Raw genomic sequence first — 72,089 nt, forward strand, 5'->3', positions numbered from 1 at the left:
TTTCAGAGAATCCAGACTGCTCAAGAGAAAATTCCTTCTATGAAACCAAAGAGTAGAACATCTACCATACATCTTTGCTGTTTAATGTATAACTGACTCCACTGATAATAGACATTTCTATCAGAAAATGCCACATTAATGAGACAAGGAGAAAATAATTTTCTTGTCCGGTGCTCTGAATCCATAAAGAATTCCCTATGAATATTACAGAACATACTGAAAAGAATTACTAATATTTTTTAGCATATTTTTTTTTAATGTCAAGGAGCTATACCAAACATTCACAGAAACAAAATCTTTAGGGCAACTTTCTACTTCATTTATTTCTTCAAATTTCTAAATATATATAGACAGATAAAAAGCTAAACTGTACTCTCTCAATCCCTGCATTAGATCTAATAGGAGGATCTAGGAGCTTTGATTCACAAGCAAGAATGACTTAGATGCCTCCAGTTTCTGAAATCTCTTACAATTACTGAAACAGTCCTCCAGAAGCTGAAATCTGATTTGCCTTGAGATATTAATGGGCTCTACAATGCGTATGTTCAGGAACTGCTTCACAACATCTACATAGCAGATGCACAGCAGACTGAACAAATATAAACTGATTTGAGCATACAATTTTTACGTATTTAAAGCCAAGTATTTTTAAAACCAAGTATTAAAGCATTATTTTAAAGCAAGTATTAAAGCCTTCTTCCATTATCTGTGTTGTGACTGTCTCTATCTGCTGCCCATTTTGAGAGAGAATTTTTTTGTAGCATTGGTAATGCCCTTGTCAGAAACCATATAAAGGGAGTAAATCATCCAGTATTAGTGATGTGCAAGAAAAGTGCTTGTGTTTGAAATGGAGATAAAGAATTAGTATGCATGTTAAAAAAAAAAAAAAAAAAAGCAAACAAAAAAAAACACCAACAAACACCCTGCCCCCCCCCCCCCCCCCCACGAAATTTACTAATTTTATTGCAGTGCATCAATTACTGAAAATTCCTAATGTTTTCTTTCTCTTCTCTCCTGCAGCTCCCTGCTCAGGCAACACTTACTTCTGCCATAGCAACATGTGCATCAATACTTCTTTAGTGTGCAATGGCATTCAGAACTGTGCATACCCTTGGGATGAAAATCACTGCAGAGGTGAATATTATACAAAGTATAGCCTTTGTGAGCTAGGCTGGTCAATTTGCCTTTCAAGAAAGTCATGAAATGTATTCTTCCTGGAAATATGCTGAAGACAGCTATTCTACTAATCTCAGACGGGTGTTTCAAATTTTTATTTAAACCTCAGGAGACGTGCAAGCATCCTGAATATTGATCTTACTGCTTTATAATTAAATTTCTTCCTCTTCAGCATAAAGTATCTTATTTTAAAGGGATGTCAGCTTAATAGGAAATAGAAATTAGTATTGCCAGGTTGCAGCCTATTGATTCCTAAACTTTAAAGGAAGCAAGGATTGTATGGACAGGTAATACCTTTTAGAGAAAAAAATACAGAGCTTGGAAAAAGACACAAGCCTTCAAGCACAAAAAGCCTTGGGCAACAGTCTTCAAAGAGAAAGACAATTTTAAAACACTTTTTTAAGTTGTTAATCACAGGCTATCTCAGAGTAAATGCAGCTGCTGCATATGATGTGAGAAACGGGTAGGAGGAATTGTTTAGGGAAGCAGAAGTCATCGCTTATGGAAAATGAACACATGTAATTCACTTCTTCTAGAAGATGGGGTGCAGGAGTATTGTTGAAATCATCACAGCTACAGGAAAAATGTGTCTCAATATCAGGTTTTGTAGGAAAAATTCTCATAATATGAGGAACTTGTTATTCTGCTAAAGTACAAATATTGTTCACCTGTGCTTCAACAATCACTGAGTTTTCAGAGTTGGAACAAAACAAATTTAAGGTCATCAGTTTTTCTTGCTAAAAGAAAACCAGAAAAGAACACATGTGAGCAGGGATTTTTTTTTTATTTTTAGACAAAGAATGCATAAATGCTCTGAACGCATGACTCCAGAAAGTTTTAAATACGTACTGCATTTCAAAGAGAAATTGACCCTAAGGAAGGGTCAAAACCTCCTTTACAGAAAATCTTGAAATAAAATGGCTTTTCAACACACAAATCCAGCTTAATTTTTTTAGTAAATACATATTAAAAACCTTACTTTGACATTTTATTTGGGGCAAACAAAAAAATGCACACCACTCATAAATACTCTAATGCAAGGTATATTCTGGAAGCTTTCCAGTTAACAAAACTGATTCATAACTCCCAAGTTTTCAGTGTAAAAGTGAGCTCCTCTAAACAGTACTTAGCTTTGTTAATATTCGGTATTCCCTCTTAAGTGCAATTTCCAGATCTCTTTTCCATCTTTACCAACCACTTCCTAGAATTTTGCTTAGAATTCACACTTTACATACTGCAGTATTAAAAAATTAATTCCATGAAAACCGTGTCACAATGTGAAGAAAGTGTCTTTCCCAGTTTTTGCAAATTGCTGTATCTGCTGCTGAATAACCTACCATGCTTTATGCTGAATACAGTCTAAATTTTGCTGTAATACTTGCACAGCAGATAATGAAGAGACAGCTGAAGACTGGATCCATATTGCCAGCTTAGGCAGACTGAAGGGAGACTGCTGCAACCAAATAAGCAATATCTAGCCTTAAAAAGAAAGCTTCTCACAGTTGTGTAAAATTCCTTCCGGCACCCAGAGTTCTCATGTAGTCTGTACTGATAGCTACCTAAATCTGAGCATAATTGTGACCTAAGCCCAGTGGCACAAAAACTGATAGGAAAGTCAGTTGTGCGCCATTTATTTTAAGAGATTGGAGAATACATCACCTTTTGCATAACAACTTTTTGACCGGAGTATCTTCCAAGTTTAAGAAACCTAGGCCACAGATGAGAGAACTGCCATAGCGCTGAAATTCATACCTCCCACAATGTATGGTAATGCTGAAATCTAAGCTAGGCATGTTTAAACCATGACAGCAGGACAAGGGAGATATCCTCCTTCACATTAAAGGGACAAGTGTAACTCAGAGTAAGACAGTCTACACTCTGAAGTAGAACTGTATTTCAGACATAACTTCTTACTAGCCAACTCCTTGGGAGTCTGTTTAGTGTATGAATTGTTTCAAATAGTGTATGATGGTGTAGAACTGTCTCCAGGCACTGTGTGCAGAGTACTTAAGTGCATAATACATATATCCAGATGGCAGGAGCCAGATATCTGAAAATAACATGCAACATCTAGGCTACTGTATTTTCTTCTACATAATCTTAAATGCTTTTTCCCCCCAGTAGAGGATGTTGCAGAATCTCAGTGTAGAATTATTTTAGTCCCCTAGGACAATCGTAGAACCATAGAATGCTTTGGGTTGAAGGGGCCTTAAAGCTCATCCATTTCCAACCCCCTTTCATGGGGCAGGGACATCTTCCACTAGACCAGACTGCTCAAGGCCCGTCCAACCTGGCCTTGAACACTGCCAGACAAGTACATTTACAGAAAAGAAATCCAAACGGAAAAACTTAATCTCCAAATAAGAATTTTTAGTATGGAAACCATCTTGTGCTGGTGCTGCCATCTTGTGTTCATATGAAGTACTAGCCAAAAGTGCCATATGATAAGGGTTGGTTGGTCCATGTCTGTTCCCCCCAGGCCCTCTTTTTTTTTTTTTTTCCATCTGACTTGATTACTGGACTGTTAAAACTGGAATATATCTATGTTAAAGCTCCTTGTAAACAAATAGTACAGTCACCTTCACATCATCACTATGATAATATTTCCCTTTTAAGGAAGAAATAGATAATTTTAAATCTATGTTTCCTTCTATTGACATCAATGGGAATGTTACCAGCAGGAGCAAAACATGATAAGAGAAGTATCAGCTGTAGCTGTTACTTTAAGCCTACTTAACTTGTGGATTTTGGAATGTGAACTGATCAGTAGAGGTTCAGGATTAAAGCCACATCCTAGCTCAGTCAGCCTACGCTGGCCACAGAGTTCCACCTGCCACTGAAATACCATGTGGTGGCCAGTAACAGACAGGGAATTAGACTTGCTGAACAAATGCACAGATCCAGGATGATAAATCCCATTGACACACAGATCTAGTCTCCAATGCCATTAAGTCATTAAGCATGATCAAAAATGTGAAAAATCATAAACCCGTCATCATAAGCCTAATTTTTTCTTTGCAGAAAAGAAAATAACTGGATTGTTTGAACAAATCACCAAAACTCATGGAACAATCATTGCCATCACATCAGGGATAGTTTTAGTACTTCTCATCATTTCAATTCTAGTACAAGTAAAGCAACCTCGCAAAAAGCTTATGGCTTGCAAGACTTCTTTCAATAAAGCTGGCTTCCAGGAAGTATTTGATCCTCCACATTATGGACTATTTTCATTAAGGGACAAAGAAATTTCTGCAGATCTGGAAGATTTATCAGAGGAACTTGAAAACTACCAGAAAATGAGACGCCCTTCAACAGCTTCCAGATGCATTCGTGACCACCACTGTGGTTCCCAGGCCTCTAATGCCAAACAAAGCAGGACAAACCTCAGCTCCATGGAACTTCCCTTCTGCAATGACTTTGCACAGCCTCAGCCAATGAAAACATTTAACAGCACATTCAGGAATAGTTACACTTTCAAACAAGTGCATGACTGCCCTGAACAAGTCATAGAAGACAGGGTGATGGAGGAGATTCCGTGTGAAATTTATGTTCGAAGAAGAGAAGATATGACACAAGGTTCATTATCTATTGACTTTTGATTTCCTAGTGAAGGTGGTATCAGTGTCTATACAAGATGCTTGTGTATAATGCCTGAATATATTCAAAGTGTATTATATGCAGCGTGAGATGCACACACTTTTAGCTTGTTATACTTCATTTAAAAAAAAAGTCTGCCTAACTAATTCTTGCTGAGAAATGGTGGATTTCCTCCCATCTTCCCAAGCTACCTACCTAGTGGAGGAGTAAGACAGAGACTTTGCATGAATATTATAAGTAAAGGATATTGGAAGAAAAAAACAGCTACTAATCACTTAAGACCGAAACCAATGATACTATTCTCTTACTCATATCATTTTCTCTTCTTTAGATGCCTGCATTTCAAGACAATTTTAATACCTCAGTTAGTTACATAAATAAAAGTGCACCGCATGTATGTCAACATATGAGTCTTATTTTATTTGTCAAATTGAAAGTAGTGCTAAATGCCAGTTGAGACTCGAGAATTATGTTACAGCCATCTGTTTAATCTTGCCTACTATTTATATTGCCTTCAATGATCAGTTCCTCACTCTATGTTTTCTGAGAAATAAGTGAAAAGGATTACTGCCTTTTAAAATTCCAAGTCACATAAATTTTAGTACATTTGAACATATGTAATTTTGCAGCTTCTGGTTAAAACAAAAGTAAGTACCCATGTTAGTCTAGATGCAGACTTTTACAATAGTATTCTGTCACGGTTTAAGCCCAGCCGGTAACTCAGAACCACGCAGCCACTCACTCACTCCTCCCCTTTCTCCCCAGTGCTCCAAGAGGGATGGGGAGGAGAATCGAAAGAATGTAAATAACTCCCACGGGTTGAGATAAGAATAGTCCGGCAACTAAGGCATAATACAAAACCACTACTACCACTACCACTACCACCAATAATAATGATGATAAGAGAAATAAGAAAGGGAAAGAATATAAAACTAAAAGGGAAAAAGAAAAGACAACAAAAACAATAAACACAAATGATGCACAATGCAATTTCTCACCACCCACCAACCGATACTCTGCCGACCCAAGCAGTGATCTGGGCCTTCTAGGTAACTCCCCCCAATTTATATAGTGGGCATGAAGTGCTGTGGTATGGAATACCCCTTTGGCTACTTGGGGTCAAGTGTCCTGTCTCTGCTTCCTCCTGGCTTACTGTGCCCTTCCTCACAGGCAGAGCATGAGACTGAGAAAGTCCTTGGTCGGAGTAAACATTACTTAGCAACAACTAAAAACATTGGTGTTACCAGCATTGTTCCCAGGCTGAAAGTCAAAAACACAGCACTGCACCAGCTACTAAGAAGGAGAAAAATGACTGCTACAGCAGAACCCAGCTGAACTGTACACAGTACTCCTAGTGAGGTCTCACGAGAGCAGAGTGGAAGGGCAGGATCACCTGCTTTGACCTGCTGGTCAAACTCCTATTTGATGCAGCCCAGGATACAGTTGGCTTTCTAGGCTGCGAGTGCACACTGCCGGCTCATGTTAAGTTTCTCATCGACCAACACCCCCAAGTCCTTCTCTGCAGGGTTGCTCTGAATCTCTTCTCCACCCAATCTGTAGCTGTGTCTGGGACTGCTTTGACCCAGGTGTAGGACCTTGCACTTGGCTTTGTTAAAATCCATAAGGTTGGCATCGGCCCACCTCACAAACGAGTCAAGGTCCCTCTGGATGGCATTTCTTCCCTCCAGGGTATCAACCGAACCACACAGCTTGGTGTCATCGGCAAACTTGCTGAGGGCGCACTCAATCCCAATCTCCATGTCACCGACAAAGATGTTGAACAAGACCCAATACCAATCCTGAGGGAAACCACTCGTTACTGGTCTCCAGCTGGACATTGAGCCATTGACCATAACTCTTTGCATGCGGCCATCCAGCCAGTTCTTTATCCTCCGAGTACTCCTGTCGTGGTTTAAACCCAGACACACAGCTCGTTCACTCACTCCCTCCCTTCCTCCCTCTTTCTTTCCTTCACCACCACGCCCCCCCCACTCCCGGAGGGATGGGGTGGAGAATCGAAAGAATGTAACTCCCAAGGGTTGAGATAAGAACAGTCCAGTAACTAAGGTATAACACAAATCACTGCTGCTACCATTAATAATAGTAATTATAAGAGAAAATAACAAGGGAAGAGAATATGATACCACCCGCTGAAATGAGTCCAACCCCGGAATATTTCATATTTCCAGGAAGAATACATTTCATGACTTTCTTGAAAGGCAAATTGACCAGCCTAGCTCACAAAGGCTATACTTTGTATAATATTCACCTCTGCAGTGATTTTCATCCCAAGGGTATGCACAGTTCTGAATGCCATTGCACACTAAAGAAGTATTGATGCACATGTTGCTATGGCAGAAGTAAGTGTTGCCTGAGCAGGGAGCTGCAGGAGAGAAGAGAAAGAAAACATTAGGAATTTTCAGTAATTGATGCACTGCAATAAAATTAGTAAATTTCGGGGGGGGGGGGGGGGGCAGGGTGTTTGTTGGTGTTTTTTTTTGTTTGCTTTTTTTTTTTTTTTTTTAACATGCATACTAATTCTTTATCTCCATTTCAAACACAAGCACTTTTCTTGCACATCACTAATTACTGGATGATTTACTCCCTTTATATGGTTTCTGACAAGGGCATTACCAATGCTACAAAAAAATTCTCTCTCAAAATGGGCAGCAGATAGAGACAGTCACAACACAGATAATGGAAGAAGGCTTTAATACTTGCCTTTAAAATAATGCTTTAATACTTGGTTTTAAAATACTTGGCTTTAAATACGTAAAAATTGTATGCTCAAAATCAGTTTATATTTGTTCAGTCTGCTGTGCATCTGCTATGTAGATGTTGTGAAGCAGTTCCTGAACATACGCATTGTAGAGCCCATTAATATCTCAAGGCAAATCAGATTTCAGCTTCTGGAGGACTGTTTCAGTAATTGTAAGAGATTTCAGAAACTGGAGGCATCTAAGTCATTCTTGCTTGTGAATCAAAGCTCCTAGATCCTCCTATTAGATCTAATGCAGGGATTGAGAGAGTACAGTTTAGCTTTTTATCTGTCTATATATATTTAGAAATTTGAAGAAATAAATGAAGTAGAAAGTTGCCCTAAAGATTTTGTTTCTGTGAATGTTTGGTATAGCTCCTTGACATTAAAAAAAATATGCTAAAAAATATTAGTAATTCTTTTCAGTATGTTCTGTAATATTCATAGGGAATTCTTTATGGATTCAGAGCACCGGACAAGAAAATTATTTTCTCCTTGTCTCATTAATGTGGCATTTTTCTGATAGAAATGTCTATTATCAGTGGAGTCAGTTATACATTAAACAGCAAAGATGTATGGTAGATGTTCTACTCTTTGGTTTCATAGAAGGAATTTTCTCTTGAGCAGTCTGGATTCTCTGAAGCACAATACAAAACCCAAAGGGTACGGCAGAGGAGGGTGACTAGTCCTGAATACAGAATTTCTCACTTCTCCTGTGAGGCTTCAGAGTCTGTGACAGAAAAAGGGAGTAGGCAGGTTCTCCTTTTGAATTTGGAAAGAAAGACTGCACAAGCTTTACTTTATAAAGGGTAAATAGGATTGTCATTTAAACAGAATAGCTTAAAAAGGCTATGTATGTAAAAGGCTACAATACCTACTGAAGTATTTCTGACATAAAGGACGGACTATGAAATTTGTGTCCAGAGTGGTTATCATGGATCCATGTGTATCTGTTGGTGTTCCAGTATGGATCTGTATGGAGTTGTAGTTCTTTTGGAGGCACAGAGGAAGAGTTACGATGTAAGACACATTCCCTTTATTTCCCCTGAACAGGGGAATTTGTTTCATCTTTCTGTATATTTGGATGATGCATTCTGTTGCTGCTTCTCCATCTGCCAGTACAGTCTCTATTTTACATTTCTGTGAAGTCTCCTTACCGTATTTTGGGGATGGCTTTTGTTCACAAGTTTATAAAGATGGGACAAATAGACTTAATTTTCCTTTTGTTTATCTGGGGATTACCAAGTCTAAAAGTCACAATGATTGATTGTGTCACAATGATTGAAGCCACTCCAGGGCTTCAAGGACATAGAATCATAGAATCATAGAATAGTTAGGGTTGGAAAGGACCTTAAGATCATCTAGTTCCAACCCCCCTGCCATGGGCAGGGACATCTCACACTAGGCTATGTCACCCAAGCTGGACTCTTCTCATAACAGCTGGTGCAATGTTCAGTGTTCTTTGTATCTAGCATTATTCATGTACTGAACCAAGCCAGAAATCAAATACATTGATTTTTAACATAAGTCGATTCTGCAAAAAGCTCTAGGCATGTGTTAGGTGACTGTCATGCACAATTAGTACTTTTATGCAATTTTTTTCAGAAATACTGATCATTTTCATGGTTGGCTTCATATAATTACAAATCATTAGTAAGGTAGAAGACAAAAATAGCCTCATGATCTGAAAATAAGATAAGCAAGGATTCACTTTTTTTTTTTTTCAGTTAGAAAAATTGCTTACCCCACTTCTGGTAGGAGCTTCCTTTGATCCTGACCCTCTACTCTGCTCTCGTGAGACCTCACTTGGAGTATTGTGTACAGTTCTGGTGTCCTCAACATAAAAAGGACATGGAACTGTTGGAACAAGTCCAGAGGAGGTCCACGAGGATGATCAGGGGACTGGAGCACTTCCCGTATGAAGACAGGCTGAGAAAGTTGGGGTTGTTCAGCCTGGAGTAAAAAAGGCTGAGTGGAGACCTCATAGCAGCCTTCCAGTATCTGAAGGGGGCCTATAAGGATGCTGGGGAGGGACTCTTCATTAGGGACTGTAGTGATAGGACAAGGGGTAATGGGTTCAAACTTAAACAGAGGGAAGTTTAGACTGGATATAAGGAAGAAGTTTTTTACTGTTAGGGTGGTGAGGCACTGGAATGGGTTGCCCAGGGAAGTTGTGAATGCTCCATCCCTGGCGGTGTTCAAGGCCAGGTTGAACAGAGCCTTGGGTGACATGGTTTAGTGTGAGGTGTCCCTGCCCATGGCAGGGGGGTTGGAACTAGATGATCTTAAGGTCCTTTCCAACCCTAACTATTCTATGATTCTGATTCTATGATTTAAAAATACATGAAACATTTTTCAGACACATACCTTTCAATTGCCCTATCCAATAAAGATGCTATTTGAAGTTAGAACATAGATAATAATAACCACATACCTTTTCAGGTTTTCTTCTGCCAATGACTTTTGAGTTGCTTTAAAATTGTAAGTTAACAAAGTTATCTAACTTTAGGATTAGTTACTGTTTCAACCTCTTGCACTCAAAAAAACACCACAAAAAGACCCCCCAAAACCCAAACGCAACAGAAGAAAAACCCAACCCCACTCCAGTATTTGTAATATAAACAGATAATTTCCCTGGCAAAATTCATAGCATTTTCTAGATTGGAAGCTGGAATAACTTGCACTACCACTAATATCAATAATTGCATTGAAATAAATGCTACTGGAAAAGCAGTTCTCAATTTTTGCAAGTTGTGAATTGCAGTAAATACCAGTTTTAAGCACAATATGTAACTTTTACTAAATGCCTCTTGTAGCTTAAACAATAGACTAGTTTGACCCATGCAATTGTTTATTTTACATCTAGGCAATAATCATTATTTTACCATGTAGGCAAAGTAAGCAATAAGATATTTCTCTTAAGTCTCTGTCAGTCTTTTTAGAAAGATTGTTTTACAGAAAGTAACTTTTCACCTGTGTTAAAAAATTACTGTTTTATGGAACAGAATATAAAATCCACTTCTTATCTGTAACCTAAACTTTTTTGTAAGGTGGTGACCAGGATCCCTTTCAGGACTGGCTACAGACATGTTCTGTCGAGAAAGGTATTTCTTTGACAGCAAATTTGTACTACTTATTCTTCAAGCAGAGTGAGTCTTTTGAAAACCTTTGACACAAGCATAGGTTTGATTTCCTGAAGTGGCAGATATGCTTTATTCAGCTCTCCCCGTGTATCGCAGATCTTCTCTGCAGTTCTGAACTTAGTCTACTTTAGTCCTGAAGATGCTACTTATTTTCAGGTTCTGCAATGTGGACAATGTTGTCCTTTATAAATATGTGAGGCAACAAAATTCCAGTAAATTCAGAGAGAAAGCACTTCAAAGAAAATCTCACTTTCAGGAAACGTCTTCATTTACAATGGGAATAAAGACTATCTCCACCCTGGGCTATGAGATACAAACAGAAATCCAGTTTGCATTTACAGCTCTGCTTTTAATATAGCCTTCTTAAATAAATTTGAATTTAACTGCTTATCCACAGTTGTGCAACACAACTGGACTTTCCTAAGGGAGCACGTGTGGGATCGCTCCAAGCCATGTGCAGCTGAGAAGGAGGTAGCAGCTTAGGTATAGCTGGAGTGGGTGTACTTCCAGATCCAGACTCTGCAGGGTCACACGTGTTCTCTAGCCTTCTGAACATCCAGTATGGGCTTGAGAAGAGCCTGTTGTGGTATCTGGCAGAGAACTGGAAGATGAAGGCTAATGGGAGAGCACACTTCAGTCCCACTGCTGTCTTCTTTAAGTAAGCCTGTGCTCATCTGTAGAAATCTTTGTGAGAATGACATAGCTTAGGGCTGTATTATTACTGAATTCAAATGAAAAATAAACCTTTTAAGACTGGAGGAAAGCCTTTCTTCAGGAACCATGCTTATAACTGTAATAAAGCAAGTATTTAATTTAGATGCCAGTACATGAAGGAAATGGAAACAACCTTTTTCATGTGTTCCTGCTGCATAATATATAGCTGATGCTTTTCCTAAAATATACCTGAAAAAGTACCCTGATCCCAGGAGAATAGGCAGTTTAAAATCTACTTACGATCCACAAATGAAGTGAACAGCATTCTGAATCTGCTTAGCCTACTGCCTTCGTCTGCCCACATCCGCACCACACCCATCCCAGTCTGCAGCATGACATCGTTTGCTACCGTACTGCAGAACTTTGCCTTCAGGTTTTCAATAGAACTACTTCCATCATACACAGCAACAAAGTTTCTTTTGCATTCATTTGAATGCTCCATTTGATAGTCGAGAAATCGTACATAAATCTGTTAGAAAAGAGAAATTAATGTCTCTAGGAAAAGTAATACAGAGAAGACAGTATTTCTTAGCAAATCTCGGAGATGTTTTGTCCCGTTACACATGTGTAACTCTCAATGCACAGCACTTTTAAACTTACATTTTCTCATGAAATGTAAATGTGGAGTATTACTTAAAGTTTGTCTTAAGTGTCTGTTTTGCTTTGGCCCCTTCCCCAAAACAATCTTTACTTAATAATTTACTCTCATGTTTCTACTCCCCTTGGGGGGGGGGGGGAAGAAAAAAAAAAGGTAAAAAAAAAAAAAGGTAAAGCAACATACTTGCTGAAGAAAGCCCTAAGCAGCTCTGCTACATGTGCAACCTATTACTCTAGAAGAGATATGAGAAACACATAAATGTGCTGAAAGAATGTTAATGGTATTTTGACTGTTCTCTTTTCTTTCTTTTTAATTCCTAACAGCAGTGTTAAAATATAAGGGAAGGAGTCTAGTCAGGAAAGCTCTGAAGTAAAAATAAGGAAATTGAAATTTATTGCTTCAGAATGAAAGCTAATTACTGAATTGTAGCATTGTTATGGAAGACACAAGCCATGAAAGTCAGGAGTAATTTGAATAAAAATGGAAGCAGAAGAAAAGTAAACTGGCTTTCTAGGAAGAGTTAATAAATTAAGCCAATCTTAATTCCTCCAAAAGCAGGAATCTAATCCAAGAGAAGGCAGCATATGTGTTAGAACGTACGCAGCAAAGAAATTGGAAGACCAACATGGCACTTGGAAAATAAACAAACAATTTATTTTGCCAGAGCAGGAAACTTCTGCAAGATTACGTGAAAAGATCACAGGCCTTTTTCATCTCTTGAATGGTTGTATTGGGATTCTTAAAATTCTAGGGGAAGTTGATGAACTGTGTAACTCAAACTCAGTTACCTAGGCATGCTGCAAAGGCTATCCTTAAACTTTAAAAATTCCTCAGATAGCCATTATTTTGACAGAGAAGAAATCTATCCATGTGAAGACAGAGGTCTCCTGCTCTGTGTGAGAGGAGATGCGCCTTCTACCCACAAGGTCTTCAGTATGTTCCTCAGATAAGCTTGAGTCTAGACTTGATGTGTTTTGAGTGAGTACAGCCTACAGCTACATCTCAGGCTGCTATTACAGATGCTAAGGACCTTTTGCGCAGTATAATTTTTCATGCATCTGACTAATGACAAACATCTCCAGCTCTTGTTTAATTTGTGAAGCAGGGGAGACAAGCATAGATGAATACCACGCTTACTACTGTTGTATTACCTATTTTTCTGTCCTTTTCCCATATCATCTTTCTTTTAACCTCAGCTACAGCCAAAGCCTTTTAAAACTGAATTGTAAAGAATTCATTAAACCAAAACCAACCAACTTTGGGGGAAAAAAAGATTTACAAACACTTAACAAGCTCTACTGAAAGCATGGCAAAAGAGTGAGCACAGGAAAAGGCAGGCAAAACACCCTGGCTTTTCCTTTCCAGTGTTTTCCAGAGGCAGGTTGCCAGTTCTGTCTCCCCTTGCACACTATGAAAAGGTGCAGCCTGTGCCATACGATCTCATGCTTCATCTCACTATTGTGTGATTTTCAGTATCCATTTTTTTATTCCCTTTTTTCTACTTCTGCTGTCTTTGTTCTCAGCTATATTGAGAACCTGTCTTCCACTGATGTCTTATCTCACAAACATGGGTGTGAGCTGTTAAATGCTAGTATATGGGCTGAGAGATGGTATTTGCATTTAATGTTTGGCTTTATGTATCTGCTGTGAAATTACAAGGGAAGCTAAAAATAAACGAGGATGCTTTTAGTAGAACTATTCTCTGTATGTGTAAATATCTGTTACACAGATTTTAAAAGTTCTTTCATTGCTGCAGTTGTATCAGTTTTAAAAAATTACTTTTGTGACAGAATCTAATTGAGGAAATTAAAAATGTCTATGCTTATTTTTCTCAAGAGATTGCACCATATCAGATCTAATAGATTTTATCATCACAATTCTGCCAGAATTGAAGCTTGAGAAACTACTCTTGGAATCTCGTGCTCACCAACAGGGAAGGGCTCATTGGAAATCTGACACTCCAGGGAAGCCTTGGATGCAGCGATCACGAGATGGTTGAATTTGAGATCCTCAGAACAGTGAGAAGAGCGTGCAGCAAGCTCACTGCCTTGGACTTCAAAAGAGCAGACTTTGGCCTATTCAGAAACCTGCTTAGCAAGGTTCCATGGGATATAGGCCTAGAGGGCAGGGGGGCCAAAGACTCTCGGTTGATATTCAAGGATCACCTGCTACAAGCTCAGGAGTGTTGCATCCCAACTAGAAGGAAGCGCAGCAGGAGGGCCAGGAGACCTCCTTGGATGGATAAGGAGCTGCTGAGGAAAATTCAAATGAAGAAAGAGGCTTATAATAAGTGGAAGCAAGGACAGGCGGCCTGGGAAGAGTACAGGGATGTTGTCCGGGAAGCTAGGGACCAGGTTAGGAAAGCTAAGGCCCAGTTAGAATTAAACTTGGCTAGGGATATTAAGGATAACAGGAAGGTATTCTACAGGTACGTAGCAAATAAAAAACAGACAAGGGAGAACGTAGGCCCCCTCAGGAAGTTCTCGGGAGAACTAGCTACAGAGGATTTGGAGAAGGCTGAGGTTCTGAATGACTTCTTTGCCTCCGTCTTCACTGGCAAAGGCTCTGACCACACCACCCAAGTCTTGGAAGGCAGACGCAGGGACAGTGAGAACGAAGACCTTGGGTCCACTGTAGGAGAGGAACTGGTTCGAGACCATCTTAAAAATCTGAATGTGCACAAGTCCATGGGTCCTGATGAAATCCATCTGCGGGTCCTGAAGGAGCTGGTGAATGAAATTGCTAAGCCACTGGCCATCATATTTGAGAAATCATGGCAGTCAGGTGAAGTTCCCGACGACTGGAAAAAGGGAAATATAACCCCCATTTTCAAGAAGGGGAAAATGGATGACCCAGGGAATTACAGACCAGTCAGTCTCACCTCTGTGCCTGGCAAAATCTTGGAGCAGATTCTCCTGGAAGGCATGCTAAGGCACATGAAAAACAACAAGGTGCTTGGTGACAGCCAGCATGGCTTCACTAAGGGGAAATCCTGCCTGACCAATTTGGTGACCTTCTGTGATGGGGCTGCGGAACTGATGGACAGGGGTAGAGCACTTGATGTCATCTGCCGGGACTTGTGTAAAGCGTTCGACACTGTCCCACATAACATCCTTGTCTTTAACTTGGAGGGACATCAATTTGATGGATAGACCACTCGATGGATACAGATCTGGCTGGATGGCCGCATACAAAGAGTTGTGGTCAATGCCTCAATGTCCAGCTGGAAACCAGTAACGAGTGGTGTCCCTCAGGGATCGGTGTTGGGACCGGTCTTCTTTAACATCTTCGTCGCTGACATGGACAGTGGGATTGAGTGCGCCCTCAGCAAATTTGCCGATGACACCAAGCTGTGTGGTTCACAGCTGGAGGGAGGGAATGCCATCCAGAGGGACCTTGACACGCTTGTGAGGTGGGCTGATGCCAACCTCATGAATTTTAACCATGTCAAGTGCAAGGTCCTACACCTGGGTCGGAGCAATCCCAGGCACAGCTACAGGTTGGGCAGAGAAGAGATTCAGAGCAGCCCTGTGGAGAAGGACTTGGGGGTGTTGGTTGATGAGAAAATGAACATGAGCCGGCAGTGTGCGCTCGCAGCCCTGAAAGCCAACCGTATCCTGGGCTGCATCAAAAGGAGTGTGACCAGCAGGTCGAAGGAGTTGATCCTGCCCCTTTACTCTGCTCTTGTGAGACCTCACCTGGAGTATTGTGTGCAGTTCTGGTGTCCTCAACATAAAAAGGACATGGAACTGTTGGAACAAGTCCAGAGAAGGGCCACGAGTATGATCAGGGGACTGGAGCTCCTCCCGTATGAAGATAGGCTGAGAATGTTGGGGCTGTTCAGCCTGGAGAAGAGAAGGCTGTGTGGAGACCTCATAGCAGCCTTCCAGTATCTGAAGGGGTCCTATAGGGATGCTGGGGAGGGACTCTTCATTAGGGACTGTAGCGATAGCACAAGGGATAAAGGGTTCAAACTTAAACAGGGGAAGTTTAGATTGGATATAAGGAGGAAATTCTTTCCTGTTAGGGTGGTGAGGCACTGGAATGGGTTGCCCAGGGAGGTTGTGAATGCTCCATTCTTGGCAGTGTTCAAGACCAGGTTGTACAAGGCCTTGGGTGATATGGTTTAGTGTGAGGTGTCCCTGCCCATGGCAGGGGGGTTGGAACTTGATGATCTTAAGGTCCTTTCCAACCCTTACTATTCTATGATTCTTTAATAGTAAGAATTATTTTTCTGTAATGTTTTAACTCTATAATTTAGGGTGATGATCTAATCTCAGGGCTGACCCAACCATAACTCTGCCTTCTGCCAACATTCAATAATTTATTGAAGTGCTTAAGCATATGGCCTGATGCACTCAAAAGGCAATGTGGGGACGAAATTGTTTTATTATTGTTTTGAGACAAGGAAGTACAAAATCTTTTGTAAATAAGTAAAATCAGTTCTAAATAACATTGTTTGATGGCTTTGTAACATTAGCAATAGAAAGTAACTCAGGTAAATGTTTCACAAAAACTAGTCAGAATTCACCCAAAGAACATGAGAATCCTTGTATAAGATAAATCGTTGTAGTTGGCGTAGTTTTAGGTCCTTATGACCTTAGTGCAAAAATAATTGTAAGAAAAACAGGACAGAAAAACAGGACATGTAGATAAAGAGTATCTGAAGCTAGCAGATGTCTAGGATGTGCTGTGGCTAAGCTAACCGAAGGACGAGATGATTATGCCTGCAGTGTTACTGAACCAGTTAAGCTGGTGTAAGCATTATCTACTGCACATTCTTCAGAGATTGCCAGAAAGTGATGAAGATTGTTGGAAGAAGTAAGTGACCCCCAAAGACCACTACCACATTGTTGTGCGCATGCGGAAATGGGTGTGGAATTACGTAAAGCGGTTCTCAGTTAAATGAATATGTATGACAAGCAACAATATAACCACAGTCTGTTTGAGGTTTGGCTGAGACAAGCTAGGAAGGGCTATCCCCCGTGTCTCCCAGTGCTGCAATAAAGAATACCTGCTTGTCAACTTAAACTTTGTTGGCAAGTTCTTAGCGAGTACTACAAATCAGTTTCCGGAAGAACTGCTACTATTACTTAGTATAGGGCTCCATGAGTTGAGTCACTTCCTCAAATGCTCAAATATATTAACGAAGTTTTAGTTTCTTTCTCGTCTTCTCCTCTTACTACTATCTTTTAGGTTGCTGGTTTTGAACTTTTAATTTGGAAGTTGGTTCATAGGCCTGTAAGCTAAAATGTTAAGTTGTAAATTAAAACCACTCTGTTAAGAGCAAGATAGGCCAGTACGGCCTTGGGGTATGTATAAAAAAAGGGCAGCCTTTGAAGATAAGAAAGGAGTAACCAAGACATATAGGGCCAGTTCTTCAAGATAAGGAACAAATAAGAACAAACTGACCTAAACCACAGAGAGTTTTTAAATAATCCACAAGTCTTTTGCACCTGCACAAGCACACAGGTCAATCAGCAGACACAGGGAGGAAGACTGTCAGCAACCACCAGAGACCCCTCAAAACCACCACTCAGCAAGGAAGAGCATGCGTAATTAAAATGCAAATATTACAATTAGCTCCAGGAAATCTAGTGAATATGTAAAGCATTTCCCAGAAAGGTTGTAAATATGCATAAGTTTGTTGGATATATGGATGCTGCTTATAGACTCCAGGCACGCTCACCTTTGCAAAATGACGTGTGTGTGCACCAGCGCTGCAATAAGGAATTCCTGTTTTCTAAAACTCCAAATCGAGCCTTAGAGAGTTTATTCGTCTGTCTTTTGTGGTAACAGGGCTGGTTAGTTAACCATTAAGGGTATGTAAGAAGGCATAGAGTAGGCTTGTCATCTTGGCAGCTACTGCTTAGAAATATTTTTTTTAATTCTTGTGTACATGCAAGCAGTGATATGCGCTTTAACACACATACAGGAGCAAAATGAAAGATGTGTATACTATATGGAAGAAAAAAATATGTACTCTTCAGTGCAACTCAAATTATTAACCATTCTATGTCTGAAACATATAGCTGTCGGGTTTTGTTGAACAGGCTATAGATATTGTATTTTGGAATTATGAATAGAATTTTATACTTCTCTCTGACCAACAATAAAGCTCAAGTTGTTTTAATGAGCATAAGATAGTGATGATTTCATAAGCAGTCTCTAGATCTGCAGGCACAATCACAAATACCAGGTACCCAGGTAACATATGCTGATTTTTGGCTTGAACAGTTACTATGCCCCTTTAGGGCTTGGGCAGAAAAGCTCTAGCAAATTTTATTGTGGCACTTTAAGAGGGCGTGATGCTATAGCCAAGTCAGAAGAAGAGTGACAATTCCTTAGCTGCTTCCAGGCAAAGCCTTTCATTTTAGCTCAGGCTACTGATGAAAGTGGGGTTTAAGGTGCTGGATTGTGAATTACACTGAGGAGGAGCAGGTACATGTTCTTTTGACACTGAACAGAACCAAATTTTCCAATAGAACCACCGGAGGCAAAATTTTAAGATGTGGCAGCAAGATTTAAGGGAACTTATCAAAGCTGTTAGCTAGCATCTTTGCCTGCGGTCTTCCAATAAAACCAGAGTCCAAGTCAAATGCCCTTGAAAACTGTTGCTTGAACAGTGTTCACAGTTATTTTGAATTTTAAGTTTCAAATAATAGGAAGTCAAGACTGTGGACTTGCTCTATAAATTTAATTTCAGGAACAATCTGGATTTCCTAAGCCACTGGTAACTCACTCATCTCACTGAAAGAGAGACATTATGTAAATCACAGCTAGTGACTATTACCTGTTACTAATGACTTAGAAACCCATTATATGTTGAATGATATGAATGAAACTCACCTTAGCATTCGGAGTAGCTTTAATTGTCCATATGCAGTCAACTGGTTGCCCTGGCTTTGTTTTTCCTTCTTGTTGTACTTGACTGGAATGTACTATTCCATCAGCTCCTGAGAGTTCAAACTGGCAGTCTAGGGAGAAGATATACCTTGCTGTCAAATTCAATATGATATTAATTTTAAATTTAATGTATAAAGAAATTGTTACTGTAATACTAGACCTGGTATGGGATTTAAAATACCTCCTAGGTAAGTAGAGTCAGGATCTGTAATAGAAAGAAGTAATGAATCACACGGGCTATCAGTGTTTAAGATTCACTTCAAGGTTTAGTATAATCTGAAGATTATGTCTATTATTATATCACAATAAAAATTGTTTACTGAATCAATTGCAGGGTACAGAGACAGATTTTTTATTTTTTTTAGATAACATTATTCCACAAAGATTGACCTTATCTGAATGAGGTAATTCTATACTGACAGCACAGGTTTCCAGCAAAACACCAAAAATCGCTATTCGGTATGTTGTTCCTACATTACATTCTGAATTTAATTACCAATTTTCACTGAAAAATTTACCCTTCTTTAACTAAAATCAGTTCTAAATAACATTGTTTGATGGCTTTGTAACATTAGCAATAGAAAGTAACTCCGGTAAATGTTTCACAAAAACTAGTCAGAATACGCCCAAAGAACATAATGAGAATCCTTCTGTAAGATAAATCGCTCTAGCTGGCTTAGTTTTAGGTCCTTATGACCTTAGTACAAAAATAAAAGTAAGAAAATCAGGGGTAAGGGTGGAGAGGAACTGGAATGGGTTGCCCAGGGAAGATGTGAATGCTCCATCCCTGCCTGTGTTCTAAGCCTGGTTGGACAGAGTCTTGGGGAACATGCTTTAGTGTGTGGTATCCCTGCCCATGGCCAGGGGGTTGGAATTAGATCATCTTAAGGTCCTTTCCAACCTTAACTATTTTATTATTCTATGATTCTATGAAATAAACATACTTAATTTTCCTTTTGTTTATCTGGGGATTACCAAGTCTAGAATTGAAATGATGAGAAGTACTAAAACTATCCCTGATGTGATGGCAATGATTGTTCCATGAGTTTTGGTGATTTGTCCAAACAATCCAGTTATTTTCCTTTCTGCAAAGAAAAAATTAGGCTTATGATGACGGGTTTATGATTTTTCACATTTTTGATCATGCTTAATGACTTAACGGCATTGGAGACTAGATCTGTGTGTCAATGGGATTTATCATCCTGGATCTGTGCATTTGTTCAGCAAGTCTAATTCCCTGTCTGTGTTACTGGCCACCACATGGTATTTCAGTGGCAGGTGGAACTCTGTGGCCAGCGTAGGCTGACTGAGCTAGGATGTGGCTTTAATCCTGAACCTCTACTGATCAGTTCACATTCCAAAATCCACAAGTTAAGTAGGCTTAAAGTAACAGCTACAGCTGATACTTCTCTTACCATGTTTTGCTCCTGCTGGTAACATTCCCACTGATGTCAATAGAAGGAAACATAGATTTAAAATTATCTATTTCTTCCTTAAAAGGGAAATATTATCATAGTGATGATGTGAAGGTGACTGTACTATTTGTTTACAAGGAGCTTTAGCATAGATATATTCCAGTTTTAACAGTCCAGTAATCAAGTCAGATGGAAAAAAAAAAAAAAAAGAGAGGGCCTGGGGGGAACAGACATGGACCAACCAACCCTTATCATATGGCACTTTTGGCTAGTACAAGATGGCAACGTCAGAACAAGATGGTTTCCATACTAAAAAATCTTATTTGGAGATTAGATTTTTCCGTTTGGATTTCTGTTCTGTAAATGTACTTGTTTGGCAGTGTTCAAGGCCAGGTTGGATGGGCCTTGAGCAATCTGGTCTAGTGGAAGATGTCCCTGCCCATGGAAGGGGGTTGGAACTGGATGAGCTTTAAGGCCCCTTCAACCCAAAGCATTCTATGGTTCTGCGATTGTCCTAGGGGACTAAAAGAATTCTACACTGAGACTCTCCAACATACCCTACAGCTCTAACAGTTATTTTTCTCCTTCTTAGTAGCTGGCACAATGCTGCGTTTCGGCTTTAGTCTAAGAACATTGCTGATAACACACCAATTTCTTTAATTGTTGCTAAGTAATGTTTACCCCAATCAAGGGCTTTTCAGTCTCTCATGCTCTGCCAGTGAGGAGGGGAGAAGAAGCTGGGAGAAAGCAGAGACTGGACACCTGACCCAAACTAGCCAAAGGGGTATTCCATAACACAGCACATCATGCCCAGTATATAAACTGGGGAGAGTCACACGGAATGCCCAGATCGCTGCATGAGTCAGTCTGGGTATCAGTCAGCAGGCGGTGAGCAACTTTATTGGGCATTACTTGTGTTTATTGTTTTTTTCTTATCTTTTTAATTTTATATTCTCTCTCTTATCATTGTTGTTATTAGTGGTGGTAGTAGTATTTTTATATGATACTTTAGTTTCTGAACTGTTCTTATCTCAGCCCACTGTATTTACATTCCTTTGGTTCTCCTCCCCATCCTGCTGGGAACAGTGGGGAAGAATCAAGGGAGTGAGTGAGCGGCTGCATGGTTGTGAGTTACTGGCTGGGCTTCCTACTGCTTAAGAAAGAAGATATAGAGGTACACGCCATGGGCCACCCTATAGTTTTACCTGTGGGATCATGGAGAAGACAGGAGCAAGTGGGATGGAAAACCTACCTCATCTCTGGAGGAACAGGTGCGTGAATTGAAGACGAGAACAAAGGTCAAGGATGATCATCCCATGAAAGCTGTGGCTTAAGTCTCTGGTGAGCAGGTTCCCAGATGGAATGGAAGAGCTGATTTTACACCAGCTCCTGTGATAAAGACTAATCCCTGTCAACAAGGTGTAAGTGGCCAATATTGCGATCACTATTAGAGGGGCCCTGCCTCCAGCCAGGTGGAGCTAGGGGACAATTAGGTTTATTGGACTGTGTGGATCAGATGGCCTGGCACATAAGTCGCACAGAAGTATAAGGCTCTAATAGATACCGGTGCACAGTGTACCCTTATGCCATCAAGATGTCAAGGGGCGGAACCCATCTATATTTCTGGAGTGACAGGAGGATCCCAAGAGTTGACTGTACTGGAGGCTGAAATCAGCCTGACTGGGAGGAAGTGGCAAAAGCACCCTGTTGTGACTGGTCCAGAGGTTCCATGCATCCTTGGCATAGACTACCTCAGGAGAGGGTACTTCAAAGACCCAAAAGGGTACCAATGGGCTTTTGGTATTGCTGCCTTGGAGACTGAGGAAATTGAGCAGCTGTCCACCTTGCCTGATTTCTCAGAGGATCCTTCTGTTGTGGGGTTGCCGAATGTCAAAGGACAAGTACCAAACGCGACCACAACAGTGCACCGGCGGCAATAATCACACTGACCGAGACTCCCTGATTCCCATCCATAAGGTGATCCATAGACTGGAGAGCCAAGGAGTGATCAGAAGGATCCGCTCACCCTTTAATAGCCCCATATGGCCAGTGCAAAAGTCTAACGGAGAGTGGAGACTAACAGTAGACTACTGTGGCCGGAATGAAGTCACACCACCATTGAATGCTGCCATACCGGACATGCTAGAACTTCAGCATGAACTGGAGTCAAAGGCAGACAAGTAGTACTTGGAGGGGCATCCAGTACACTTGAAACCGATTGCCTCAGGGGTGGAAACACAGCCCTACCATCTGCCATGGACTGATCCAGAACACCTGCAATACATTGATGACATTATTGTGTGGGGCAATACAGCAGAAGAAGTCTTTGAGAAAGGCAGGAAAATAATCCAAATCCTGCTGAATGCTGGTTTTGCCATAAAATGGAGTAAGGTCAAGGGACCTGCACAGGAGATTCAATTTAGGGGAATAAAAGGGCAAGATGGACGTCTCCAGATCCCCACAGATGTGGTGATCAACAAGATAACAGCAATGTCTCCACCAACTAATAAGAAAGAAACACAAGCTTCCTTAGGTGTTGTGGGGTTTTGGAGAATGCACATGTCAAATTACAGTCTCTTTGTAAACCTTCTCTACATCATGTGACCTGGAAGAAGACTGATTTCAAAAGGAGCCCTGAAGAACAACAAGCCTTTGAACAAATTAAACGATAGGTAGTTCATGCAGTAGCCCTTGGACCAGTCCAGTCTGGGCCAGATGTAAAAAATATACCGTACACCGCAGCTGGGGAGAATGGTCCTACCTGGAGCCTCTGGCAGAAAACTCCAGGGGAGACTCGAGGTCAACCTCTCAGCTTTTGGAATCAGGGATACAGAGGATCTGAGGCCAGCTATACCTCAACAGAAAAAGAGATACTGGCAGCCTATGAAGGGGTTTGAGCTGCTTCGGAAGTGACTGGCACTGAAGCACAGCTCCTTCTGACACCCCGGTTGACCGTGCTGGACTGGATGTTCAAAGGCAGGGTCTCCTCTAGACATCATGCAACCGATGCTACATGGAGTAAGTGGGCTGCACTAATTACACAATGAGCTTGAATAGGAAATTCCAGTAGTCCAGGAATTCTGGAAGTCATCATGGAATGGCCAGAGGGCAAATATTTTGGAATGCCACCAGAGGAGGAGGTGATGCGTGCTGAAGAGGCCCCACCATATAATAAACTGTCAGAAATTAAAAAGCAATATGCCTTGTTTACTGATGTGTCCTGCCCTACTGTGGGAAAGCATCAGAGATGGAAGGCAGCCATACGGAGTCCTCAACGACAAGTTGCAGAAACTGCTGAAGGAGAGGGTGAATCGAGTCAGTTTGCCGAGGTGAAAGCCATCCAGCTGGCCCTGGACATTGCTGAACGAGAAAGGTGGCCATTACTTTCTATACTGACTCATGGATGGTAGCAAATGCCCTGTGGGGGTGGTTGCAGCAATGGAAGCAGAGCAATTGGCAACACAGAGGGAAACACATCTGGGCTGCTGCAGTGTGGCAAGATATCGCTGCCCGGGTGCAGAGCCTGGTGGTGAAGGCATGCCATGTATAAGCTCATGTACCCAGGAGTCGGGCCAGTGAGGAACACCAGAACAACCAACAAGTGGATAAAGCTGCTAAGATTGAAGTGGCTCAGATGGACTTAGACTGGCAACATAACGGAGAATTATTTTTTGGCCGGGTGGGCCCATGACACTTCAGGCCATCAGGGCAGAGATTCAACATACAGATGGGCTCGTGATCGAGGGGTGGATTTAACAATGGACACTATTGCCCAGGTTATTCATGTGTGTGAATCATGTGCTGCAATTAAGCAAGCCAAGCGCTTAAAGCCTCTTTGGTATGGAGGACGATGGCTAAAGTACAGATATGGGGAGGCCTGGCAGATTGATTATATCATACTCCCACCAACCCGCCAAGGTGGAGGCAACCACCGGATGGCTGGAAACATAGAATCAGAATCATAGAATAGTTAGGGCTGGAAAGGAACTTAAGATCATCAAGTTCCAACCCTCCTGCCGTGGGCAGGGACACCTCACACTAAACCATATCACCCAAGGCTTTGTCCAACCTGGTCTTGAACACTGCCAGGGATGGAGCATTCACAACCTCCCTGGGCAACCCATTCCAGTGCCTCACCACCCTAACAGGAAAGAATTTCCTCCTTATATGCAATCTAAACTTCCCCTGTTTAAATTTATCCCGTTACCCCTGGTGCTATCGCTACGGTCCCTAATGAAGAGTCCCTCCCCAGCATCCTTATAGGCCCCCTTCAGATACTGGAAGGCTGCTATGAGGTCTCCACACAGCCTTCTCTTCTCCAGGCTGAACAGCCCCAACTTTCTCAGCCTGTCTTCATACGGGAGGAGCTCCAGTCCCCTGATCATCCTCGTGGCCCTTCTCTGGACTTGTTCCAACAGCTCCATGTCCTTTTTATGTTGAGGACACCAGAACTGCAAACAGTACTCCAGGTGAGGTCTCACAAGAGCAGAGTAAAGGGGCAGGAACACCTCCTTCGACCTGCTGGTCACGCTCCTTTTGATGCAGCCCAGGATACGGTTGGCTTTCAGGGCTGCGAGCGCACACTGCCGGCTCATGTTCATTTTCTCATCGACCAGCACCCCCAAGTCCTTCTCCGCAGGGCTGCTCTGAATCTCTTCTCTGCCCAACCTGTAGCTGTGCCTGGGATTGCTCCGACCCAGGTGTAGGACCTTGCACTTGACATGGTTAAACTTCATGAGGTTGGCATCAGCCCACCTCACAAGCGTGTCAAGGTCCCTCTGGATGGCATTCCTTCCCTCCAGGGTATCAACCGAGCCACACAGCTTGGGGTCATCGGCAAACTTGCTGAGGGCGCACTCAATCCCACTGTCCATGTCAGCGACGAAGATGTTAAAGAAGACCGGTCCCAACACCGATCCCTGAGGGACACCACTTGTTACTGGTTTCCAGCTGGACATTGAGGCATTGACCATAACTCTTTGCGTGCGGCCAGCCAGCCAGATCTGTATCCACCGAGTGGTCCATCCATCAAATTGATGTCTCTCCAATTTAGAGACAAGGATGTTATGTGGGACAGTGTCGAACGCTTTACACAAGTCCCGGCAGATGACATCAAGTGCTCTACCCCTGTCCATCAGTTCTGTAGCCCCATCACAGAAGGCCACCAAATTGGTCAGGCAGGATTTCCCCTTAGTGAAGCCATGCTGGCTGTCACCAAGCACCTTGTTGTTTTTCATGTGCCTTAGCATGCCTTCCAGGAGAATCTGCTCCAAGATTTTGCCAGGCACAGAGGTGAGACTGACTGGTCTGTAATTCCCTGGGTCATCCATTTTCCCCTTCTTGAAAATGGGGGTTATATTTCCCTTTTTCCAGTCGTCGGGAACTTCACCTGACTGCCATGATTTCTCAAATATGATGGCCAGTGGCTTAGCAATTTCATTCACCAGCTCCTTCAGGACCCGCAGATGGATTTCATCAGGACCCATGGACTTGTGCACATTCAGATTTTTAAGATGGTCTCGAACCAGTTCCTCTCCTACAGTGGACCCAAGGTCTTCGTTCTCACTGTCCCTGCGTCTGCCTTCCAAGACTTGGGTGGTGTGGTCAGAGCCTTTGCCAGTGAAGACGGAGGCAAAGAAGTCATTCAGAACCTCAGCCTTCTCCAAATCCTCTGTAGCTAGTTCTCCCGAGAACTTCCTGAGGGGGCCTACGTTCTCCCTTGTCTGTTTTTTATTTGCTACGTACCTGTAGAATACCTTCCTGTTATCCTTAATATCCCTAGCCAAGTTTAATTCTAACTGGGCCTTAGCTTTCCTGACCTGGTCCCTAGCTTCCTGGACAACATCCCTGTACTCTTCCCAGGCCGCCTGTCCTTGCTTCCACTTATTATAAGCCTCTTTCTTCATTTGAATTTTCCTCAGCAGCTCCTTATCCATCCAAGGAGGTCTCCTGGCCCTCCTGCTGCGCTTCCTTCTAGTTGGGATGCAACACTCCTGAGCTTGTAGCAGGTGATCCTTGAATATCAACCGAGAGTCTTTGGCCCCCCTGCCCTCTAGGCCTATATCCCATGGAACCTTGCTAAGCAGGTTTCTGAATAGGCCAAAGTCTGCTCTTTTGAAGTCCAAGGCAGTGAGCTTGCTGCACGCTCTTCTCACTGTTCTGAGGATCTCAAATTCAACCATCTCGTGATGGCTGCATCCAAGGCTGCCCTGGATCCTCACATTTCCAACCAGCCCTTCCCTGCTGGTGAGCACGAGGTCAATCATGGCACCTCTCCTTGTCGGCTTCTCTCTTACTTGCAGGAGGAAGTTGTCTTCCACACAATCGAGGAACCTCCTGGATTACTTGTGCTGGCCCGTACCGTCATTCCAACAGATGTCAGTGTGGTTGAAGTCCCCCATGAGAACAAGTGCCTGTGAGCGTGAGGCTTTTCCTATCTGTCTATAGAGTGCTTCATCCGCAGGTTCTCCTTGATCAGGTGGTCTGTAACAGATCCCCACAGTAATGTCTCCCATCGCTGTTTTCCCTTTGACCCTGACCCACAAACTCTCTGTGGACTGCTCACCTGTCCCCAGACAGAGTTCCATACTCTCCATCCAATCCCTAACATAAAGGGCAACTCCCCCTCCCCGCCTGCCGGGCCTGTCTTTTCTAAAAAGCCTGTAACCTTCCATTCCAACACTCCAGTCATAGGAGCCATCCCACCATGTTTCTGCAATGCCTATTATATCATACCACCGTAGATGTGCACACATCTCTAATTCCTCTTGTTTGTTCCCATGCTACGGGCGTTTGTATAGAGGCATCTGAGCCGAGCTCCAAATGAAGCCGGCTCATTGGCTGGAGCGGCTGGAATATATCTACATTGCTCCGAGCTTTTATTATAGGTGCTGGAAACTGACTGGGTGTCTTGGGATGGAATGATGCCCCCTCCCCCAACACATCTAGTTTAAAGCCTCCTTGACCAGTCTGGCAAGCCTCCTACCAAAACTGCTCTTTCCCTTCTTTATCACCAGCTCCACCAGCCCCCAGTAGACCTGGCCTACAAACTTGGGTCCCGTGTTCAAGACACCCAAACCCCTGACTATGACACCACCCTTTTAACCATTTATTAACCTGGCTAATCCTCCTAGCTTTTTTTAGGTCCTCCCCTGTATCCTGGAGAATTGACGAAAAGACTATCTGAGCTCCAAAGCCCCTAACCACCTCTCCCAGGGCTCTGTAGTCCTTCTTTATGTTCCCCAGGCTACTACTATCTATATCCCTAGCACCCACATGTATCACCAGAAGTGGGTAATAGTCTGTGGGACTGTGTCCCGTGCCACTGCCCAGAACACTATCCTGGGCCTTGAGAAACAGACTTTGTGGAGACATGGCACCTCAGAGAGAACTGAGTCAGACAATGGGACTCATTTCCAGGACAGCCTTATAGACACCTGGGCCAAAGAGCATGGCATTGAGCGGGTATATCACATCCCCTACCAGGCACCAGCCTCTGGGAAAATCGAACGGTACAATGGGCTGTTAAAAACTGTTCCTACATTACATTCTGAATTTAACTACCGATTTTCACTGAAAGTCTTAACCTTCTTTCTGAACTGAGTGGGGGTGTACGTGCACGTCCCCTTCCATTTTCACAATTACAAAATATTTTACCACACTCCATGTAAATGTAGAGGAAAGAAAAATATTGGTCCTTCACTTGCTGCAATCTATTGCAAAAATACTATACAGTTCAAATGTATATTTTACGTTCCAGTCTGGAACTAGGCTAAGTTAGTTTTGACAGTGATGTTAATGAAATTGCTTTGGAAATGAACTAAACCGAATGCATAAGTACTGACCCTATGAAAAGATTTTAGTGTGTTACTTCCAGTGGACCGGTCACTGTGGTAATCTGAAGAGTTTCCAAGTCTAAATCCCTAGTAAGGTATACAGTTCTATGAGCGGTAACACATAATCATGTAGAGTGTTTTCACGTGCTATACAGGTAAAGACCAGTTGGGTAAAGGTGACATTAAAAAGTTATGCCTGTGTATACTTTTACAGTAGTAGTAGAGCTGACATTTGTATATTGTCCTTTGTCACAAAAGACAATAAAATGCTGATAAATATATGTGTAATATCTATGAAGTACAGCAGTCAAGCACTGCACAAGGACACCAGATCAAATTTTCCTGTAAAAAGAATGCCCTGCCAGTTTTAAGTGGCCCCACAGAGCAGATGTACTTTTGTTTTTCTAAAGGCACTGTCAGCATATTATCCTCTTCATACCTTGTAAACCACACAGTATTTTGAGCAAAGAACAATTCTGTTGTCTGAGCCTATGGGTTGAGGGAATCTAGTTATACTGAGAGCTGATGCTTGGACTGTATAGATATTTCCTCTGGCATGTCAGAATGGAGATTTAAAATGCTTTGCATCTGGCTGGAAGTGCTATTGTAGATGTGCTTCAGGTGTTTTTGTCATAGTGTCTTACATTCCTGGATGATAGACTGTTGAAAACACCAGCTATTTGTCTACATAAATGCTCTTTCCATTACTACCACTGGTGAGGTACTGGTACAAGTTAGAGTAGTAACAAAGAGGGAAGTTGCTAAAGCCTTCAGCACAAACAAGATCAACTGACTTCTCTAGCAAACTATAGACCTGCAATTTCCTTCAGTCAGTTTTTCAAAGTGGTTTTAGTTAAGTATGCTGTGGGATTAGCAGGATTGAGACTGTAACTATCACACTGTCACTTTGTCTTCATAAGCACTTAGGATGAATTACAGCTCTAGACTGCCAGCATAAACACATCACAGAATTCCATGGGAGCAGATGGCTATTAACTCAGTCATAATGTTAGGCATCTTTACCTGGTATAAATGAGTACTTTGCTTGAAATCCCTTTCCTTCCAGCTCTTCATCAGAAGTAAACTTGATCCACATAAATCTCCCTGCTGATCTAATTAGTGCAGGACTTTTCAAACCACAGTAACGATTAATGAGAGGGGAGAAACCAAAAGGTCCATCTCGAACCTCCAGATGATCAAACCGACATTCAAATGAGGGTTCTATGTAATAAGGCTCATCAAAGGTCAACTCAATTCTTTGTCGTGGAGCAGCTAGACATAAAAAAATGAGCAAAAGATTAAATGAAGATCTATATAAAAAGCACATGAAGACACAGAATAATGAAGAAACAGACCTCCAAGACAGCAAGATAAAAAAGAGACTGGAAACTTCTCAAAATACATCTGGCAGTCTGCTACAAAAACTCAGATACACTATAATAAAAAATTTAAAAATTATTATATAGGACATCCTTTTTCATGGATTCTTTTTTTTGCTTGCTGATCTTTATTGTTGAAAATTCAGAAATAACATAAATTGAATTCAGCACATGTAACAGATACTAACATATATGCAAAGGTATTCAAACAAGGTTTAATATTAAATTGAATTCAGTGTTCTGTGAAAACAAAGTACATAAAAAAAGGACAAAACAATGAGGGATGCAGAAAAGAATGGAAAAGAAAAAGTTAGTTATGAAGAACTACTCACTGGTACATTTCCTAAGCATCAAGCCCAAATTTGGAGATCCTTTGGCAGGAGACACCTTTTATTAGAATATTCAGAGAAGTGTAAATGCTTCATATACGTTATTAATATGCAGGTGACTACTAAGTCTGAACAAGTGGCAGCCTAACATCAGGACTTGGATCAGATCCCTAAATCCTGAGTTGATGCAGCTGTGGCTACTTTTTGACCAGACTTCCACATCTGTAGTTCAGAACTGTGATTTATATTGTATGAATAGCTTAAGTGTTTTTTGTTCTTGTCATCTATTAAGCTACATGAACTTTCAGGTACTAATTGGCTATCTGGAATGACAGCATTAAAGAATCACATACTGTCAATTTCTTCTGAATGCAAAAAGGATTTACTTGTATGTCTCTAACACTTTTTTTAGAACTTACACCTTATACACGAGTTAAAAACATTTGTAGCTGTTTGCACATATTGTCAGAGGTCTGTAGGAATACTTTAGCTAGAAATTGTGGAGGACCTTGGTCTCACTCAGGTAACCCTAATGTTTCTGTATAAGGATTGTGAGGCTCTGTGCCCCATGGAAACTGCCTCATGTCAGGGAGATCCAGCAGTGGATCTGGTATGTCCCAACACTGAAGCTGGACAGATCTGCTCCCCAGTGCCTTCACTGTCAGGGAAGATACAGAACTTCAGATATGAATGCATACAAGCAAAAATGAGGGTGTCTGTGAACTACTACTATACTGTACATATAAAACCTCACTGAAACATGTTACTTGAAATATTTCAGTTAATTGATATGAATCTGATTATTAAGCTAACGTTTTTAGCTGACTTCAGTGGGTTTTGGATGCATTCTAATAAGAGGAAAAAATAATTAGTGTGTCCCAAGTCTTACAGCCTTTACCCAAGATATTCTCATTGGAATGTGGTTTTATTCTAGTTAATTAAATTTTTTTGTCCTCATCACATTATTTCAGTAGTGACCTCCCCAGTGCTAACAAATCTCCATATTTTTAATACAGTGCCATAGCAGTAAGATGTGTGTTTTTTATTAATAAAGGACAGCATAAAGATTCCCTGCCTGTGGAATACACTTTGAATAATCCAGTATGGTCTGGTAAATGCTGAAGGCAGTCTGCAAGCATCTTTTGTAGTTTATCTTCAGCAATATTGGAAGTGATATTAAGATAACAAGCTACAATTTTTATCTTAGTAGTTCTGTGCCTTCATAGATTACAATAGATCTGATGCTGCTTTTCCTGTCTGAGGGTATGTATTATTCCGTATAGCTAATTCCTGAATGACTGCATTTTCTATTAATGTATTGTTATTACTTCAGAAAACAAATTTAGCTTCTTGTTTAACCAAATGACTGCAGAATTGATTATATTACCAGTACAGCTATACAGTATTTGACAGTACAGTAAGATGACACAGTTTTAACAGTTCAAGATTATACATTGAACACTAAGATTACAACACAACAAAAGAGAAATACAGCATGTACCTTCTAAGATATAGATGCACTCTTGATTTGGTGGGTACATGTTAGGGTAGTTTGGTGAAGAAAAATGTCCTCCATTACTTGTCCGTACCCAATTGTCACACTGGGTGGGAGGAATACGATTCACACCAATATTTTGCCCACCTTAAGTGGGAAAAAAAAAAAGTGATCAAATAAATTTCTCCTATAAGCATGCAAGGTTGATTTTGGAAAAAAGTAAAACACTGACATAACCCATGTCCTATGAAAGAAGAAAGTAATTTATTTTGGTGGAAAACCCTCTTCTATGCCCCTTGCTAACATCTAGCTAGGAAAATCTTATGTTTAATTTAGTGATGTGGTGTACCCTAAAGAGATCACAGTTTCGGAATATCAAATATATCCAGTAATTCTTGGGAAGGGAAGAGAGGGAGTAAATTTTTTTTTAGCCAAGTCAGTTTAGACTTTTTGATGCTCTTCTTTCTAAGTCAGATAGTCACAGTAGCTGCCAATATAGCAGCATTATTTTCGGGCTTATGTCTTCTCCACTCCTATGCAAATATAATCTAAAATGCTTGTTGGCTTTTACTATTTTTGCCCTGATTCCGGATTATACTGAAGTATGCGACCCTTAGACTAAATATATATTTACAATATTTTTTCTTAATACAGAATGTTTAGAACAAATTATAATTTGCAAAATACACTAAATACAACAATGGTAGCTAATAAAATCACTAGCAATCACTTATCCTCCTTATAACCAATCACTTAGATTGGATATAAGGAGGAAATTCTTTCCTGTTATGGTGGCGGGGCACTGGCACAGGTTGCCCAGGGAGGTTGTGAATGCTCCATCCCTGGCAGTGTTCAAGACCAGGTTGGACGAGGCCTTGAGTGATATGGTTTAGCGTGAGGTGTCCCTGCCCATGGCAGGGGGGTTGGAACTTGATGATCTTAAGGTCCTTTCCAACCCTAACTATTCTATGATTCTATGATTCTAATAGGTAGATTGTACTGGTAGCTAAGGGTCTCATTTAAGATGAGCTACAGGTTGGGTGGAGATTCAGAGCAGCCCTGTGGAGAAGGACTTGGGGGTCTTGGTCAATGAGAAAATGAACACAAGCTGGCAGTGTGTGCTCGCAGCCCAGAAAGCAAACTGTATCCTGGGCTTCATCAAAAGAAGCGTGACCAGGTCAAAGAAGATGATCCTGCAACTCTATGATTCTAAGATCATTCTGATGCACAGGGAAATATGATCCTTGACTGAGATTATGCACTTTACTAAGCTAATGCACCATGCTGGACCATTCACAGGAGCTTTGTTAGGGACTGTAGTGATAGGACAAGGGGCAATGGGTTAAAACTTAAATAGGGAAAGTTTAGATTGGATATAAGGAGGAAATTCTTTCCTGTTAGGGTGGTGAGGCACTGGAATAGGTTGCCCAGGGAGGCTGTGAATGCTCCATCCCTGGCAGTGTTCAAGACCAGGTTGGACGAGGCCTTGAGTGATATGGTTTAGTGTGAGGTGTCCCTGCCCATGGCAGGGGGGTTGGAACTTGATGATCTTAAGGTCCTTTCCAACCCTAACTATTCTATGATTCTATGATTCTAATAGGTAGATTGTACTGGTAGCTAAGGGTCTCATTTAAGATGAGCTACAGGTTGAGTGGAGATTGAGAAATTGTTCCTTTGACCATTTTTTTGAAACACACACACACAATAGCACAATTTAAAAATGTGCATCATCCTTTTTTGTCCTCACTTTTTACTCTGTAATATCTGTTTTCCCAGTGGTTTGACAGTAGAGTGCTTTATCTCTGTTAAATGACAGGCTATGTTCCTACAATCAAGAGTACTACAGAAAAAGCTTCTCTCAGTCTCTGCTGTACTTTAAATAATTAAGTTCCTCCTTTCATCTACTAATCAGAAGCTCCAGGGTTATTGCCAAATGTGTTTTTTGGATACCAGGAAAAATCTTCCTCTGTCTTCCATTTAGTTCCTTAGTTTCATTTTCTGAGTTAAATTGAAGGCTCCACAAAATATTTATTCACAGTTTATAGAACTGCAAGATGGAATAGGTTCTCTTCATTAATGCTTACCAATGAGACCAGTAGGAAACCAGAAAAATTTTTTTCTGGGTGTTCAAAATTATTTTCTGATTAACTACTCCATATAAAAATCACCTATGTAACATAAAAGAGGGCTAGGAGATACAGGTGTCTTCATGAAGTTATTTTTCATTCTCTAGGAGACGATCTCTTCACTTCTAAATGTTTTTCCTTCTGTTTCCTTGGTGATGGATCAAGAAGTGAAAAGTCCCTTAAACACACAAAGCTGTGGTCTCTACTAAAAGACAACATAGTGTCACAAGTCCTCGCTTTTTTCGTTATATAATCATGAGAGATGGTTACACTTGCCATTAAATGAAAGAGAAAAGCAGCTTTGGCTGCCACTTTCCACAACACAGCACTTGCCTAAACTTTCCTTTTACTGCAAGATGTGCAGCAAATATAAGTCAGCCTCTAATGTCTGGGCATCTACAAATCAACAGCACACACACACACACATCCCCCCTTTAGCTGTTACCTATAGGTTTCATAAAATGTTTTCATAAAAATGTATTATTTTCCTTTTTCTGAAAGCATGAACTTCTTCTTCCTGTTATTTCTGTTACCAGCTCCAAAGTGGAAGCACTGAGTTGTATTCAAACAGGTTTCCCATATAGTACAATATAATCAACTGCCTGAGCTGTCTGACCAGGCAGTATGGAACAGATTTTCTTCAAACTGACACGTTACTGAATTCACAGAAGTCCCACTAAACTCACTATAATTACCAAAAATATTCCTAATTTAATTTCCTCTCAGTTTACTAGACTGTTCCTAAACATCTATTTCCAGGTTACTATGGAAACAGTTCAACATCCTGATATTTCTGCCATAACTGACAGACAGTTTCAGATGAGTAACTTTAGTGAAAACTGTTTCGTCTGACAAAGTGAAGGGATTGTTTTGGTTTGTTTTTTAAAGAAAACTTTTAAGCAAGGTGCACGTTAGACGCACGTACAGGTGGGAGCAAAATAATTTAAGAAGTGAAAGCTCCCTCTAGCGACAAGAAAGGCGGCCGGTAACACCGGATTGAAAACGGAGACCTGCTCATGGCACACACCTTCTCCCTCGTTTGCTTATTGCCATTCTCTCTCTGGTCAGTTACAAGAATAATGACAGAAGAAAAATAATTCCTTTCATGAAAGGAGACAAGAATTAAGAGGGACAACATAGTAACCAGAAGATAAGGAAGTTCATACCATTAAGGCAACAGAATTCAACTCTGAGGTCAGCAGCATCACAAACTGTCACAGCACATGCAATATTTAAAAATAAACAAAAGCCATCACCACCAACAAAAAGACTTAGATTTGGAAGATTGACACACTTTGAATGCCAGGTTTTTCTTCCCTTTTTTCAGGATTTGCTGATAAAAATGAGAAAGTAACATGAGTGTTCTTTGAGCTCATACTTCAGCTTTATTCAGAAATAAACTATGCCCGTTTCATCTTGCTTTAGGGAGACTTATTTCTTTATTGATAAAAATAATAGATTTCAGGTAAACTTCTGAACTTTGAAGATATCCAAGAGGAACCACAATAACCATTCTTTTCCCAGGATGCCTGCTTCTCTGATAACCAAGGTAGAACAGGAAGACTTCTGCAAGACAGCATGGCCATTCCACACTATTTTCAGCAGTACATAACCTCACCTTCTGATACAGTACTAGAAATATGCACATTCCTCAACACAGAGACAGCTTGCCTCTGACTAACCTCCACATGGCAAATTTCTGATGTTCCACAAAAAATGTTTTCCTGCTTCAATAAGCAGCAAGAGGAGAGAGTTGAAGTCCTTTACCACAGACTTTTCATAAAGGGAGCCACTAGTATGTAATGTAACACAAAGCACACCACCCAATGATAGCAGCTGCCTTAGCACATGATCTGAAAGAACTGATCTTGGCTTTAATCAGAGATGGCTAGAAAGCATTCCAGGAAAAGCTCTGTCCTTAAGAAAAGTTTACCTTTCTCAAGCCTCAGAACTCTAGTAGACAAGAAGTATTATACTGCAAATAGTCTTAGATGAGAACGAGGGAAGCTAGCCTTTACCTCAGGGAAAGTCTGATTAGATGACCTTAAATCTCCCAATTTTCTACATGAACTGTGTGATCAAATCCAACACACCTTTGAGGACTCTCAAAATCAGTATTACTATTTCTTGCAAACCATTTTGGTTCAGACGTTTTTGCCCCACTTCAAATTGCATAAAAAGGTCATTAAATAACAAAAGAAGATATTCTATTTCCTCACCTTTCCCCCTTCCCAAACCTCTCATAAGAAGTCAGAAATGAGTCCTTATTCAAGTGAAGGAGTATGATGACAAGTTAACACAGTTATTTTTTCAGTTTCCCAGAGTACAAATGTGAAATACGAACTCACTCCTCTAAACAAGATAACAAGGTTTTATTGAGGGACAAAGTCAATAAAGCAAAAGCAACAGCACTGTAGCTGTAGCCAGAAGCGCAAGTGATTAGCATTTGTTACAGGTTTATATACTTTCACTATTACATTAGTTATATGCATATTCATAATTCCTGCATATGGGTGGGGAATATTATAACTAACTCCTGGAACTTATTATCATAAGTCCTCCCCTCTTGGTGTCTGCGCACTGCTCTCTGGTGATTGTGGGCAGGGGTCTTGAGAATGAAGTAAACGATCTTCCTCTTGTGAGTAGGGGTCTTCAAGATAAAGTAAGCAGTCTTCCTCTCAGTGTACTTTTCACCTTTGTTGCAGTTGGACGCCCCAGTAATCACACAACTAGCTGAAACCAGCCATATCTGTAATTCTTCTGATAACTAGCAAAGATTTAAAACAGTGGGACCTTCCTGCAAAATTTATTGCAGGATGGGCGGACAAGGAGTATCCCAAGCTAGCAGATGTTTGGGAGGCTCTGTCTCTAAACGAACTGATAAGTAGAAGGATGGTGTGAAATAACTCATTCATGTTTAGTGGGGCCACTAAATCCTGTTATCTCACCACAGACTTACAACACAAACATTGTTCTTTAAAACTAAAGATACTTTAGAAGACTAGTATGAAACAATTAACTCATGTTTAGTGCAGCCACTACATTCCACAGACCTACAACATAACCACTGTTGTCTTTCTACAACCTAAGTTAAGCTAAAAAGTACTTTAACTCTTATGTTTTTCAGGCACTAGCTTTTCTTATATCAAGCCCCCCCCCCCCTTTCTTTTACCTTTACAAATTCTTTTGCTATGCGACTCCGTTTTGCTCAAGAGTTCTCGGCATTTTTAACTTGTTGTCTAATCTTGTGTCTTCAGCGAACTTTGTCTCTGTTATTGTAAACTGGTACAGTTATATCCACATAACCACACCTATGATTTGCGAAAGCCAATACATTTATGTGTTTATCACAATTCCCCCCTTTTTCTTTTTCTTAATCCATTTGGCATGAGCCATAATTTCCATTTCTGGCTTTTCTCATTCGCTCATTTTTTATTTTTTTTTTTTTTAAGATTATTTTTGCCTCCTCAAATGGATCATCACAAGACCAAATTTTTAACATTCTAATGTTTGATTCTGTTCCCTCAGGAGTAATTATTTCAAACCGTAATTGCTCTATGGTCCTATGGACCATTCTACTCATCAGGGGAACAACACAAGGCACAAGTAAACCAGTTATTAGCAAAACAAAAACCAGCAGAATTCTCTTAACCCCCCAAAGTTCCACCTGTTATTGTTCCACCATTTTTCTATATCCAAGTTAAATTCTTTCCAGGTTTGAACGGGAACACGTGTGACCTTTTTCATTTCAGTAATTATCTTCTCAATAGCTTTTCCTTCATCATCTGTCTGTAAGCAACAGTTAGATAAATTGAATTTTGCCCACACTCCCCCTTCCTGGGCCAAGAGGTAATCCAGGGCTAAGCAATTTTGATATACCACTGTGCATATTTTGCTATTCTGTTTGGCTAATATGGTTAATGCATCACCATTTTTGTTAGTCACAATTTCCAGGACTGCTTGCAACCTAATTATAAGATTTAGGATATGTGTATGAGACTGGTATCCCCAGGATCCATCCTCAGCCCAGGAGGCAGGATCGTAATATGCAGTATTTCGCTCTGGGGACACTGATCATCTTTCCAGTTTCCAATCTGTAGGGCCCTTTTTTGCCCAGGATATTTCAGATACATCAGAATAGACCGGCACCCCTAATCGTTCCCCCCTATGTATTGGTAATAAAAAGAAACTTATCCGGATGGTTCCCAAAACACATGTTCTGGCTCAATTCCCAGGTAATTCAGAGTATGCATATTTACCACAAATCCAGGATAGTCCTTCTGGAGTTTCTCATTTATCCCCAGGATTCTTATTTAAAGTACAATTTTTCCCTCCATCTGCAATATCTGAAGGATGGCCTCAAGTTGTCCATTTTCTTACTGTTTCATTCCAAATTCTGCTGGTTTTACAAGTTAAATCCCCTACTGGCTTTTTTCCTTGTCTCCCAGGAGGCTTTTGCCAGCAGTTTTGGACAATGATACTCGTCTGTAGTGCCCATTGTTTCACTCTCTGGACTTTGCTTGAGTTCCATATATTATTGTCAGTGATATTAATTTCCTTCAACTCCCAAGGCCATTGTTCCCCCATATTGGTACCTCCACAAACATAACAATTACTTATATTGAGTACTTTTGCTATATTTTCTGCCAAGTTCACAAACAAATTTCTGTCAATTGTGGGAATTTCATATTTGGCCCGTTTCCATTGCATGATAGGAAGACTGGAACAGTAGTTCCTCCTCCTCGTCCGAGTGTACAACTTCCTGGATCTTAATATAGATTAGAGTTCCTGAGTCCGACCCAGTGCTGTCAATCTGCAGACCGAAAATGTGTTTGGCCATTTTCCAATCCACATTCCAGGTTCTGGGTTTATTTATGGTTAAGTTCAGTGGGTTACACTGGTTTCTCCTGCATTCTTTTGGGGTGGTCAGTCTCTCTAGCTTAACTACCCAATATCCTCGCTCCTCTAATCTCTGGGTATACTTTCCTGGAGTATAATCAATGGACTAAATAACACAGGTCCAAGAAGTACAATAATTCAAGTTCCTTGTACAATCAGAACTTGCCACTTTAGATTTATACCTCCAAGAGGAGCACATATATTTTTGCTCATGGGAGTAGGTTTGCACCCATTCCATACTTCCACATCCCACTGCCACTTACCACTGTCTATTGCTTCACAAGCATCAAAAATTACGCTTGCTGGGCTATTTATGTTGGTAATTTCAGTTTGCCCTACTACTATTCTGTCTTTCCCCAGGGACCGCACTTCCAACCACCATTTACTTTCACTTTAGGATCATAACAGATTATCTTGCCTTTAACATTACATCTGGTGTACTCTGTATTGTTATGGGCACACATCTCGAGCGGGGTTCCACTGCATCAATAATGGGTGTGATAGATTAAATTTTGCGTTGTCAAGTGCCTGCTCAAAGTGGTCTTTATACATTCTGTGCAATTGGAGGAGGCTCGTACTCGTGATAGGGACAGGAGCCATAAGATGATCAGAGGTCCAGTATGACAAATACCTCCACCCCTCCAGCCTGTGGGGTTGCTGCCCACAGCTGAGGTATGTTTTTGCTTCTCGGTGGCAGGCATAGAGGCCAACCTGGGCTTGCCCTCTGTCATCTTATTTCCTCCTATTCAATTTTCATGCAAACTTTATTCACAGACCCTTATAGTGAATTCCCACTTCAGTTACCTCCCACTCCGATGGTACCAATAACTCCCAGGCACAGAGTAAAGTACGTCAGCGTCCCATAATGGCTGTCTATATTTAATTCAGGGTGAATTTTTACGACACGGCATACAATGCAGGTGTCTATTATGGGAGCTGCAATATCACTTCTGTTTACAAATGCATATTTCGAGTCATTATAAATAGTTCCCTTCCTATGCGCTAGGTATTCTAAGGGTCTTTTCAGAGCATATAGCTCACACATTTGAGCAGACCAATCTGAGGGTAATTTCCTCTTTTTCAATGATTTGCATCATTTTTTCCGTTAACTAGCGCATACCCTGACATCCTTTTTCCCTGTAGACATCTAGATGATCCATCCACCTATATTCCTTCCCCCTCCAAGAGAACCTGTTCCATTAAATACTCCCAAATCATGGTCTGGTATTGTGTAACTTCTAACGGTTGTGGGTTAAACCTTCTTTTTGCTCCCCATATAAGAAATGAGCAGGGTTTAGGCTTTTGTCCACCATTAAGGTTAAATCATTGTTAGTAATTAATATCACTTCATACAAATAAAAGGGTTTGTCCAGTGAGGGTCCAGCAAGCCCTCAGTCCCGTCTGTCAGCATGTCTGTTCCCACTTTTCTGCCTGCCCCAGCACTCATCCCTTGCTCAAACACAGGAGCTGTGCGAGCTCCCCTCCTTTCCCCCTTGGGTCAGAGGTGCACGAAACAAGATAAAACTCGTCATGATGTGAACCAGGAGTTAGTGGATCTATTCAAGCCCCCACCAAGAGGACGGGTGGATACAGCTTCAGAGGACACTGTGTCGTCCCCGTCCCCCCCCCCGGAGTCTGGTCTCCTCACGAACTTGGCTAAAACAGCAGGGACATATATTGCAAGCACCCCTTAGGGAAGCAGTAGGATCTGAGAGAACTATGATGCTGATTAAGGTGCTGTCGTGGTTTAAACCCAGTCAGGTAACTTGTTCACTCACTCCCAGTGAGTGGTGCCGAGCTGACAACAATCAAGGTCCGTGTCCGTCTCCCCCGCCCCCTGCACCGGGGCTCTCCCCTTCCCCGCTCCCGGAGGAACGGGGAGGAGGATCGAGAGAGTGCAACTCCTACGGGTTGAGACAAGAACAGTCCAGCAACAAATCACCACCGCTACTATCAGCTAAAACAATGATAAGGGAAAATAACAAGGGAAGAGAATACTATACCACCGGCCAAGAAAACGAGTTCCACCCGGAAGCTCCTGTCCTTCCGGGTAACTCCCAGTTACCCCCCACCCCGGGCATGACGTGCTGTGGTATGGAATACCTCCCCGGCTAGCCCGGGTCAGGCCCCCCGTCTCTGCTTCCTCACAGCCTCCCCTCCTCCCTGGCAGAGCATGAGCCTCACAGAGTCCTTGGTCAGGGTAAACATCACTTAGCAACAACCGACAACATCGGCTTCACCAACGCTGTTCTCAAACTAGAAGTCAAAACACAGCACTGCACCAGCTAACACAAAGGAAAAAACATGACTGCTACTGCTGAACCCAGGACATTATCCACCCCTTATTCCATACCATTCACGTCGTGCTCAGATCCCACATTTTCAATACACCATCGCTCTCCCACATATATACATCCATATACATACAGACCAAGAGGAAAAAATCATTTTCTTAGTGCATGGACCAATCCCTATAATGCTGCCGAGTCCATTCGGTCCATGATGTTCCAAGTTCATTCTCTGTTGGGATGATGGCTGGAGGGAAGTCAGGGCCAGTCGCTGGTGACCTGGAGACATCTAGTTGATGGGCTATAAAAGCATTACACAGCAGGCAACAGTATACAATTGAGTTCACTGGCTGTTTTCCCCTAAAATCAAATCCCCTTGAGGTATACATCGGACTTCCCCATCTTCCCGCATTACCCACCAAGTATATCCGGGTCCCTGAGCAAAAGCAATCCCACGAGTGGGTTTGCCTTTACCTGAAGCAGGAATAACCCAGACTGTCTTCCCCAGCAAATTCTTCATATGCACCACGGGAACTTTGTCCCCCTCTACAATATGTAAAAGTTCTGACTGGGCTGGGCCAGCCCTGTTGGCAGATCCTCTGGTGTTGACCAACCAGGTGGCCTTTGGTAAATGTGTATCCCAATGCTTGAAAGTTCCCCCACCCATCGCTCTCAGTGTAGTTTTTAACAGCCCATTGTACCGTTCGATTTTCCCAGAGGCTGGTGCATGGTAGGGGATGTGATATACCCACTCAATGCCATGCTCTTTGGCCCAAATATCTATAAGGTTATTCCGGAAATGAGTCCCATTGTCTGATTCAATTCTCTCTGGGGTGCCGTGTCGCCACAAAATCTGTTTCTCAAGGCCCAGGATAGTGTTCCGGGCAGTGGCATGGGGCACAGCGTATGTTTCCAGCCACCCGGTGGTTGCTTCCACCATGGTAAGCACATGGCGCTTGCCTTGGCGGGTTGGTGGCAGTGTGATATAGTCAATCTGCCAGGCCTCCCCATATTTACACTTCAACCATCGTCCTCCATACCAAAGAGGCTTTAACCGCTTGACTTGTTTAATTGCAGCACATGTTTCACACTCATGAATAACCTGGGCAATAGTGTCCATTGTTAAGTCCACCCCTCGGTCACGGGCCCATCTATATGTTGCATCTCTGCCCTGATGGCCTGAAGTGTCATGGGCCCACCGGGCCAGAAATAATTCACCTTTATGTTGCCAATCTAAGTCCATCTGAGCCACTTCAATCTTAGCTGCTTTATCCACTTGCTGGTTGTTCTGGTGTTCCTCAGTGGCCCGACTCTTGGGTACATGGGCATCTACATGACGTACCTTCACCACCAGGTTCTGCACCCTGGCAGCAATATCTTTCCACAGTGCAGCAGCCCAGATGGGTTTACCTCTGCGTTGCCAGTTGCTCTGCTTCCATTGCTTCAACCACCCCCACAGGGCATTTGCCACCATCCATGAGTCAGTATAGAGATAAAGTACTGGCCACTTTTCTCGTTCAGCAATGTCCAGGGCCAGCTGGATGGCTTTCACCTCGGCAAATTGACTCGATTCACCCTCTCCTTCAGCAGTTTCTGCAACTTGTCGTCCAGGACTCCATACAGCTGCCTTCCATCTCCGATGCTTTCCCACAATACGGCAAGAGCCATCAGTAAACAAGGCATACTGCTTTTCACTTTCTGACAGTTTATTATATGGTGGGCCTCTTCAGCACGCACCACCTCCTCCTCCGGTGACATTCCGAAATCTTTGCCCTCTGGCCAGTCCATGATGACTTCTAGAATGCCTGGACGACTGGGATTTCCTATTCGAGTTCGTTGTGTAATTAGTGCAGCCCATTTACTCCATGTAGCATCAGTTGCATGATGTGTAGAGGAGACCCTGCCTTTGAACATCCAGCCCAGCACGGGCAGCCGGGGTGCCAGGAGGAGCTGTGCTTCAGTGCCAATCACTTCCGAAGCAGCTCGAACCCCTTCATACGCTGCCAGTATCTCTTTCTCAGTTGGGGTATAGCTGGCCTCAGATCCTTTGTATCCCCGACTCCAAAAGCCGAGGGGTCGACCTCGAGTCTCCCCTGGAGCTTTCTGCCAGAGGCTCCAGGTAGGACCGTTCTCCCCAGCTGCAGTGTACAGCACATTTTTTACATCTGGCCCGGTCCGGACTGGTCCAAGGGCTACTGCATGAACTATCTCGCGTTTAATTTGCTCAAAGGCTTGTTGCTGCTCAGGGCCCCATTTAAAATCATTCTTCTTCCGGGTCACATGATAGAGAGGGCTTACAATCGAACTGTAATTTGGGATGTGCATTCTCCAGAACCCCACTGCACCCAAGAAAGCTTGCGTTTCTTTCTTATTAGTTGGTGGAGACATTGCTGTTATCTTGTTGATCACATCTGTGGGGATCTGTCTACGTCCATCTTGCCATTTTATTCCCAAAAACTGAATCTCCTGTGCAGGTCCCTTGACCTTACTCCGTTTTATGGCAAAACCGGCTTTCAGCAGGATTTGGATTATTTTCCTCCCTTTCTCAAAGACTTCTTCCGCTGTATCGCCCCACACAATAATGTCATCAATGTATTGCAGGTGTTCTGGAGCTTGCCCCTGTTCCAGTGCAGTCTGGATCAGTCCATGGCAAATGGTAGGGCTGTGTTTCCACCCCTGGGGCAGTCGGTTCCAAGTGAACTGGACACCCCTCCAAGTAAAAGCAAACTGTGGCCTGCACTCTGCTGCCAAAGGAATGGAGAAAAATGCATTGGCAATATCAATCGTGGCATACCACTTGGCTGCCTTTGACTCTAGTTCATACTGAAGTTCTAGCATGTCCGGTACGGCAGCACTCAATGGTGGTGTGACTTCATTCAGGCCACGATAGTCTACTGTTAGTCTCCATTCTCCATTAGACTTTCGCACTGGCCATATGGGGCTATTAAAGGGTGAGCGGGTCCTGCTGATCACCCCCTGACTCTCCAGTCTACGGATCAGCTGATGGATGGGAATCAGGGAGTCTCGGTTGGTGCGATATTGCCGCCTGTGCACTGTTGTGGTTGCAATTGGCACTTGTTGTTCTTCAACTTTCAGCAACCCCACAGCAGAGGGATCTTCTGAGAGACCAGGCAAGGTGGACAGCTGCTCAATTTCCTCAGTCTCCAAAGCAGCAATACCAAAAGCCCACCGGTACCCTTTTGGGTCTTTGAAGTACCCTCTCTTGAGGTAGTCTATGCCGAGGATGCATGGAGCCTCTGGACCAGTCACAATAGGGTGCTTTTGCCACTCCCTCCCAGTCAGGCTGATTTCAGCCTCCAGCACAGTCAACTCTTGGGATCCTCCTGTTACTCCAGAAATATAGATGGGTTCCACCCCTTGACAGCTTGATGGCATCAGGGTACACTGTGCACCGGTATCTACTAGAGCCTTATACTTCTGTGGGACTGATGTGCCTGGCCATCTGATCCACACAGTCCAGTAAATCCGATTGTCCCCTACCTCCACCTGGCTGGAGGCAGGGCCCCTCTAATGGTCGTCACAGCATTGGACACTTAAGTCGTGTTGAAAGGGATTATTCTTCGTTATCACAGGAGCTGGAGTAAAATCAGCTCTTCCACTCCATCTGGGAAACTGCTCACCAGAGACTGAAGCCGTAGCTCTCATGGGACGATCAGTCTTGGCCCTTGCTCCCCTCTTCAGTTCACTCACCCGTTCCTCCAAAGCTGAAGTAGGTTTTCCATCCCACTTTGTCATGTCTTCTCCGTGATCCAGCAGGTAAAACCATAGGGTACCCCGTGGCGTATACCTTCTGTATCTCCTCTCTTGAATAATAGGACGTCTTTTGTTAATAGCTGAGACGTGTGTTGGTACACGTGAGGAGCTGGATAAATCAGATACATCGTCCCTCAATTTGTCGAGGTCCTGGGACAGTTTTTTCACAGCTGAGATGATGGAAGGAGTGAGATTGTCTTCGAACTCTCGGAGTTTATGAAGCATTTCATCCACTGTTAGTGGTACTATGTCATTCCAGGTCACTGTTGCCAATGAATGGGCATATGATGACGGTGCATTCCGTGTAAGTTTTCGCCACATGGGTCGTGTAAATTCAACTTCATCTGGATCTATAGGTGTATCCCCGTTATTCGGCTTGATGTGATAGATCATCTCTACGATGGCCGATTCCCTCAGAGACTGGATGCCTTTGTCTATAGTAGTCCACTTGGCCAAACGACTCGTAACATCGTCCTTGTACGGAAACCTTTCTTTCACAGCTGCCAAGAGCCTCCTCCAAAGGCTGAGGGACTTTTTCTCTCTTGCAATTGCTTTGTCAATTCCCCCTTCTCTAGCAAGTGATCCCAGCTGCTTGGCTTCTGTACCTTCTAGTTTGTGACCATCGGCCCCATTGTCCCAGCATCGGAGTAACCAGGTGATGATGTGCTCCCCTGGTTGACGGGTAAAATCTTTTCGCATATTCCGCAGCTCGGTTGAGGTTCGAGGTCGAGAAGTTACCTCTTCTTCTTCTTCTTCGTCATGTGATGATGACTCCTGATCAGATTCTGGACCGGGTGGTGAATTCATTGGTTCTTCATCTCGCTTCACCCTTTTTGCCTCCTTTTTGCTTGTTCTCTTGCGTACAGGGGCAACTGATATTGGTACGAATTGGTCCTCTGGTTTGGCTGCAGTGATTATCACTGTGGTTTGAGTAGCGACTGTACTTGTTGCTGGGGGTGGTGTAGCTACCGTGCTTGGAGCTGGGGTAACCGCGCTGTCTGTTGCAGTTGAAGTTTGAGCAGCTGCTGTACTTGCCACTGGGGTAGCTGCGCAGTTCATTGCAGCCAAAGTTTGAGTAGCGACTGTCGCTTTGCCCTCAAATCCGCCGACATTCTTTTCCTTTTGAAGGTGCTGGATAGTGTTGAACAAGGCCCTGTAAGCATAGGCCAAGCCCCAGCACGTTGCCGTGATTTGTCCATCTCTGGTATGGCCAGAATGACCACACACCTCATTTAAGTGTTTTACTAATTCTTCTGGATTTTGCAGTTGTTCGGTAGTGAAATTCCAAAATACTGGAGGGGCCCACTGACCTAGATACTTGCCCATACTATCCCACACACCCTGCCACTCATGGCTGTCCAGCCTCTGGGAAAATCTCTCGGTCCTCCTACATCGTCTTTTGACCCCAGACAAGACCCAAACCTGAATCTGCTTAACTCTTGAAATCAGTAGTGGGCAAAACACACTCTGTATGCGTGTTAGCATGGTGATTCCCATCACTATCAGTAAACAAGTCTCAACAGCATTAAAAGGCCATTCAAAAAATTCAAAACTCTCAAATGTAAATGGTCTGGGGGGACGTCTAGGAGGGTAAAAGAATGTCTCCTTCACAGGTTGAGCACCTGAGAAGGAGAAAAAAGATGTGTAATTGCTAAGCACCTCCATCATATACCTCCCAAAGTATAAAGGTGGTGACCACACTGGGAACATAAACCAGATCAGTTTCATGATCAATGATTCTATTGTATTACAAGTCATTACCATAAAGTACAATGGGATAAAACCTTAGCCCAAGCCCCACACTTGAAAAACACTAATACAGCCAATACCGGATGGACGTAAGATATGGTATACTGAAACTGTGAGATCAAGAGGAAAAACCTTGAGAGCCAATAAATCAGCATTGTGACGAGTGACTATCAATCCAGTCAGATCTGTTCTTATCTCAACCCCTCGTGCCCCACGTTGGGCGCCAAAAAGAACTGTCGTGGTTTAAACCCAGTCAGGTAACTTGTTCACTCACTCCCAGTGAGTGGTGCCGAGCTGACAACAATCAAGGTCCGTGTCCGTCTCCCCCGCCCCCTGCACCGGGGCTCTCCCCTTCCCCGCTCCCGGAGGAACGGGGAGGAGGATCGAGAGAGTGCAACTCCTACAGGTTGAGACAAGAACAGTCCAGCAACAAATCACCACCGCTACTATCAGCTAAAACAATGATAAGGGAAAATAACAAGGGAAGAGAATACGATACCACCGGCCAAGAAAACGAGTTCCACCCGGAAGCTCCTGTCCTTCCGGGTAACTCCCAGTTACCCCCCACCCCGGGCATGACGTGCTGTGGTATGGAATACCTCCCCGGCTAGCCCGGGTCAGGCCCCCCGTCTCTGCTTCCTCACAGCCTCCCCTCCTCCCTGGCAGAGCATGAGCCTCACAGAGTCCTTGGTCAGGGTAAACATCACTTAGCAACAACCGACAACATCGGCTTCACCAACGCTGTTCTCAAACTAGAAGTCAAAACACAGCACTGCACCAGCTAACACAAAGGAAAAAACATGGCTGCTACTGCTGAACCCAGGACAGGTGCCTTTTTCCACTCTGGATCTGGAAGCGTGGAAAAAGGTGGTGAAGGATTACCGTAACGACCCTGTAAAGGTTACTAAACACAGTTTATTGTGAAACAGCATAATCCAGATTGTAATGATATGCAGCTACTACTGGAGGCAATGACTGTGGCAGAGACAGCTAATAATAAAAACAGCAGGAGATTTAGCTGAGGATTACTATAAGACAAAACAGGAGGATGTGGGGGAATTCTTCCCCCTCCAGGATCCGAAATGGGATCCGAACCGATCAGCAGAACTTGAGAGACTACGGGCTTCCCAGGAATGGATTGTTAAAGGAGTTGAGAGGGCTATACCAAAGACTATAAATTGGTCAGCATTATATGTAGTAAAACAAGGCCCTTTGGAATCGCTAGCAGAATTTTTAGACCAATTAAGAGATACCATGCGTCGTAACACGCCGTTAGATCCAGGATCGGAAGTAGGGGTACAACAGCCATCCAGACCTGAAGGACACCCCTTTGGATGACGCAGAAACCTGGTTCACTGATGGGAGCAGCTATGTCATCAGTGGAAAATGACATGCTGGATATGCAGTTACCACTAGCAGAGAGGTAATATAATCTGGACCTTTGGCAAAAAGCACCTCTTCACAAAAGCGGAACTAATTGCTCTAACTAGAACTTTAGAAACAGCAAGAGGAAAAAATATAATCATCTATACAGACTCAAGATATGCATTCAGGGTTGTACATGCACATGGAGCCATTTGGAAAGAAAGAGGACTGTTGAACTCACAAGGAAAAAACATCAAACAAGCACAGGAAATAATGTGACTGTTGGAAGCGGTCCAACTACCTGAGAAGGTAGCAATTATGCACATCAAGGCACACCAGAAGGTGAACTCAGAATTGGAGGAGAGAAATGAGCTGGCAGACAGAGAGGCAAAAGAAGCGGCAAAAGGTGAGATGACAATAGAAAGGGCCCTAATTCCAGATGGGAAAATTTCCATGGAAGGTAAGCCAAATTATGATAAGGAAGATCAGAAATTGATTACAGACCAAGGTGGAACCTTCAATGAAGAAGGGTGGGCTAGCACAGCCCAGGGAAACATAATAGTCCCCTCTTCCCTGTTATGGTCCCTAATAAGGAATGAACATCAAAAAACACATTGGGGGGTGGATTCCCTACATAAATATCTAATAAGAAAAATTATGGCTAGAAACCTGTATACCACTATCCAAAAAGTAACTCATCAATGTGATCTTTGCCTCCAAACAAATTCCAAAAACAACCGTAGGCCAAAAATAGGCCAAATTGGGAGAGGTAATGGACCAGGACAACAATGGCAGATTGACTTCATGGAACTGCCAAGAAAAGGGGGGTATAGATGGTTGGTGTTAACAGATACCTTTTCAGGTTGGCCAGAAGCCTTTCCAACTATAACTGCAAAGGCCCAAGAAGTAACAAAAGCACTGTTACAAGAAATAATACCATGCTTCGGAGTCCCAGCGACTATGTCTTCTGACAGGGAACCACACTTCATTTCAAATGTGGTACAACAAATTAGTAAGCATTTGGGTATTGATTGGCAACTTCATACTCCTTACCACCCCCAATGAAGTGGTCAAGTGGAGAAAATGCATCATCTAATTAAACAACAAATTGTAAAATTAGGCCAGGAAGCCAGCCTACCCTGGCCCCAGGTGCTCCCTCTGGCCTTATTAAGGATTAGTACTAAACCAAAAACATGAGAAGGGTTGAGTCCCTTCGAAATTCTATATGGAAGACACTATGGGGTTCAGCAAGGAACATCTCCCCAGATGGGGGAGGAAATCTTGAATACCTATATAATCGAATTAGGAAAACAACTCAGAAAGATTGAAAAACATGTGGCTGGAACACGGAGCAGGGGACTGGATAGCACAGTACATAACATACAACCTGGAGACTATGTATATATAAAATCCTTCAAACCCGCAGGCAAAGAAGATATTGAACCAAGGTGGAAAGGACCATTTCAGGTATTACTTACGACTTTCACAGCTGTTAAAATCAAAGAACAGAGCACCTGGATTCATCATACCTGAGTTAAGAAAGCTTTGAAGGCCCCTTGGAAAGCGACACTGGGCGGTAATAAGTTAAAACTGAAATTTATTCGAACGAGATAGATAGAAACGCTAAAAATTGTTTTATATGTAACAATATATTCCAAGGGGCGGAGGGATCTGATCTTTGAGTCCAAGCCCTCCCTGGATATACTGGATATATGGGATCGCAATTAAGTATTCAGCATCTAACCCTGTCTGTAATAGTTTTACGTGGTAATCAAACGGACTACCCATCTCCTTCTAAACCAGAAGATCAAAGAATAATTCAAGGGACTGTGGGAGAGACAATCAGGGTAGGATGTCAATTAGATTGTAAGAAAGAGTATATAGTATGTGGAACACTAAAAGGCAAGAATAAAATTACCTATAGGAAGCCAACTCAAATTAGTATAACTACTCCGACTAATAAACAGGTAACGATTTGTAACCAAATAAATAAAACAGATTGCTGGCATAATTTTACATTAACACAGAATGTCGAGGTAGTTTGTCTCCGGGCTCAAAAGACAAGAGCAATATCATTTAAATTTAAAATACATGTTAACTCAATCACTACCACTACAATGCCAATTAAAGTAGTTACTACTACTATCCAAACTCCAAAAATTAGCACCAAAGTCCCAATTAAGTTTGAACCCCAAATCTATGAAATAGGCCCATATGTAGTAAGGAATACAGGCCAACAACAAATATCATTTAACCCAGAATGGTCCCTCAAGCATGTTGAGTTAACAATGCAAATCAATATCTCCAAAATCCAACCAGGTTGTTTGCCTTTCATAAAGGCTTCCTCTGAAGGCTGGACAACATGGTTACGAAAGCAAGCACCTTTTAAGGATAGGGTACGAAGCGATCTAACTGGAATACTAGGAACAGGTTTACAGGTCCTAAATGGGATTGATTCAAAAATACTAATGAATAAACTGGCCACTGCAACTAGCGAATTAACAAAATTAAGGCAGCTCCTGCAGTCTTCCTTATTGGCATTAGGAACTAGCCAATGGCAGATCTCAGAAGTACTACCGAAATGGAAAAGAACTGAGGAACAGAACCACAAATTAATTCTAGATGCACTTGGGATAGCTCAGGATAATATATCCTTAGGTCTTAACTGTATACAAGCACAACTGTGGATGCAGTCTATAGTTGCCTTAATTATCAGGGAAGGGAGTGAGGGCGTTTTTCCTATTGAATTTTGAAAACTTGTCTGGGATAATGCTAATGATGTGGAAAGAAAGCTTCAGTCTTGGTGGACCCTGGCAAATTTCACCTATAACCCCACTACAAACATAGCTACGGCTTTTGTGCTCGCTATAAGAAATGCCACTATTTATGTTATTTACCCCATTATTGCATTAGGATTAAACCATGAAGGAGCAGTTCTTTACCCCTTTGAGCATAGAATGTGGGCTCTAATGGTAGATAAGAAATGGCAGACTGTAAATTTAGAGTCTTGCATTATGTGAGAACAACAAGGGTTTATTTGTGAAGGTAACACAATTGATGCTGAGGACATATGCCTTGATGTGGAGCAAGGCATCTGTCATTTTGAAGCTCATCTAGATATTACTCAAAAAACTGTACTTATATATATTGGCCAAGGCTAAGAACTGCTTGTACTTTTATAAGGATCAATAATAATAACATAACTGCTAAAAATCATTCCAATATTTGAGTTTGTAACTTTGTTAAAATTACTGGATGTGACTTCACGTATTTATCACCAGTTGTATCCCACCAGTTACTAAAATCTAATTATACTACGTATCACAAATTATTGGCTATACCTATAAAGATGGACCTCACATTAGTAAGACAACTAACAAAACACCAGGACCTGATTGATATTTTAAAGGAGGTCCAAGAAAGTGGAAAGAATATCTTAGTTACTGTTCATCATGATACAGAGAAAATAAATAAGGTTCTTCTAAGGATAAGGCAAGACACAAATCATCACTGGTGGGATGTACTTTTTGGATGGTCACCCACCGCAACTGGCGTTCTAAATACGTTACTTCACCCTATCATTGTTCTTTTAATATTACTTGGTATAAGCTTCATATTCTCTATTGTGTTATTTGTTTGGAATTGGAGAATGTTGCGAAGAGTAACAGCTCTGACTTCGTTGTCAAAGGCACATAGTAAGTGCTAAGAGATACCTTTCATAGAAGCTCACTAGGAGAAAAATCTATGTATTGGTAAAAGAATTTACTAACTTTATAGAAAAGGGGGGACTGATGCAAAGGGTTAACAAATGTTCGGGGGGGGTAGGGTTGAGCCACTTGCTTAACAATGTTACTGCTTGCTCATGCTTATTGTACATGGTATTTGCAATGCACAAGGGGATAGGTCAAACTGCTTACTTAACAATGTTACTGCTTGCTCATGCTTATCGTACTCGCAATGTACAAGGGAACAGATCAGGACACTTCCTTAACAATATCATTGCTTACTCATGATTATGCTAGGACAAGATATAAGGACATAGCTATTGTTAAGAAGTAGGGACCGTGACTTGATTCCAGTCCTTTGGATGACTAGGCCGGCTGAAATTGGCTCTACACTTTGGACAAAGACCAAGCCTCCAGGGAGCATGCATAACAACCAGAGGTGAAAAGATCAGGCTTGAGGAAGACTCATTTACTTCATCTCGAGACCCTCACTCACGACCACTAGGAGGCACTGCGCAGGCGCAAAGGACTTCTTAGCTCATTATAATATGAAGCGGGAATAGGACATGAATACGTATAGGCATGTTGTGCAAACTCATTCACATGTATAACTTTAGAGGATAAATGTAAAGGGGAAACAACACTGAGGCATGCATGCTTTTGGAGGAGCTATCCCCCATGCTGAATAAAAAGCATACCTACTTTACAACTTTACCGAGTTGTGGGGTCTATCCTTTCATTTTGTAATGAAAAAATGCATAGCACTCAGTAAAAAGCAAGTATTTATTTATTGAATTCTGATGATATTTAAAATATATTATTTAAACTATTCTGTGTTTCTATCAGCTATGAATCTGTGATTTAACCACGTATCTTGCCCCCATTTTGTATGCAAGACTAGTTCTACTGACTGCATTTCCATAGTACATGGTGGTGGTATATTGGAAAATGGGATTGTCAGTGAACACTGTTGTTAAAAAACGGAACTAAGCTTCCTAAATTCATTGAAAGAGTTTGGAATTATTGTGACTTTTAAGGGAGGGGAGGTGCTTCAGTTTGGTTTTAGCTTCATCCTTTCTTTTATACCTGTCATGCTCTAGCATAACAAGGAATGGAAAAGTAGGCTTTTGTTTGTTTTTTTTTAAGAGCACTAAGTTGAGTGGTAAGGATACTGGAGTCAAATTAAGACTTAAGGAACACTAGAAACTGTAGACAAAGTCTTGTTTTGCCTTTTCTAAAGCACTCTCACTTTTCAAACTTACTTAGTGTATCTTTGCATTTCCTCCCCCTCACACACACACTTTTTTTTTCCTTCCCCCTCTCCCAGCAAGGGTAAATTGAGCCTGGCTTTCCTCTTGTGAAACACCCATAAAACAACACCTGAATCACTAGTTGTGGCATATCAAAGACAGACTACAGTTCTCCTGAAATCTGAAGACCCTTTTATAGTCTACTAAGTGCTAAGCAGTAACTTTCCACTCTTTTACTCCCTTATCATCCTGATTTATCAAAACTACTAAGGGTCACAAATATTCACATTGTTTGGCCTGTCTTTGAGATGCACATCCTGCTTTATCTTGCAAACTGTCTGCTTTGTTTTGCTAACCGATCTTTACCCTTCATTATTCTCTTTACAGTTCCCAAGGCTTAGGCCTGAGCAGGGCATTAACACCTGGTGTTTTCTTCACTGTTCCCAAGGCTTAAGCCAGACCAGGGCGATATCCATTTCATTAACTATTTCTATCCCATGACCCGCAACTAGTTGTGTTGCGTGTTGCATGTTGCATGAATTCCTCAGCCTACGCTAAAGCAGTTCCTCTGCAGACTCAGATGCAATTATGGGGAAATCTCCAAACTCAAAATTTGTCTTTCTTTAGGTGAAGTAATTAATGAAAAAGACTGCTGTAAAAAATGTGAAGGGAAGAAGGTGATCAAAGAGGTAAAAATACTGGAAGTCCATGTAGACTAAGGCATGGCAAAGAATTACACTCAGTGGACACGCACATCAGGCGCCAGATGTGGAACCAGGTGATTTTGTCTTCTTACTCCAAGAAAAGGAGAATGAGATAATGCTTTTGAGTTTATATTTTAAATGCCTTTAATCCTAGTCCTCAATATTAATGTAGACGGATGTTCCATTAAAGTAATTAATATGCTTGCATCTCTGGGAAAGGTAGTGAATATCTTTTAATAGATTTATAGCAAGAAACATGGCTTTCATAGTAAGCCAGCAAAACTTTGCAAGTCTGTAGCCAGAGGACATGCAGATTCTGGTGTTTCTTCATAATAATAAAAGGTATCTTTCTTAGATCACCTCAGGCTTACTTTGAAACAGTGGACACTGTGAAGAGCCATTCAGGATGTTAACTTCAATGTGGCTTGCTTGTGGCTAACAACATGTTAAGTGTTGCTTTATTTTCAGTGTCTTGTGATAATAGAGGGAACTTCTTTTAAAATACCCGGAGGGTTCCTTCTGTCTTTGATACTGTGGTTCTGGAAGTATAGCGCAGAATGGTGATGTTACTGATACGCGGATAGACTCCACAACTCGTTAAAAGTTGTAAAGTAGGTATGCTTTTATTCAGCGCTGAGGCACATGGGGGATAGCTCCTCCAAAGGCATGCACACCTCAGCGCCATTTCCCCTTTACATTTATCCTCTAAAGTTATACATATGCATGAGGTTGCACAACACGCCTATACATATTCATGTCCTATTCCCACTTCATATTATAATGAGCTAAGAAGTCCTTTGTGCCTGCGCAGTGCTTCCTAGTGGTCGTGAGTGAGGGTCTCGAGATATAAATGAGTCTTCCTCAAGCCTGAACTTTTCACCTCTGGTTGTTACGCATGCTCCCTGGAGGCTTGGTCTTTGTCCAAAGTGTAGAGCCAATTTCAGCCGGCCTAGTCATCCAAAGGACTGGAATCAAGTCACGGTCCCTGCCTCTTAACAATAGCCATGTCCTTACTTCTTGTCCTAGCATACACGGCGAATACGATAAGCATGAAGGAGCAGTACCATTGTCTGGTAAGTAGCTTAACCCTAACCCCCCTGTATATTGGTTAAACCTTTGCATCAGTCCCCCCTTTTCTATAAAGATAGTAAATTCTTTTGCTAATACATAGGCTTTTCTTTTAGCGAGCTCTTATGAAAGGTATCTTTTAGCGGTTTATCATGAGCCTTTGACAACGAAGTTAAAATCGCCACTCGTCGCAACATTCTCCAATTTTAAACAAATAACACAATAGAGAATATGAAACTTATACCAATTAATAATAGAAGAACAATGATAGGGTGAAGTAACATATTTAGAATGCCAGTCGCAGTGGGTGACCACCCAAAAAGTACATCTAACCAGTGATGACTTGTATCTTGTCTTACTCTTTGTAAAACCCTATTTATTTTTTCTGTATCGTGCTGAGTAGTAATTAAAGTTTTCTTTTTATTTTCCTGTACTTTTTTAGAATGTCAATTAGATCAGGGTGTTTTATTAACTGTCTTATCAGGGTGAGAACCATTCCAATTGGTGTGAGTGGAAATTTATGATATATTGTGCAATTGGATTTTATCAGTTGATGGGATACAACTGGTGCTAAGTATGTAAAGTCACACCCGATAATTTTGATAAAGTTACAAATATAGAGGTTGGAATAATTTCCAACAGTGATAATTTTATCATCATCTATCTTTGCAGAAAGATAAGCAGTTCTGAAACAAACACAGCCTTGGCCAATACATACGAGTATAGTTTTTTGAGTATTGTCTGGATGGACTTTAAAATGACAGATGCCTTGTTCTGCATTGAGGCATATGTTCTTAGCGTCAATTCTGTTTCAGTTTTAGTTGGAAAGGCTTCTGGCCAACCTGAAAAGATATCTGTTAATACCAATAAATATCTATACCCTTCTTTTCTTGGAAGTTCCGTAAAGTCAATCTGTCACTGTTATCCTGATCCGTTACCTCTCCCAATTTGGCCTATCTTTGGCCTAGGGTTGTTTTAGGAATTTGTTTGGCGGCAGAGACTGCGTTGCTGAGTTACTTGCTGGATAGTAGCATGCAAGTTTCTAGACATAATTTTGCTTATTATATATTTATGTAGGGCATCCACCCACCCCAGTGCGTTTTTGATGGTCACTCCTTACTAGGGACCATAACAAAGAGGAGGGGACAATTATTTTTTTCTGTGCTTTGCTAGCCCACCCTTTCTCATTGAATGTTCCACCTTGGTCTGTAATCAATTTCTGATATTCCTTACTATAATTTGGGTTATCTTTCAGGGAAATTTTTCTGTCAGGAACTAGGGGCCCTTCAGTTGTTATCTCACCTTTTGTCATTTCTTTTGCCTCTCTGTCCGCCAGCTCATTTCCTGCATCCAATTCTGAGCTCACCTTCTGGTGTGCCTTGATGTGCATAATTGCCACCTTCTCAGGCTGTTGGACTGCTTCCAACAATCACATCTAACTGCTTGGATAGATAAGCAACTGCTTGTTGGTATGGACCCAAGTTCTGTGCCAGTATCCCCAGGGCAATCCACTGTTTCTCATGGGAGGACAGAAAGAATGGTTTACTCACATCTGGAAGTCCCAGAGCTGGTGCCGACATCAGGGCATTTTTCAATTGGTCAAAGGCTTGAGTGTTTTTTTTGTCCACTGAAGATTCTTGCTGTCTTTTACAATTAGTGCATTTAAAGGCTTAACAATTAGTTCATAATTGTAGATCCACAGTCTACACTATCTGTAATTCTTTCACTCTCTGGGTTTTTTGCGTTTGCTATATTTTCTCTTTTTGGTCTTGTCCCAGTGTTTGCTGTCCAGCACTAATCTCATATCCCAGGTAAATTATTTTTTGCTTTATTATCTGGGCTTTTTTTTTTTATATACTCTATATCCCTGGAGTCTCAGAAAATTTAAGAAGCTTACCATCCAGGCAGAAAAGGCCTCTTCTGTCTGAATGGCTATTAAGATGTCGTCTACATACTGCAGTAGCTTCCCTTATTCCAGCGGAGCCTCACAGGATTCTTAAGTCTTGAAAGCTGTTCTCCAGACAGGGTGGGACTGTTCTTAAATCCCTGAGTCAGCACCATTCATGTGAGCTGGGTTTTGCGCCCACTCTTAGGCCTTTCCCATTCAAATGTAAAGACTTCCTGTCTGGCTTCGTGGAGAGGGAGGCAAAAGAAGGCATCTTTCAGATCTAAAACAGTAAATCAAGTTAACTCCGGCGTCAAACATGTTAATAGGGTATATGGATTTGATATCACAGGGTAAAGGTTCTCAGTTACTTTGTTAACAGCTTGTAAGTCCTGTACCACTCGGTATGGCCCGTCAGGTTTACAAACAGGCAAAATAGGGGTGTTAAAATCAGACTGGCACTCCTTTAGTAGTCCTAATTGTAGGAAATTTTCAACTATTGGGCAAATTCCTTTCCTATCTTCCTTCTTCAGGGAGTATTGTTTAATCCTGACTGGCTGTTTTCCCTCCTTGAGCTTAATCTGTATCGGGGGTGCATTTTTGGCCCTTCCAGGTATGTTTGTAGCCCATATGCCTGGGAATACCTGATCCAGTATAACTTCCCTGACTTCTTCCTCGATGTGGTTAGTAACCAAAACTAAGTTTAATATCTTTATATACTGTTGGTTGTTTACCTTTAAAGTGATCTCACCTCCTTTGAAAGTAATAGTCATTCCCATATGTTCCAATAAGTCTCTCCCTAGGAGAGCTTTTGGAGAATTAGGCATATACAAAAATTTAGGAATGCCCCATTGCTTTTTAAATTGATGTTTTAATGGTTTATAAGAATAAGCCTTTTCACTTTGGCCAACTGCCCCTTTTACCATAATATAATCATCCCCCAAAGTCATTAAAGCTTTGTTTAAAACTGAATACGTTGTGCCCGTATCAACTAAAAATTCTACTTCCTTTTCTTTGTCCCCTAGCTTCATTATAACCAGTGGATCTGCTAGGGAAGATTCCCCTGGTATCCATCAGTCTAGTTCCAATTCAGTCATCGTAGCCACCCCATGGCACTCCCTCCCAGGGCAGTCTCACTTCCAGCCTGTTCCCACCTGTCCGAATGCCCCAGCACTCATCCCATGCTTAAACACAGGAGCCGCACGAGCTCCCCTTCTTTCCCCCTTGGTTTTCCCTTTTCTTTTTTTTTTTTTCTCTCACAGTTGCTCACCCTGCTCTGCAAGGGCTGCAGATGCCTGCCTGTGCAACAGCACTTTTGTTTTAACCCTTTCTTAATTCTGAATGTGAATCTGCTGTTTGTTGTCAGTGACAGCAATTTCCTCCTCCTTACCAATATCTGATAGGACAGAAGCAGAAGGTGATCCTCTCGGAGGTATTTGTGATACATAATTTTCTAACTTATCTTACTGATTACTGTTTTTTAACTGTAAACATCTTTCCCCAATATCACAGGCTGAACAATATCTCTCCATATTAACTTTCTTTTTTTCCCTGTCCTCCAAAGCCAAAATTAAGAGATCTGGTGGAGCTATATTAATTTTGCATTCAGTCTGTCACTCGGGGTGTTTTATTATTTTTTTAAGTGAAAAAAATATCTGCATCTATTACTTTATCCCATTTTCCTTTCGACCTCAAAACAACATTAATTGTAACAATGTATTATAGTTCAGAGTTTCATTTTTAGGCCATTTTTTCTGATCTTCCAAAGTATATAAAGGTTACCATTGCTTATAATATCTTATCAACATTTTCTTGCTTACCAAGCCCCCAGGAGACCCTCCCAGTTCTTTCCAATGTGCTAAAATGAAACCCAATGGGCTTTTCTTCAGAATTTTCTTCCTTTGACCAGCTCCCATTTCAAACAATCTTTTACAAATCTCTATGGCCTCTCTCCCCCAGTGATCTGCAAATGCACTTATAAAAATATGAGAGCACCTACACACAAGTTTTATGATATTCTCAGGGGGTTCAGTAAAATAATATCTCTGGGTTCTGCAGATTAACTCCTCTGCTGTTAGATAATAGTTTTGGTTCCAACAAAATTTACACTGTCCTAGTATCCATGGCAGGTTCCACTGTTCAAAAGTTATTATGCATACATATGTGAGGCTAGAATTCTCTGAGTGTAAAGTCCAGGTCTCAAGAACAGGACCACAGATATTAGAGGTTATATTTCTCTTATACAGCCACTGGGGCGCAGAGAGGGAACTCTTCTTAATCTTCCAATTAGTCACGGTTTACTTTCGTCTATTCCTCCCCCACTGCTTAAACATTGTAATCTTTAACACTAATGACAGGCATATACACAAGAACAAATAGACACAACACGAGACAAATATACTTCGTCCGTCTCAAGCCACTCTCCTCACGGAGAATATGGAACCGCAGATTAGGACTTTATACTTGTTTCATAGCTATGCCACGTCTCAGCCACACACAGAATTCTTGCACACAGGGATCCCATATGGACTCACACAGTGGTTCCGCTTAACATTCTGCTTCCTACAGTCAGTAGCAAGTCCGCCCTGGCTCCCAAAACCTGGGATGCAGCGGAGACCTGGGTCCGCCTACCCTTCTCCTGCTTCCTACACAGTCATTAGCAGGTCCGTTCTACCTCCCAAAACTTGGGATGCAGCGGAGACCCGGAACTCGCTTGGTTTACGGCCGCCCAGTCTGCCGATGAGTCCCTGGACTCACCCGATCCACCCTCAGGATCGCTAGTGGCCACTCTATTGGTCGACAAGTCCCCAGCCTGCCTGCAAGCTCTACCTGCCAAGGGGAACTATGTTGTGCGCCAGACATCTCTGCACGCCTTACCAGCAGCCCCGGGCCATGCGTAAGCCTTATAGGGCCCCTATAAGTCCCAGGACAATTCCAAAACTAAATTCCAAAGTCCCCTAAATTACAAACCTAAATTCCTTTTTTCCGCAGCCGGCACAGGTTGTTGTCTGTTCCCACAGTGAGTGGACAGGAAGCAGAGCTCCTCCAGGCAAGCGGCATGGGGCGCTTAGGATGTCTGTCCTTCAGCCGATCCTGCAGCTGAACAGAGGTCTCCTGGCTGGCTCACCAAATTGATGTGCGGATAGACTCCACAACTCATTAGAAGTTGTAAAGTAGGTATGCTTTTATTCAGCGCTGAGGCATATGGGGGATAGCTCTTCCAAAGGCATGCACACCTCAGCGTCATCTTCCCTTTGCATTTATCCTCTAAAGTTATACATATGCATGAGTTTGCACAACACACCTATACATATTCATGTCCTATCCCTGCTCCATATTATAATGAGCTAAGAAGTCCTTTGTGCCTGCGCAGTGCCTCCTACTGGTCGTGGGCGAGGGTCTCAAGATGAAGTAAATGAGTCTTCCTCGACCCTGAACTTTTCACCTCTGGTTGTTACACATGCTCTCTGGAGGCTTGGTCATTGTCCAAAGCGCAGAGCCAATTTCAGCCGGCCTAGGCGTCCAAAGGACGGAACCAAGTCACGGTCCCTACCTCTTAACAATAGCCATGTCCTTACATCTTGTCCTAGCATAATCATGAATGAGCAATGATATATTTAAGCAAGCATCCTGATCTGTTCCCTTGTACACTGCAAGTACGATAAGCATGAGCAAGCAGTAACATTGTTAAGCAAGTGGCTTAACCATAAACCCCCTGTGAATTGGTTAACCCTTTGCATCACTGCTTCCTCCAAGCTTCCTGTACCCCTCCTCACTGGCAGAGCACGAGACAGAAAAAGTCCTTGGTCAGAGTAAACATTACTTAGCAAGAATTAAAAACATTGATGCGTTATCAGCACTGTTCTCAGACTAAAGTAAAAAACTTAGCACTGCACCAGCTACTAAGAAGGACAAAAATGACTGCTACAGCTGAACCCAGGACAGTATCCACCCCTTATTCCATAACATTTAAGTCATGCTCAGATCTCATTTTTTTAAAAATGTACCATCGCTTTTTCCCTCATACACACCTTGCCAAATGAGCATCCTGCTGATCCACCTGTAAAGAGGATCACTACTAGCACCTCCAGGAAAAAGTGGCAGGTCATAATAATAGGTGATTCTACTATGAAAGGCACAGAGGCACCCATCTGTCGGCCTGACAGTCTCAAGGGAAGAGTGTTGTCTACTAGGGTCTCGGATCAGGGATATTGCAGAGAGGTTGCCTGCTCTAGTAAGTCCCACTGACTATTACCCACTTCTAGTGATCCATGTGGGTGCTAGTGATATAGATAGCAGTATCCCATAGTAGATAGTAGTTGCCTGGGGAACATAAAGAAGGACTACAGAGCCCTGGGAGAAGTGGTTAAGGGCTCTGGAGCTCAGATAGTCTTTTTATCAATTCTCCAGGATAAAGGGGAGAGCTTTAAAAAGGGTAGGTGGATTTGGCAGGTTAATAAATGGTTAGAACAGTGGTGCCATAGTCAGGGGTTTGGTTATTTAGAACATGGGACTCAATTTGGGAGGCCCGGTCTACTGGAGAGTGGTGGAGCTGGTCTGACAAGGGGAAGAGCTGCTTTGGTACAAGACTTACCCGGCTTGTCAAAGCAGCTTTAAACTAGATGTGTTGGGGGAGGGGGGCATCATTCCATCCCAATACTCCCAGTCAGTTGCCAGCACCTATAATAAATGCTCGGAGAGATGCAGAGGTATTTCAGCTGCCCTAGCCAACGAGTTGGCTTCATTTGGACCTTAGCTCAGATGACTCTATACTAAAGCCTGTAGTATGGAGAAGAAACAAGAGGAATTAGACATGTGTGCACGGATACAGGGATATGATATCATTGGCATCACAGAAACATGGTGGGATGGCTCCTATGACTGGAGTGTTGGAAAGGAAGGTTATAGGCTCTTTAGAAAAGATAGGCTCGTCAGACAGGGAGGGGGGATTGCTATTTATGTCAGTGATAGGCTGGAGAGTATGGAACTCTGCAGACAGGTGAGCAGTTAACAGAAAGTTTATAGGTCAGGGTCAAAGGGAGAACAGCAATGGGGAACATTACTGTGAGTATCTTTTATAGACCACCTGATCAGGAGGACTCTGTGGATGAAGCGCTCTATAGACAGATAGAAGCAGCCTCACGCTTGCAGGCCCTTGTCTTCATGTGGGACGTCAACCATCCTGATATCTGCTGGAAGGATGGGACAGCCCGGCACAAGCAATCCAGGAGGTTCCTCGATTGTGTGGAAGACAACTTCCTTCTGCAAGTGATAGAGGAGCCGACAAGGAGAGGTGCCATACTTGACCTCGTGCGCACCAACAGGGAGGGGCTGGTTGGAAATGTGATGCTCCAGGGCGACCTTGGCTATAGCGATCATGAGGTGGTCAAGGATGAGATCCTCAGGACAGTGAGAAAACAGTGCAGCAAGCTCACAGCCCTGGACTTCAAGGGATCAGACTTTGGCCTCTTCAGGAACCTGCTTAGTAAGGTTCCATGGGATAAATCCCTAGAGTGCAGGGGTGCCAATATTGCTGGTTGATATTCAAGGTTTCCCCACTACAGGTTCAGGAGTGTTACATCCCAACAAGAAGGAAGTGTAGCATGAGGGCCAGGAGACCTCCATGGAAGGATAAGGAGCTACTAAGGAAACTTAGAGGGGAAAAAAGAAGCTTAGAAAAGGTGGAAGCAAGGACAGGTAGCCTGGGAAGAATACAGGGATATTGTCTGGGAAGCTAGGGACCAGGTTAGGAAAGCTGAGGCCCAGTAAGAATTAAATCAGCAAGGGATGTGAAAGATAACAGGAAGGGCTTCTATAGGAACGTACCAAAGAAAAGACAGACTAGGGACAACGTGGGCTCTCTCCAGAAGCTATCAGGAGAACTGGCTAACCTGGATTTGGAGAAGGCTGAGATTCTTAATGACTTCTTTGACTTAGTCTTCACTGGCAAAGGCTCTGACCACACCACCCAAGTCTTGGAAGGCAGATGCAGGGACTGTGAGAATGAAGACCTTGGGCCCACTGTAGGAGAGGATCTGGTCCGAGAGCATCTTAAGAAACTGAACATGCACAAATCCATGGGTCCTGATGAAATCCATCCACAGGTCCTGAAGGAGCTGGCAAATGAAGTTGCTAAGGCACTGTCCATCATATTTGAAAAATCATGGCAGTCAGATGAAGATCCCGATGACTGGAAAAAGGGAAATATATCCTCCATTTTCAAGAAGGGGAAAATGGATGACCCAGAGAACTACAGACCAGTCGGTCTCACCTCTGTGCTTGGCAAAATCTTGGAGCAGATTCTCCTGGAAGGTATGCTATGGCACACGAAAAACAGCATAGCTTCACTAAGAGGAAATCCTGCCTGACCAATTTGGTGGCCTTCTATGATGGGGCTACGTACCTGATAGACGGGGCAAAGCAGTTGATGTCATCTACCTGGACTTGTGCAAAGCATTCAACACTGTCCCACATGACATCCTTGTCTCTAAATTGGAGAGACATCAATTTGGTAGATGGACCACTTGGTGGATAAAGAATTGGCTGGATGACCACACTCAAAGAGTTGTGGTCAACAGCTCAATGACCAGTTGGAGACCAGTAACGAGTGGTGTCCCTTAGGGACCGTTTTGGGACCGATCTTGTTCAACATCTTGACCCATCAACATTTTTGCTGACAACACCAAGCTGTGTGGTTTAGTTGATACGCTGGAGGGGAGAAATGCCATCCAGAGGGACGATCACACGCTTGTGAAGTGGGCTGATGCCAACCTCATGAAGTTCAGCCAAGCCAAGTGCAAGGTCCTACACCTGGGTCGGGGCAATCCTAGGCACAGCTAAAGATTAGGCGGAGAAGAGATTCAGAGCAGCCCTGCAGAGAAGGACTTTGGTGTGTTGGTTGATGAGAAACTTAACATGAACCAGCATTGTGCACTCGCAGCCCAGAAAGCCAACTGTATCCTGGGCTGCATCAAAAGGAGTTTGACCAGCAGAGCCAAGGAAGTGATCCTGGCCCTCTACTTTGCTCTGTTGAGACCTCACTTGGAGTATTTTATGTGTGAGTGAAGGCAATAATATTTACATGAAAAAAAAGTTTGGGCATGAGCTCTGATGCCTTGGTGCTTGACAAGCCCTGGGGTGATGAGTTGAGGTGTTGAAGTACAGGGAAGGTCAAAAAACATGTCTTGGGGGGATGGGCCAGGATGTAGTTGTGGCAGGAGTCTCTGTTAATGATGTGGGGGTTGTGAGGGGGTCTGCAGCATTGTGACTGGACTATTTATACATGGAGGTTTTTACAGGGCCAAATGAGATTGGGCGTGGCATGTTTGTGCAGCTTTGGAAAGTAATGAACAATGGGATAAAAAGGGCTTGGTTGTAATAAAGTTGGATTTGAGTGTGCTCATCAACTTGAGTCCATGTCATGAAACACCACAAATGGCGCCCACCACATGGAGCTCGAAAAGCGACTAGTCATTGAACCAGTGGCGTGGCTCAGCTGAAGTACATGCTGAAAGGAAGCAAGGGTGTACCCTGAAAGGAAGCGAATTCAAACCACGTGGGTTGCCTCTTGCAGGACGGGGATAAGCAGCTGAGAATTATGGGGATGCCTCAACAAAAGAGCAAAGAAATGTTCTACAAGTTTTTGCTATAATTCTTAAGCAGCATGGGAAAAAAGCTGACGAGGAAGAATTGAAATGTATCCTTCTCTGGGCATCAAAAGTTGATCCATCTATAAATACTACTAGTATTCATACCCTGGGGATTTGGGATAAAATTGGCATAAATTTGTGGGACTGTGCTAAAAAATATTATAAAGTTGCTGCTGCTTTGTTGAGCTCTTGGCGAGTTATTTCTGAAACTTTAAAAATTCATGTCGGCTCCCAAGCACAGGGGGCAGAAGCGTCACCTTCATCTCCCTTACCACCACCCTCTGTGCTGGACTCTGCCATGAGATCAAAAGATCAGTCTGCTGTTGTTGCTCCTGTGGTTCTGCTCCCTGATAATTCTAATGATGACCTGGATGGTCCTTTTGATCTGGGGCCGATGGATCTGGAAAAGGAGTGTGATTTATATCCCCCAGATCCTTATGACATATGGGCAGCCATAAAGGGAGAAGCGAGATGGGTGGGAGATGCTGATGTATTGTGTGCTTTCCCGGTGGTGTATGTGCCAGATCAAGACCCACAGTGGGAAGGTCTTATCAAAGATATCAGGTGAACTGTGACAGACCATGGACTTGGGGACCCATATAGAGCTCATTTGAGACAGTCTCTCTGTGATACTCATGTACCAGAAGTTGGCAAATACAAATATGTCCATGTTTCTATCGACCCTTGGAGACCTTTCTGTTGACGCGGGAGTCACGGACAACGCAGAGACGATCAATGTGATCAAGCAATTGCCAAATTGATTAAAAAGCCTTAACTCCTTATATACTATTTCTTGCATGCACTTACAGTGATTTGACATATTATGATTGGATACATGTCTTGAAGACCCTTAGTGACTAACATATAATTGGTTAAGCACAGGTGTGAGAACTTGACCTCGAAAGCTTGCCAACAGTCCACAGTTCTCATTAACTCAGTGAATTCCAGCTTCTTCTTATCTTGCTTGCTTAAGCTTCTTCAGGCCTCTCATGGCCTTGCTGTATCTTTCAGGATTATTCAGAGTTTATGTACCAATTATGCACACCTTTCTAGCCTGATCATCTTCACAGGGTCCTTGAGACACGTTCTGTATGTGGGGCCATGTAGTAGGGATAATGATTGCCTGGATTTTGCGTTTCAAATATTGCAATTGTGTGGAGTGTGCTTGTGGGATCTTGTGTGTGTCTTGAGGGTGGAAGATGTTCTGTGTATTTTTTGTTGTCAGGTTCACGTAAAAGTTTTCAGTGGGGGGTATAAAAAGGCAGTGAGGCCCCTTTAGTTGTTTGCTAACCATGTTCAAAAGAAGCTGCCCTCTGATTCGGCTCCCAGTGGAATGGCCAGTGGAATGAAAAAAAAAAAGTCCTCTCCATCTATTGAAGTATTGGGGGCAGTTTGTAGAGACACCACAAACACTAAAGAGCACCTGCAACATGCTGGATGCATGGGAGGAGCCCTGCTTAGTGTGTTTAAGGTAACCTGGGAGTGAATCCAAGACTTGGAGGAACAGATAGATCGGTTGAAACAAGAACTCCTAACTGAAAAAGCGAGAGGCGTAGCGCAACCACAAGCTTTATCAGCCACCACCCAAGCTGCATCAGGGTGGCAGAAGAAGAAGAGAAAAAGAAACCTAGTTGAGGCAGGCGTGAAAAAGGAAGAAGCCAGTGTAGCTCCTGTGTTTCCAAAATGCCTGGCCCTTTAACTGCAGATAATGGCACAGCAAACTCCTTGACTGTTAGCCCTGCAGTTTACTTTCTGCAGCTGCTTCACATTCTTTTTTCATCAGAGTACTTCTGCTTTAAGTAAACACTTTAACCTGTCTTCTTCTCAAGAACTGATAACCTCAGGGAGGGGGAATATTTGTGTCCTCCTACCCACAGGCCCATGGTGGCTGCCTGCAAAGTTTGTCAAGCCATACCATGAGCTGGACAGACAAGTTGAAGAACCCAGTGCCTCAGCTGCAGGAGCTGATTGTGAATACCCCGAACAGAATGAGACAGAGGAAAATGAATGATTGCAAAACATCACTTGGGGGCAACTGAAAAGTAACAACTTGAATATGTGTGCTTGTAAAGTAGCTATTATTAGAGGCTGTGATTTTGTGTATAAACCGCCTGTATTTACTAGCCAGTTGCTAATAAGAAACTACACCTTGTATTGTATGGATTTGTCACTTGTAAAAGAAATGTTAGAGCATGCAAATTTGCAGCAGCTCCTAGAAAATGTTAAGGCAAAAGCTAGAAAGATTCTAATACCATGGTAGTGTTATAAAGCAGGTATTGATAGTAGATACATAAAACAAAAAAGGGGGAGTTCAGGGTTAACCCCACAAGAATGTATAGCAAACATGGAGACTAGTTGGTTCTCTTAATATACATTTTCCACCTCATAAAATGTTTACAATGATAAAGAATAATCACTTTGAAGATGTTACCTTTTATTCTAGTAAACCTGTTGTAGGATTAACTGTGTTTACAGATGCAAGCAAAATCAATCACACAGCCAGATATGTTTGGCAAACAGACGATGCTTGGAAAGAGCAGAAGATACTTGGTCATTTTTCCAATTCACTACAAACACTAGAGCTAAGTGCTGTTGTTGCAGTATTTCAGCGATGGCCTGACACCCCTCTTAATATTGTCTGTGATTCTTTATATGTTGTAGGCATTGTTCAAGGTATAGAAAGGGCAATTTTACAAGAAGTCGCTAATCACAGGTTGTGGATCTTGTTAAAAACCTTATTACATCTTGTGAATACTCATAAATGTACCTATTTTATTATGCATATTCGCAGTCATTCAGGCCTTCCAGATAGGCAACGACAAAATGGATAAATTAGTTGCCCCAGCATGGGCAGGACTCTCTGTAAATATCTTTCAGCAAGTTCGAGCATCCCATGCCTTCTTCCATCAATCAGCAAAAATGTTAGTTCGACAGTTTGGACTGTCCCTAACAGATGCCTGAGGCATTGTGCAATCTTGTCCCGACTGTCAAGGCCAAGCAGTAGGTATAGGCCTTGGAGTCAATCCTCGAGGCCTCCAGCCTCTTCAACTTGGGCAAATGGACATGAGTCATGTACCCTCTTTTGGGAAATTGAAATATGTCCATGTTACTATTGACACTTTTTCTCACTTTGTCTGGGCCACTCCCCTGGCTGGTGAGACTGCATGCCATGTAATCATACATCTACGTGGTTGTTTTGCAGCTATGGGAGTACCTTTACAGCTAAAACCAGACAATGCATCTTGCTATAACTCTTCAACACTTTCTAAATTTTTGAATTCTTGGGGTATTTCTCATGTCACTGGTATTCCTCATTCTCCTACAGGACAAGCTATTATTGAACGAACACATCAAACTTTGAAACAGTTGTTGGAAAAACAAAAAACAGGGGAAGAAGGACTTACACCAGTAGCAAGGATACAGAAAGCTGTATATATTATGAATTTTTTGTGATTGACAGGAGACTTTAATGACCCCCCTGCTATAATACATGGTCAGGCATTAGGTTCAGGTTATATGACTATAACTCAGGGTATTCTGGTCCAGTACAAGGATTTGGAAACCGGCATTTGGAACAGTCCTGCAGAAGTAAAACTAACTGGTCAAGGTTATATGTATGTAATTACAAATTCCGGTCCACGGTGGGTGCCAGCTCGGTGGGTGAAACCCTGGAAAGAGTAAGTGCCGCCCAAGGAGAGCCAAGACACCCCCCATGTCAGTGATTGAATTAATCGAAATTTGAGCTTGGGACTTGGGAAAAAATCGCTAAGGACGAAGCCTCTGTTTTATGGATGTTTTCAGTCCTTCTTAAGGTGAAGAGAGCACCCTTTAAAGAGACAGACTTAAATTTAATGTTGAAATGGTCGAAGACGCATTATCCAGAGATTGATGAGTCTACTGTATTTGAGGTCTCTTTGTGGAATGAAGCAGGAGTTAAACTGTGGGAGGCAGCCACAAAAGGCAATGACGCTGTGAAAAATTTGTTAGTCATTTGGAGATCTATTCTAGAGATGTTAAAATAAAAAAAAAAAAAAAAGGTCATGGAGCCCAGTACCCCCCTACCACCCCCCACCCCCCCGAACCTCCAGGGAAGCGAGACCAGTGGGGGATGCAGCTGTATTGTGTGCTTTCCTGATGGTGTATGTGCTGGATCAAGAAACGCAGTGGGAAGGTCTCTCGTATGCTCTTATCAGGAGTATCGGGAGGACTGTGATGGACCGTGGACTTGGGCCCCCATATACAACTTAATTGATATGGTCTCTCTGTGATACTCATGTACTAGAAGTTGGTAAATATAGGTATATCCAGGTTTCTATTGACCTTTGGAGACCTTTATAGATATTGCTGGCCACTTCTTCCAACATAGGCTGGCCACCTGTGTCGGAATGAGTGTGCATTTTGGTCAGTATAAAAGCCCAAGCCTCATGCGATGTGGGGGAGGCAGAGCCTCTGGGGGGACGCCTGCTTAAGTTGAGCCTGCCACCTAGCACTGCGATGGTGCTTCTCGGAGCTGGTTTCCTGATACTCTTCAGAGGGTCCTTGTGCCACGTTCTGTACATGGGACTGCATAGTGGGAGTAATGATTGTCTGGATTTTGTGTTTCAAATATTATAGTTGTGTGGAGCATGCTTGTGAGATCCCATACGTGTGTGTGTGTGTGTGTGTGTGTTGAGGGGAGACGATGTTCTGTGTATTTTTTGTTGTTGGGTTCATGTAAAAGTTTTTAACGGGTAGCAGTTTAACATTTTGAGCAAGAAAGGGTTAATGCAAAAGTGCGGTTGCCGGCAGGTATTTATGGCTGCTGCTGAAGCAAGCAGGCAGCTGTAGCTGCTGCCGAGCAGGCAGGTATCTATAGCAGCTGCCAAGCAGGCCGGCGTTTGTAGCCGTGCAAAGCAGAAAAAAAAAAAAAAAGGGTATTTGATAAGAGTTCAGTTCCCATGTTCAAAAGAAGCTGCCCTCCGATGCAGCTCCTGGTGCTCCACTGGCGGAATGGCCAGGATGGACACCAGAGCCAAGGACTGAAAAAAAAAAAAAAAGATAAATTTTAAAATATAGATTATTAATTGAATGTGAATTTGAATATAACACTCCTATCTGGCCAGTAAATAAACATGATGGGAAAAGTTGCAGATTGGTTCAAGATCTCAGAGCAATCAACAAAATCGCAGAGGATATTTGTCCAGTAGTAGCTAATTCATATGATTTATTGACGAAATTGAATAATAATCAGAAATGGTTTGCCATCCCGGATTTAAAGGATGCTTTTTTTGCTTACCATTGTCCAAAAGAAAGCCAAAATTTATTTGCTTTGGAATGGGAAAATCCTGACACAGGAAAAAAAACTCAATTAACTTGGACAGTATTACCACAGGGGTTTAAAAACAGTCCAGTGATTTTTGGAAATCCGTTAGCACAAGAACTAGAATCATGAAAGCCACCTGCTCATACGGGAACTCTGTTACAATATGTGGATGACCTATTAATTGCCACAGGAACAAAGGAAGAATGTATCCAGTGGAATTATTAATTTTTCTGTGACTGAATGGTTATTGGGTATCCAAACAAGGCCCAACTAATCCAAACCCAAGTTTCCTACCTAGGATATGAAATAACAGGAGGACAGAGAGAACTTGGAACTGCCAGAAAAGAAGCCATTTGCTAGACTCCACAACCATCGACCGTCAAGGAGCTCCGGACATTCCTGGGAATGACTGGATGGTGCAGACTTTGGATGCAAGATTATGGTGTTCTGGTAAGACCACTATATGAACTGTTGAAGTGAAACCCTCCCTCTCTGAACTGGACTGATTCAGCAGAGGAGGTTTTTAGAAATTTAAAAACAGCTAATGAGACCTCCAGCTCTGGGACTTCTGGATGTGACTAAACCGTTTTGGCTATATTCCTATGAAAAACAAGGAATAGCCTTGGGGGTCCTTGCTCAGAAACTAGGACCCTATGCCAGGGCAGTGGCATATTTTTCAAAACAGCTGCATGAAGCGAGCAAAGGATGGCCCGGATGCCTAAGGGCTCTGGCAGCAGTCGTCATGAATATTGAAGAGGCTCGAAACACACAAAGGAAACAGATTAAACATGCTACAGAAATTCTACAATTACTGGAAGCTGTTCAGCTACCTGAAGGAGAAGCTATTATGTACTGTAAAAGACAACAACAAGGCGACCCTGATCAGGAAATTGGAAATAATTTGGCCGATTTTGAAGCTAAATGAGCAACTGACCATGAATACCCCAAGCAGAATGGGATAGAGGAAGAGAAAAACGAATGATTGCAAAACATCACTTGGGGGCAACTGAAAAGTAACAGCTTGAATATATGTGTGCTTGTAAAGTAGCTATTATTAGAGGTTGTGATTTTGTGTATAAAACCACTTGTCTTTACTAGCCAGTTGCCAATAAGAAACTACACCTTATATTGTATGGATTTGTCACTTGTAAAAGAGATGTTAGAGCATGCAAATTTGCAGCACCTGCTAGAAAAATGCTAAGGCAAAAGCTGGAAATATTCTAATACAATGGTAGTGTTATAAAGCAGGTAATGGAACAAATTAAGAGGGTGGGAGAATTCCACTGGTAAGAAATTTCTTTGGCTAGTCCCTCGCTGCCATCAGCATCTTCAACATGCTGCTGCACCCTGTAATAATTACTCTGCTAATGTAAATCTGTGTGTGCTTTGCCATTGTAGCGACTTGTTACTGGATGAAGTAGGTGAAACTCTGCATTGACAACAAGGTGCAAGGACTGAGGTTGACTAAATGCCTGCTACTACAGTCAAGGGCAAGACTGGGTTGGCCTCTGTGTTTGCCACCAAGAAGAACCTTTAGCTCCGCTGCTGGTTGCAACCCAGCAGGCGTGGAGCAGTGGGGACACATGCCATGCCAGACCTTGATGTGAAGGATGGCCTCCCCTGTTATCAGAGAGCCATATAGGAGAAAAAGGGCAGGCCCAGCAGGCTGTAGTTGGCATATGTTGGAGATATGATCTAGCCCAAATCCCCTGCTCAAGTAGGGTCAAACAAAAGATATGTAAAACTAAAAGGGGGACATGTAGAGACAGTGTTCTCACGGAAGAATGGATAATTGGTACATGAACTCCGAATAATCCTGAAAGATACAGTAAGGCCATGAGAGGCCTGAGGAAGCTTAAGCAAGCAAGATAAGAAGCAGCTGGAATTCACTGAATTATGAGAACTGTGGACTGTTGGCAAGCTTTCGAGGTCAAGTTCTCATACCTGTGCTTAACCAATTATATGTTAGTCACTAAGGGTCTTCAAGACATGTATCCAACCATAATATGCCAAATCACTGTAAGTGCATGTAAGAAATAGTGTATAAGGAGTTAAGGCTTTGCAACAAATGGCTTTTGTCTGATCATATTGATCTCTGACTGGGTCCATATATTTTCTGCGGCAAGCAAAAGCCTGTTATGTTTTGAATTTTGTAAATCGCTGGACAGAGGATGGACCTCTTACAGAGCGCAATTTTAGGGGTTCCAAGAATTTTGAATGGGGGAAAGCTCATGTTAAAGTACGTAATCTTGAAACTCATGAATGGGAAGGCCCATTCCCTTTAATAACCTGGGGACGAGGGTATGCTTGTGTTTCCACAGACAAATGACTTCCTTTGGTCCCTGCCCCATGGGTTCGTTCTGCCTTGTCTTCTGCCTCTTCATCACAAGAGGACTGACCCTACCGTGGCTTCCTGCCCAGCCAAAAGAGAACATCTGGGTAACATTAGCCAATGTGACAGGACAAGACACCCTGTGCCTGTCGGTTGCCACGCCTATGAGTCCTTTCAGACTGCTGTTGGACAACTGGATGGTGGCTGTCATTCCCTCAGCAGCCCAAGCAATGGCAGCCTCAAATCCTGTGGACATGTGGGATGGCTGGGGGGTATAACAACACAGCTGCAAGAAATTGATTTGTTAAGATCTGTAAAACTGGATATGTATCTCTGTTTTCATTATATAGCTCGAAACCGATTGTGTCTTGTGTTCAGCAGTAGCAGTCATTTTTCTCCTTCTTAGTAGCTGGTGCAGTGCCGTGGTTTTGACTTTCGGTCTGGGAACAGCGCTGATAGCACCAATGTTTTTAGTTACTGCTCAAATGTTTAGTCTGACCAAGGACTTTCTTAGTTTCATGCTCTTCCAGGGAGGAGGAGAAGCTGGGAGGAAGCAGAGACAGGACACCTGACCCAAACTAGCCAAAGGGGTATTCCATACCACAGAATGTCATGCCTGGGATGTAAC

At 42.4% G+C, this 72,089-nt stretch overlaps 2 protein-coding genes across 5 annotated transcripts; one reads left to right on the top strand and one right to left on the bottom strand.

The window, feature by feature from the left end:
- Nucleotides 1–947: 947 nt before the first annotated feature.
- On the top strand, nt 948–5,176 carry LOC133275276 (neuropilin and tolloid-like protein 2). The gene is made up of 2 exons (XM_061465131.1): nt 948–1,134; nt 4,198–5,176. Exons 1-2 carry the CDS (start codon nt 1,059–1,061, stop codon nt 4,773–4,775), a joined length of 654 nt encoding a protein of 217 aa, XP_061321115.1. The 5' UTR covers nt 948–1,058; the 3' UTR covers nt 4,776–5,176.
- Nucleotides 5,177–7,042: 1,866 nt separating this feature from the next.
- On the bottom strand, nt 7,043–32,047 carry LOC133275266 (neuropilin and tolloid-like protein 2). 4 transcript variants are annotated; one of them, XR_009745454.1, is made up of 8 exons: nt 31,352–32,044; nt 29,854–29,892; nt 29,166–29,414; nt 19,053–19,097; nt 18,836–18,963; nt 11,629–11,857; nt 9,276–9,365; nt 7,043–7,156 (listed from the first exon to the last, which is right to left on the bottom strand). XR_009745454.1 is itself a non-coding variant. In XM_061465105.1 (7 exons), the coding sequence occupies exons 1-7, from the start codon at nt 31,389–31,391 to the stop codon at nt 8,406–8,408; spliced, it is 846 nt and encodes a 281-aa protein (XP_061321089.1). In that variant the 5' UTR covers nt 31,392–32,047; the 3' UTR covers nt 8,320–8,405. The 4 variants fall into 4 exon arrangements, 3 of the variants coding, with proteins under 3 accessions (XP_061321089.1, XP_061321091.1, XP_061321090.1); XM_061465105.1 differs by lacking the exons at nt 7,043–7,156; nt 9,276–9,365 and adding an exon at nt 8,320–8,521 and having other exon boundaries at nt 31,352–32,047; XM_061465106.1 differs by lacking the exons at nt 7,043–7,156; nt 9,276–9,365 and adding an exon at nt 9,379–10,002 and having other exon boundaries at nt 31,352–32,046.
- Nucleotides 32,048–72,089: the final 40,042 nt, after the last annotated feature.

The sequence above is a fragment of the Pezoporus flaviventris genome, unplaced genomic scaffold (genome assembly GCF_033815535.1).
Source record: "Pezoporus flaviventris isolate CSIRO_AGI_PZ_B2104156 unplaced genomic scaffold, CSIRO_AGI_Pfla_v1 ptg000038l, whole genome shotgun sequence".
Classification (NCBI taxonomy): Eukaryota; Metazoa; Chordata; class Aves; order Psittaciformes; family Psittacidae; genus Pezoporus; species Pezoporus flaviventris.

Bases quoted from the DNA above. Each gene is read 5' to 3' on its own strand.
- LOC133275266 (XM_061465105.1), bottom strand. From the start codon at position 31,391: ATGTACCCACCAAATCAAGAGTGCATCTATATCTTAGAAG. The intron at 29,415-29,853 runs GTGAGTAGTTCT...TTTTATGTCTAG, and splicing joins GATGCTTAGGAAATGTACCA to CTGCTCCACGACAAAGAATT. The intron at 18,964-19,052 runs GTCTAGTATTAC...TCTTCTCCCTAG, and splicing joins TATTTTAAATCCCATACCAG to ACTGCCAGTTTGAACTCTCA.
- LOC133275276 (XM_061465131.1), top strand. From the start codon at position 1,059: ATGTGCATCAATACTTCTTTAGTGTGCAATGGCATTCAGAACTGTGCA. The intron at 1,135-4,197 runs GTGAATATTATA...TTTTCTTTGCAG, and splicing joins GGATGAAAATCACTGCAGAG to AAAAGAAAATAACTGGATTG.